Raw genomic sequence first — 72,089 nt, forward strand, 5'->3', positions numbered from 1 at the left:
TTCTGTGTAGAATTTAAAGCCAAACTCCACCAAGTCAAGTGGAAAACCTAGGTTCCCACCAGCTGCCTATTGGTCATAGAGCCAAGCAGCTGAGATAAGCACTTCTTTAAGCACTTCTGCAAGGCTTTATGAACCTTCTGTAGTGGAAATATAGTGACATAAGAGATGCAAGCAATGGCTAATTAACTTCAGCAAGTAGGCTGGATAAAGAGAAATAAGTAATGGAAAACTGAGTAAAGACAAAACACAAGCCAGTGAAAAGAAGAATTAATCAACTCTTGAAATGCATCTTTCTGAATCCAACAGAAAACTATGTGCAGTCTATAAAAATTATCTCCTATTCTAGGCAGATAATATGTGCTTACTATTTAAGTCCTGCATACACAGTAATAGTGTACAGACACTTATTTTTCTGGCTGGCCACTGAGGCAATTCACAGACTACCTTTCAGGGCAATTTAAACTGCAAAACAGCTTCTTTGTATTGGGTTTACTTCAGCTGTCAGGGACACTTCCCTGGTTTCAGTGGGATACATAGAGCGTCCCTCAAGACAGAGTCATCTTTGAAGTTTGTAGAGAATCTAAGGTAATTTTTTATGCCTTTGCCAAAGAATGGCTTCTTGTAGCTAGTGATGACCTGAGGAAGCACTGGGTGCATTTATTTGTGTACTGCAGGTGGGTTCTTGGGATAAGGAAGAGAAACAAGAGGGTGCCAGAAACAAGTTACAGCTCCCTATACAACAGTGCTGTTCCAGCTACTGTTATCAAGTGGCCTCCATCACTGCCACAGAATGGCATTCTGTAGGCATCCCAGAAGACATTTCTAGACTCCTGCCTAAGATCTGAGTCTTCTCAGAGAAGTCCTTATCAAGGGCCTAAATGTGACCTACTATACCTGTTCAAACCAGCTCACGTCAGTGAAGGGGGAATCAGAGGTTAGGTTGTGCTTAACTGAGAATAAGGCTGCAGTTGATTTTCTACAAGACAGAGCACAGTCTGGACACATTTTTTTGCTTGCTTCAGAACTGCTTGGGAAACATTGTAGCATTTATTTTTAAATGAAACTTTTTCAGGGAAAAAAATCCACAACCCCTCAGCATTTTTAAAGCAGCACTTGTTCAACACACTTGTGCCATTAATCTAGTGGCAGAGAGGGAGTTGGAAATGCAGCTTAGCGGGACTGGGTCACTCTTTACCTTGCCCTTTACAAACAGAGGTTACACCTCTATGCTTCAAGGGTTGTCAGAGTTGTAAATATAGGTTACAGAACTAAAGGAATCACTTCAGCCTCCAATTCAACACTCGAACTCATGGAAAGCATTAAGAAATAGTCTATGCCATAAATGCCATAATCTATCAAACTCTGCTTTCAAAGGGAAATCCTCATTGTTGTTGATGGCATTGTAAGGCTAAAACTGGAGGCGTTCTTTTAGTAATTAACTTTTTTTGCCCCCAAAGTTAAACATTTAAATTAGTATTTCTGTATTCATGGCAGTGACAGGTGCTAAGCTGGAGAACAGTGGCTACTTTTGACAGCCAGCATGGGGACACAGCCTCAGAAATCATTCAATGACTAAGCGTCCTGGCTCAGAGTGAGCTAAAGAGGGGATTTACTGTTTAAACATTAAACATGTTGCTTAGCTATTAAACAATTAGAATGTTCTAAGCCTTAAGAGAAGTAGGCCAGCCTGTCATCTTGAATCCTAGATTTTCAGCAAATGTGCCCAACAATGTAACTTTTCAGGGATATCCAGATCACCTGAAACAGAAGTAATAAAAGGAAAAAAAGTACAATCACTCTCTGGGCAACTCCTCTTGATTTTGCCTGTCTTATGAACAGAAGGGCACTTTATCTTGAAGTAATAGCAGAAATTACTTCATGGATTATTAGTCTTCCTGAGTTATATATGTCCCTCTGGAGCTAGAAACATCACTTAGCCCTCCTGCAGTAGTTTATGACAAGTCCCTTTTTTTGTTCTTTGGGATGATATTTACTTCTGATCCCCTGCAGTGCTGCTAAAACCTCTCTGTTATTTGGTGTGAGGCACAAAGTCTCTCCAGAGCTTCCTGTCTGAATCTGCTGGAGATGCTTACTCATGGTGAGCAGAGTGCTATGTACACACCTGCTGGCTGGGGAAAGCCTTAGGAAAAGTCTTTAGGACAGTGTTCACATGGGTGCAATTACTCTGATACCAGATTAGTCCTGGCTTTAGGGAGTCAGTTGCCTGTAATCCACAGAAGCAGCAACTCGTTGCTCCCTCAGGGCTTCACGCTGGAATAACTGTGACTGGTGCTGTGATTGATGCTGAGTGCAGCCTAAGGAAACCCCAGAAAAGCAGAGTTCATCACTCTGAATTCAGCACCTCATTTATGGGGCTGCTATTGAAGATTTAAAAAAACCAATTATGCTCCTTCCCTCATGTTCTGCATCTATAGCCAGGCAACCTGCTGCTTCTAGCATTCCTGGAGTCCTGGAATATTCGGTGGCTGTCCCCTTTCTCAACTCTTTCTAATTAAGTAAAACAAGTTGTGCAGACACAACAACAGAGCAAGGGCCTTAAAATGGCTAACCAAAGTTCAGACCTGCAGAGCTAAATTGCTGCCATTAAAGGGCCCACACGAGCAAGGTATAATGCCTCTGGTGGACCTGGTTTATGGGGACAGTTGCCAAGCAGTACTGGAAAGGTCTATGGAAAAACACATCCTCAATGGACTGTTGATTTTTTACTGATCATAAATCATTTGATAGTTGAGATATTCATTCACTAATTAATGGATTTAGAGACAGAGTTATTCAGCCAAGGCCCTGATGACACAGCCCTTATAAAAAGAGTCTAACCTCTAATGGAATAGGTTTTGAGAAATGATTGTTAACATAATGCATGTAGGTGAGTGACTAGCCCCAGCTTCCAGAGAAAACCACTCTCAGTCAAGTATGTTTGTATTTTATAATCCTTAAATCTTCAATAAGGCTACTTCTAAGCAAGTAAAAAAAAAAAAATCTATGTCTCCTCTTTGGTGTATGTTTTCACTTAACTCCTGGAACATCATGATTGCATGTACAATAGGCACAGGCTTTCCTTATGTAGTTGTAATTCCCATACAGCTGCAGGTGTCAAGACGAACCATCTCTTTGCCTGATATAGGCCGGGAACGTCTTTCCTTTTTCTGATGGGAACAGCAGATTTTTAAACAAATTTATTTTAGTAACACACTAATGTCTTCCATAAAGGTGGTCTCCTGTGCGTTAGGGGAAAATACTTTAGGGGAAAACTGGAAAAAAAAAATTTTGGCTGTTTTGGAGAACTTAATAGGAATAGTGAAATTTATACTTCTGAACAAGGAGCGCAGATTTTACAATACTGCTATAGGGACTATGTCAGGAGAAATTTAAGAAGTGTACAAGAGTAAGCTTCTCTGCACAGGGCTAATTTTCATCAAAACAAAACATCAGCAATAGTTGTTGTTTTTTTTTTTTAAATCTGCTGAAATTGTCTGTCAGACTATAACAACAATTTATTAATATATTTATGATTTTCCCTCCAGCCATTCTGATTTTTGATCATGTTTGCAAGAAAAGACCTATAACATTTTTTTGTAGGGGATCCAGTTACCGAAATAGTTACATTAACATTCCAGAATGTACTCTGATGACCAAGACAGGTCAGAACATCAAGTATGAAAATACAACTTCATGATTTTTATGGAATCCCTAAAATATGGAGCTAAATTTAAGATACAGTGAAAATTCTCATTTTTTTTTCAAATTACTTATTTTGCTTTTCATTGTGAAAGCAAAGTTTTTATAATAGCAATAGGCTGATCTTTCCTACTAAAAAGATAAAGCCGATTGAATAAACAGGCAGCATACAACCCCGTAACTCAAAATCATGTTGCAATAAGGAAATCCCAGTGCCTACTCCAATGATAAACTGCCTGAACACCTGTATGAACCACTCAAGCTACTGTAAACTTGTGAGGTACATCTGCCAATGTCTCCCTTTCCCAAACAGCACTCTGTGGGTACCCTGGGCCATCCCCTGCTCTGGTAGCAATTTCCAGTAATAATCAATAAATGGATTAAAAGGTAAACAAGCTGCATCATGTGAGTTAGCATCTTGATGTATGAAATAACATGCACTTTGTCACGTGAAAAGCTGTTAGCACTGTATCTGGCAAACCAGACAATGCCTGCGAGCAGAATTAGAGAGATGAAAGTACACGGGGCGCAGCTGGCACAGGGCGGGCAGTGAGGCAGCAGTGGGGGCACTGCGGGAAGGTCCTCTATGGATCAGCTGGAATCAGGCAAGTGCGGCGTACGTGCTTTCTGTTTGTGCTGTCCCTGAAGTGGTGCGGAGCGACCTGACAGAAAATTGTTCTGAAGTGGAAGCAGATGCATTGAGCTGTCAGGGGCAGAGCCATGACGAGACACTGCGGCGCCAGGAGCACACCTTCACGTCTCCTCTGTGGCTCTCCCTGAGCCCCCTCCCTTCCCTTCTTGGGCACCATTGAACATCAGGCATATTTTTCTCTGTATGGTGAGGTCCCCAGTCATGGCTTCTTGCACAGATACCTGCAGGGCTGGGCACAGTGCAAGGGCACTGAGGCTGTTGCTGCTACCTCATACAGCCTGCCTGGGAGAGGCACAGGTAATAGGAATATCATACCCCATTTGTTGTTTTAGGCAAAGCTCTGTCTAGATTCAAGTGGTGAAACCCTCAGCATCTGTGCAACCAGGACTGGCGGCAATCAAAAGCAGCATGTGTCAAAATATTGACAGAATCTTCACAAGCACTTCAGTACCTGGTACCATGCTGAGCTTCACTGCAACCGTTTCAGCTAGGTCCAAAGTCAAATAGGGTCCAATCCCCTGCTGCATCATTCTATTCTGTAAAGGCAATTCCTATTCAAATGGTGGGTATTCTCATCTATACAATCCATCCATAAAATATATTACTTTGGTGCAATAATAGACTATAATCTCTAACAATTAATTTCAATTCCCATTTTCTTTATTCTCTCAGTGTTTTAGGGTCTCTGTAAATGCATTATTCCCCTTTTTATTACTGGCATGTAAGTAAGTCTCCAGCCTCAAGATTAATGACATCTTTCCCTCATCTTTTTTATTCCCATTTACCAACTTCTCATTTTCTTAATATAAAAAGGAAGCTAGCCTATTAACCAGACCCACAGCAGTGTCAAAGCTAGAAGGATTTCTGGTGTCTGTGCCCTTTTATTTTTGGAGTTGAGGATAGTAAAAAGACACAATGGCAAATAATGGCAAATATCTGGATGGTGCCCCAAGGAAGGGTCCGTTTTCCGTGTGTGGGTGAAACTTTGTGATTAAAAGCACATGACCTGGGTGCTGAAGCATCTCTGTCTCTGCCAGCATGCAGCAGCTGTGTTCTGTCATCCCTCACTGCCTGTAAAGAACAGGGCAGCAATGAGGAACATTTTCCATAAGGGACCTTCCTCCACTTTTGTATGACTCAGTCTTTTCCCACTCAAAAATCTTCTTTCCCCTCTTATGGCAAAGTGAAAATCTTCAGGTAGTTCACAAATTTCCAAAAGCTGGTCTGGTGGCTGTTGGACCTGCAGGGCTGCTGAGCAATAGCTCAGTTTACTACTGTATAGTGTATTTTGTCTGTGTTATTGGATGGGGGTATGAATTCCAGCATAGATCAGAATTATGAGGTGATATTAGAGAAAAGGGTCAATGGGACAGCCTTGCTCCTGCCAGTACTTGACATTACTGAAGGTAAGTCTCAGCTCAGTGCAGAGTCCTGCAGGTAGATAACTAGAAGGGATCCTAGGAGAGCAGGTATTGACACCTTTGCAACTATATTTTTCAGAAAGGTTTTCTTCATCTGCATGAAAGGTCATAAAATGTGACATGCAAGTACCATCTTGTAATTTCAGACTGAATTAAATTTATTATTTATACTAAATAGTGCTATCATCTTCACCTGAGGGTTAGATTTTTCTTATGGATGGTCTGACTGGAACAAGGATATTTAAAAATAAAAGACCATCTTCTTTTTGTATTCCTTTTCTGTATAAAAAAAAATGTCTTCAGAATTGGCAATATTTGTGTGTTTCTCTTATATCAAAGAATCTAATAAAACAAATAAAAGAAGATATGAAGATATTGCATCAAACTAGAGCGTTAGATGGTGTATATAGTGGTTTGATATTAAAACATGTTTTCCTGACCGAATTGTAGATAAACAAAGAACAATTTTTTATTAATATCATGTGTTAAAATTTGTTATTAAAACCAGAGGCTCAGTGCCCTTTTGCAGGTTCTGAAAGTAAATGACAACTACAGATACTCAGCTAATTGACTCTGAACTTTAACACCTTACAGAAACAATAGTCACTGATAAATTTGTGAAAAAAATAACTCCTACTTCCTGCTTTAGTTTTACTGGAAAGTAAGAAAGATATGCTTTGCTATAGAGGCACGCAGAATGGCGTGCTCTAAAGATTTTATGAGTTTGAGCTTTGGAATACTGTCTTAGTCATAGGTGGTGAAGTCATGAATAAATTACGGGTGAGATTCCATTCTTTCGGGAAATACAGAAACTTGGTGCTCAGCAGTATCTGATGGAATCAAATCCCTGTGCCTTTAGAAATGGGATTTTGCCAATCACGTGCTCAATATTTGCAACACACACCAACACACACATAAATATGTTATCAGTTGTATATTTATATACACATATATAAGAATATATGTACGAACAATTATATATGCTTATACAATGTGCATTTTTTACTGCCTCAATTAATAGAATGTATATCTCTTAATTAACAGAAATGAGATTGTGCCTATCACATGTCTGAGATGGGGAAACATATAGACAAAATACTATATAATATTTTCTATACTAAATATATAATATATAATTATATATCATAACATATAAAATATCGATATTGTATATTAGGCATACACATATATACGAACCTACATACATATATGTATACAGTGAGTATTTGCTGCAGTTTTGGTTCAACCGAAACACCAGTTTGTGGCAGAAACACCAATTCCATGTACTGGTTTTGATTCTTTTAACTTTCCAAATTAAGAGTTTTATTTAGTGTGAGCAGAATGCTGGTTTTCATATATGTGATAGAAGCAACTTTCTGCGGTTGGTAATGGTGAAATACATATTTTCATACAGACATACATATGTTAAATTACTTTAATAGTATATATACATATATAAAACTGTATATATATATGTGTATATGTATTTATATATATTTAGATGTACTTTCATAGATGTACACGCATCCGTATAAAGTCCCTAAATTGCTTTTAGATACATGCATTTAGAGACTATATATGTATCCACAGGCGTGTCCGTACAGAGTGTGCTAACACTTTAGCTAAGTTTGTATAAACACATATGTATGCATTTATATGACTGCACACATATCTCTCCGAGCAACCTGCAGTTAAAGGAAGACCCCCCGGCTCTGCCTACACCTGCGCAGCCCCGTCCATCCCCGCAGGTGCTGGGGCAGGAGCTGGTGTCGGGGTGCGGGAGCCGCAGCTCCAGGCGGTGCTGGGTCCCGGAGCGCAGGGGCAGGGTCCCTCCCTCCCGGGCGCTGCCCGGCCGGACCCGGGGGCGGCGGGGGCGGCTGCGGCTGGGCCAGCCCGCGGCTTGGCCCCGCGGGGGCGGCCCCGGGGGCGGCCCGGGGGGAGCGCAGCGCCGCGGGCGGGCGGGCAGGCGGCGCCGGCCGGGACTCGCCCAGCCGGTCACCGGGAGGAGGCGGGGCGGCGGCAGGTGCCCGCGGCGCGGGGATGGTGGCGGCGGCCGGCGCGGGGCTGTAGGGCAGCGCAGCGGGTTGGCCATGGGCAGCCGCGGCCGCCCCCCGCGCCCCGCCGCGCCGCTGCCGCCCGCGCTGCCCGCGCTGCTGCCCGTGCTGGCGGCGCTGGCGGCCGGCGCGGCGGAGGCGCGGGCCACCTCGGAAGGGCAGCTGCCCGGCGCCGCGGCGATGGGCACCGGCACCCCTCCGAGCCCCAGCGGCACCGCTTTCGAGGAGACGCGGCTGCACGTCTTCACCCTGGACTACCCCCACGTGCAAATCCCCTTCGAGATCACCCTCTGGATCCTGCTGGCCTCCCTGGCCAAGATCGGTGAGCGGGGCCGTGGGTGACCCTCCCTCCCTGCCGGTACCTGGCCGGGCCGTGGCTGACCCTCGGTCCCCGGCGCTCCCGCTGGCCGGGCGGTCCATGCCCGGTGCGGGGCGGACGGAGGGGCTGATGCTCCAGCGCGGAGCGGGATGCCCGGGCGGGATTTGGCTGGAAGAAGTCGGGATCCCCTCAGTTAGGAAAGGTGCGGAGGAGAAAAGAGATCGGTGAAGCCCGGACTAGGAGGACCGTGAAACACGGAGTTCACCCGGAGCATGACTGACTTTTTCTTGATCGCTCTGCTGTCATTTGAGCACGGTCTTCTTTTTTCTTAAAATAACGCCGGGTATAATGACAGTCTCTAAGCAGAACAGCGGATCGATGAAAAGTAAATATTTATGAGGGTAGAGTATGCCTCTTTACTCTGCTTTTCCACCATTCATTTACGTCCCGAGAAAAATATAAAGGACGGCACTCTAAGAGTAAGGAAGGCCACCTCTTCCCTCATGTGGAAAACATTTGCATTGCATAGTTTCACTGAGTTTTGTGCAGGTTATGTGACATGTTTTCAGTTAGTTTCTATGTCCCAGAGAAATGAGTACAGCATAATCATCTAAAGAATGTCAGGTAGTGATGTGCTGGATAGCTACTTAAAATCCGGTAAATCTCTATGAATTACGAACTTTGTATCTTTTTACCTAGAAGATAAAGTAAGGAATAAAGCTCTGAGAACAAAGTAAGTAATTTTACCCACATTACAGTTGTTTCCTTCAGAACTCTGACTTTGCAGCACAGATTATCATAAAAATATCATCATGCTCATTCTGATAAAGTGTTTTTACCAAAATTAAAACTTTAAACTACTGCTTGTGACATTTAAATAGACAGTGTCACAATTTGGCTAGTGATCAGGTAATTAGGGTTCCTGAAAAACAAAACATTGTACTCACCTCCTGCCATGTCTAACATTGTAGTTGGAGGCCTGATCCTTGACCAAAGTAACTTGGGTCTGCTATCATTATTTCCTGCAGAAATACTGTGTTGCAGCCATTAAGCAGGCATGCATCCTGAAGCATGGGTCTTAATGCATGAAAGGTGCATACTTAGTCTTCAGCATGCATTTAGGTGTTGCAGAATCAGGACTGAGTTATATGATACCCTCAAATATATTGTGAACTACAATAACCAGAAAATAGGGAGTTTGGTAGGGAATTTAGCCTACTGAGTACTGAAAATTGCTCTTGCTTCTGAGTTTAGATAAAGCAAAAACTCTTGAATAAGATAAAACTATTGAAAGAGTTTCTGTTTTATTAAAGGTTTTTATTAAAAGGGAAGCCATATGAAGCATGTAAGTACACATACAGACACAATAATATATAATTCCTACAAAACTATACATTCTGACTATCATGGTATTTCGCTAGTGCATAGGCATCTAGAAAGTTAAAAAAAAATGAGTTGCCTGACTGCTTTAATTTTCCAGTATTCTACTAAGTAAGCAAGCAAACAGCATAGGTGAAGAAAAACACACATAATTATAAAATCCTTTCAGTTACCCCAGATGAAAGCAAGTGTGTCTAATCTAGGGCATGCTGTTGTCAGTGTGTGCACAGAGCAATGAGGGCCAGATCCAGGAGTGGCCCTAGGTGTGGCAGTGCTCAGCTTCACCACACCTATCTGCAGGCGCCCTGACTCCAGGACTGGAATTAGGAACATCCAGTTCTTGCTCCTGGAGCTCTGTCTGTGTTTCCTTATCCAGTGAGTGCATCAGGTAAACCTTCCCAGGTCAGGCTCCCATCGCTCCTAAGTCACATTCCACATCAGATCTTCACTGGTTTATGCCTTCTTTTCGATTGAAGGTAGCCCAGATAGGCAGTTTTGAACCACCAAGGTACCTAAATGATGCTCTGCCATGTCCTACTGGTTACCAGGAGTGAGCCACATGTCTCAATTCAAAAGGATGGAGATGGGTTTCCCAGCCCATCTCAGTGCCCTAAGAGGGGCCCTCTGAGAGAGGAGGCTCTCTGATGCATTCCTGTCCTCATCGTTTCCTGCTGGACAGCGCAGGCATCTTGCCCCTGACATGCCAGGCAGTGTGAAATCCACCTGGAGACTCCCGCACTGCCCAGGAAACTTCAGTGCTTAATCTGGCATCACAAATTCCTTTCTGGGGCTAGGCACTGAATGCTTACACTTGGCACTGCTGAGTATCAAAACTTTATGAACAGATCCCTAAGGTCTTCTCAGCTGTGAGGAGCTCAGAAGATTGAGTCTTGTGCAATAACAGCTCTCTCAGTGTGTGAAAGATCCCAAAGAATACTCAACTGCAGCACCTAATTATGAATCTTTTAACAAATACGTTTTCACAGAAGTGCAGTGTCACCAGAGCTGAAATGTTCCAGCATTTGCTATTTTTTGTAGGGAATTCACCTGAAAAGTTTGTCTGATCCTGCCTGTGATCATGTAAGCTCGGTTTAGAGGGAGCAAGAAAGGCAGCATAAGAAAGGAAAACCTAAGGCTGTCAAGCAGAATTTGAATATTTTGACAAGATGCATTTTCACAAGGACATTAGGAACATGGTGCTTTTTATTCCAGTTTAGCACATGAGCACAATTTCAAATCTGATAAATTGCCTTGAATGGAATTATTTTATGACTACCTCTACTTATTTCTTATTTTGTGTGTTGATACCAGAGGTATGTTGCTCACATGCTGATGAACTCCAAACGAATATGCTGGAGTCTCTAAGCAGTGAGACTAGTCTACATAATCCCCAGTTTTGCTTAAATTTTATGCTACTAAACCTACAAAATACTGTGTAACTGATCCAGACACCCATCATTTCTGTGTTCAATCACAAATGCACAGTGAGAAGTGTTTCTTCTGGCAATTGTGCTGATATCCTTCCAACCCTGCTCTTCTGAAAGAAGGTTTAAGCTGTTCAGAAGTACTCATCTCAGTGGCATTTCCAGCATCAGAAAGCACTGGAATTCATCCTCCCCCCAAAAAAAAGAAGGAAACTGGGATTCTAAGGACTTTTATCTTGAAACATACTCGACTTTAGATAAGTGTCCTGCTGCTGTTCTTGCCATGATATATGGAGGAGGCTTACTCAATAAACATCTTCCATGCTGTTGAAGCTGAGTCACTGCATAACCCGAAGCCCAAGGACAGGGTCAGAGAATAAAGTAGCTGTAGTCTTGCATTCAGCATGAAAGTCTGAGTATTCCTGTACTGCAGAGGGTCTGCTCCCAGGTGATCCTGACCCTGTGGCTGTGAATCCATCAGAGCAGGGACTGGATTCCAAATCCCAGCCCTCCGCCCTCAAATGAGGAGCCATAGCCTGTCCTTAATCACCCTTGAATACTTTTCATGTAGGCAGGAAGTCTTCCAGGAGTTTTGATGCTGTTTACATGAATAAAAAACATATTTAACTTAGTGGGAGTCTTTCCATTACCTTTCAGAATGAGGTAGCATCCCAAATCTTTGAGAGGCTATGAACTTTCCAGAGTGATTTGTAAAAAGAAAGTAAAAGATCTTAATTTTTAAATTCACAGTAAACACTTCAAAACTGGTGGGAATTTTTTTTTTGTTTTTGTCAAAAGCTGCATTTACAAAATTTCCCTTCTCTTGAATTTTCATTGCGGAAATTGTTTAAAATGTACTTTTGAAGGGTTTAAAAACTATTGGTAAAACCTACTCACTCAGGGGAAACTTCCTGACCATTGTATTGGAATTGTATTTCTGCCACTGCAGAAACGAAGATAAATCATAAAATGTTTATATGGAAGCAGCTGAAGGGTGAAGAGGCAAGTCTCCAACTGCAAATTCTTGATTTTCGCAGGATCATTACCTTCTTCTGCCAATATAGGACATTGGTGATTCTGGTTTTGAAGAATGGCAATGAATTTGGCAGTCCTTTTAAAGTCTGTAGATTAAAACAATTTTCTTCTTTCTCCTTCTTAACAATTTGTTTTTCCTAGTTACAAGTTCATCCTTTCTTTTAACTGGAAAAAAATCCATGGTGAAAGGAGAATTAACAAAATAGGTGTTACAAGATACATAACCCTGAAACTGGGAAACTGAGTGCAAACTGTACCAAGATTGCAGTAATTTAACTGTTTCGACTACAGGTGTGATTTTTACTGAAATAGTTTTACTGAAATAGACGCCCGTTATTACCACACCCAGTGTTTCCGTGCAGCTCTCATTTAAAATAATTTAAATGCTTTTTAGTTAGGCAGGGATTGTGGGATCTTGTGGGTGTGGATCAATTTCTATATAATTATGTGGGCCAAATATAGATAAGGAGGAGTCTGGAAAAGATTGGCATGGCTGGGACCTGGAATGTGACCTTGGTGCATAAGGTTGATCATTCCATTAGATTGGCCAGAGTGAGTTCCTTCAAAACTTTTCTCATTCATTACCAGAATTATCCTTACAACAGCCAACTTCTATAACTAATTGGAATCTTTAAATCAAAACTGCATGGCTTTGAGAATTTTGGAAGGCTAAGTAGCATTCAACCACTAAGTCCTCATTCAGAACCTTTTAAATTAATTTCTTCAGTACTTTGCACAGATTACTACAATTCATATGATACAGAAGAATGAACATAATAATACAGGCTACAACTTATTGTCACTTTATGGAAAACATGTTGATTCTTAAGAAATTATTTTGGAAGCTCCACTAAAAATAATAATTGTATTTGTAAATGCTTCCTCCTGGTGGTAGGTGAAGTGATCATGGGTGACTGGGTGGAGGTCACATGTGCTAGTTCCCCTCTCTAGCTCTGAGACTCTAAAAGTAAAAATGAAATTAAAGCACTCTTTAAACTCCTTTGTGAAGCTGTCCAGAGAGGAAGCAGTGGTTAGTATGATGGGTTTTTTTTTTTTATCTAGATGTAATTTACTCTAGAGAAGTGTTTGGATTGTGTTTCTGGAGGATTCCACATTTAAAAAAACCCCCACAGTTTCCCAGAGAAAACCTTTGCACACAGCTGCTCCATCCAGCCTAGCTGTTAAGTGGAATGTCTAGCTCTTAATTTGTCTTTCCACCAATTCAATCGAATCAACTGTGCTAGCCAACGTATTTGCTTTGACCATTCAGACTTTGCAATGAAAATGAAATTGCCCTGCACTCGCCATTTGTTTAGTATAGAAATGACAATAACAGAATCCAGAATAATCTCATGGATTCTGTACAAGTAACTGTTTCCCTTTCTTGTGTTTGAATTTCCTTTGAAGGCTTTCATCTCTATCACAAGTTGCCCTCAATAGTGCCTGAAAGCTGTCTCCTTATTCTGGTTGGATTGCTTCTTGGTGGGATTATTTTTGGAGCAGAGGAGAAGTCCCCACCTGTAATGAACAGTGATGTATTTTTCTTGTATCTGTTACCACCTATTGTACTCGACGCTGGATATTTTATGCCAACTCGTCTGTTCTTTGAGAACTTTGGTACCATATTCTGGTATGCTGTGGTGGGCACACTCTGGAATGCCATCGGCATTGGAATTTCCCTGTATGGAATTTGCCAGATCAGTGCATTTGGTTTGACTGATATCACTTTGCTGCAGAATTTGCTCTTTGGCAGCCTCATTTCAGCTGTGGATCCTGTGGCAGTGCTAGCCGTCTTTGAAAATATCCATGTCAATGAGCAGCTTTATATCCTGGTGTTTGGAGAGTCTTTGCTGAATGATGCTATAACTGTGGTAAGTTACTTGATAAATGATTAAATGATAAAACTGATCTATGATTGTTTACATGCCACTCCATTGTATCTCTTTGTATCTGGTTATTACAGTTTGCTACAAGATGGAAGTCAAGGAATGCCAGTTTGTCTATCTAATTCTTTAAACTTAAGATTTTGAAACCACAGCAGTCATACTACATGAGAGTAATGGTAGCATATTTACTGTAAGGATTTTACTACTGACCACTCTAGCTTCTGTATCTTTGTAATTCTATTACTTCTGTAATCTGAAACTGTAGGTTTTCCTCACCTGCAGAAATGTTGTTGGACAGGAAAGGGAAAAGGCCAGTGTGGGGTGTTGCAGTGTGTTAATGGGGAGAATGACAAATCATGGAGATGGCACAGGACCTTGCTGAGATTAACTTTTTGCATATCCCCATCCACTTGGAACTGCCCTGAATCCACCAATACATGTATCCCAGGCTACAGGTGAGATAAGAAAGCCACCTGGAGGCAGTAATTTCTAATCATTAACTAGCTGAACTGGGGTTGTGGTGCTGACCTGAGGACAGCAATCTGCAAATTCCAGTGTCCCTCATTTGTACCTGATGACACTGTCTGGAGCATTACTCCCATTTATCCATGCCTTGAAGTCCTGCCCATGCCAACCATGTCCTAGCATGCTTTCTATTTTGTGAGACACAGAAGTATAGTTTTACATACACTGGAAGGATCAGAAAGATTCATGAATTGGGTCTGCACTTTCCTGTCTCTGTCCCTGGCTTCTTATTTCAATCCCATTCTATGCAAAATTGTCCTGTTTTCACCTTTTCATGGACTTTGCCTTACCTGTTTTTTCCTTTTCATGGACTTTCCATCACCTGCTTAACACATGAATATATAATAATTTACTCTGAGCCTTGGTATTGATAAATTCTTGTGTGTCTGTGGGAGTATTATATTATTTTTTCATTTACTCTGCATGCTTTACCTGAATCTGTTGCTATCCAGTCAGCTGAATCACATCTCCCTTTAAAGGCTTGCCTTAAAGCCTAGATTTCCTTATTAGCTTACAGTTGGCTACCAATGCTAAACTGGTACTTTAAGCCAGTCCTGTAAATAAATAGGTGTACATACTGAGTTTCAAAAGGCTTAGCAGTTCAGCCATGGCTGGGTCTGTCTCCGGTCACTCTAATGTCCACTCATGTCTATTCATACTTTTTTTTTTTTTTCTCGGGGAAAAGGATCTGGTTATTTAAAACTTGTTTTTCAGCAGATTTTTCCAACCAGAATCACTTTTTTCAATTATGAAGTCAGCCACTGGGGCAGCAGTTAATACATCATGATTTGCTAGGAAAACTCTGCATCCTGATTGCTGGCATATTCATATGTGCTATTTCCCAAAGGCAAATTTCTCTAAACCACCATTTTTTATAGGAGCTGGCATGACAATTTAATGTGTAGCTTTCCTGTAGGCATTATTATTGCCTTCTCTGGAGGTTTGCTTATGGCCTGCCCCCCTGATGCCCTAAGAGAGGGAAGATAATCTGAGGAGTCTGTAGGGACAGTCCAGTAATGTGCTGGCCTTACATATATTTATGAAGGAGTGAAAGGAATGTACGGTACCTTTGGACTTACTTCCTATCGCTTAAAGGTAGCACTTGGACAGAGACCAAGTTGTTTCCATGTACACAGAATTGGTCTGCTAATGGTTCCTTGTTATGTTTTTGCACACCTGCAATCATGTGATTACACCTAAAACGTGACCCAGGCTGTCACACAGATTCCTGGGGCTGCCCTTAGAGGACCTTGCCCTCCCTGCCCATAGCAGATGCTGCTGGAGCAACCCTTGGCAGGCCACTCAGCCCTGTGCTTGGAGGAGGTGATGTTTTGTACTCTCCCTTCCTCTGCCCCTGTTTTACAGGGAGCTGACAAGACCAGAAACCAGCAGAGCTCAGAACTTTCAGCTTTCATCTTCTGGATCCCTGGAGTGCCACCTGCCCTGGGATGTGGGGATGAAGTAGGAAGGGAGTTGCATGCATGTTGGCCATCCATGGAAGCTGCCTGATTCCTATGGCCACTGCAATATCAAATAACCAGGGCCTATGCAGATAGGCAGTGCAAAACAGGCTTTATTAAATGTGCTTTTATTAGAATAGCAGTGTCATCTGTGCTTTCCTTTCCAGAGAACGTGCTCCCACACCTTCATTTTGTATACAAAGAGAGGTGTGTTTCCTTAGGAGTATCAGTTCTGATGCATTTTTCAAGTGGTCTTCCATGCCTAATGCTTTTTGCAATATGTCTGTGCATTTGAATGTTCTTTTTCCCCCACTGGTGGAATTCTGGAACTTAAGTTTGGCAGAGGACAATGTTTGACAGTTGGATTCTTGGCTAGAATTGGTGCTTTACCAAAAAACTGAGTCTGTAATGAGCAAGGTGATAATAAACGATAAGATCATAGCTGAATGTTAGCAGTTCAAACTCCAGTTCTGGGCTTAAAGTCAGAAAGAAGGAGCTAGTGTCATAATAATATTATTCTCGTGTTAGAAAACATTACAGCAGTACTTTGTACTCTGCATCTGCTGACAACATTATTTTAGAGTGCTTTAAAGTAATTTTAGAATTACTAACTGCAAACTGATGAAAATAAGCAATTAGTGTTTCAGAGATACTCTGAGACAAGATTAAAAAGTCATCAGTGACTAATATTGCTTTGTGTGACCTTCAGTGAGTTCAACTGAAGGCTACCGACTAAATGAAAATCTTGAACTTCTAAAAATCCATCTGTTCTCACACCAAAGGCATTAAAAATGCGACTGCAGTTGATGTTTGATTCACTTGGAAGTTTAGAGAAAGCTCAGTAAAACTGAACTACTGTAGAGTAAAAGGGAAGCAAAACTGATTTTGATCTCATTTGCTACAGTGCAAATAAAAAACAATAGGAATGAGGTTAAAATCCACATTCCATAGTTGTAGCAGCTGCTTTAACCATGGCTGAGGTACAAAGGAGAAAATTGGTTTTCTTCTTTCAAATAATTTATGGCATTAGACTTGAGATTTATGAGGATGTCTCCATGTGGAGCAGCAGGCTCCATTCTATTTGCAGGGTGAATACTTTGCTGTGAAGATGAAGTGACATTATGGAAAGGCTTGGAAAGATCAAAATTCTCTGCTTCTTTACAAGAACCTTCCAGTTCTCTTACTTTAGAGACTAGCCTTGTATATATCTATATAGTTACTTTTTAAAATATAAGAAAAACTATTTAAAACTCCAATTAAGTAAACTAATCAGTTTCCCTAATATGTACCAAGAGATTGTTCTGCCAGATCAAATTCTGTAGGTGTCTTAGAGAAAAACACAACTCTGGGATTGTCCCAAGTTTCAATAAGTGACTCAGGAAAACTCTTTGCACACAGCACAAGTCAACAGTATTTTTCAGTCTGTGATTAGTGGAGTCCTGGGAGTCTGTGGAATAAGAGGTCCTTGTAAAGTGACCAGTAAAGGCACTCCTACTGTCAGTAGGTTTAATTCTGGTGTACTTCTCTCCATGCAAATCCATAAGGTCTGCAAATCAAAACAGGTGGAAAAACTGTGGAGCCTATGATATTGCTTTCCTGTCCTGCACAGTACATAGCAACAAGGAATGGGGAGAAAAGGCCAGGAGTTTGCCTCAGAGCAGCAAGGGTTTTGTCCAGATGAAAAAGGGCACTCTCCCAAGTGGACTCATCCTGAGAGCACCATTGTTATCAAAAAAGGAGTTCATGATCCTGCTCTTACTGTATTTGCTGCTTTGTAATGACCATTGTAGGTTTGATTTAACCTTCTATTTTCATGCTTGCTCTGCAATATATTTTCTCTTTTCTGTTTCAGTTTTTTCCTTTCACTTAGCCCAAAGGACCCACAAATAAGCTATGTCTTTGCATTAAACTTTTAGTTCTGTAAGACTTACCCAGTTTTGACTAAGAAGGGCTGAACAGCTTATGTCCTGTCCTGTGAGAGAGAACAAGACTGCAAACATGAGAAATCCTTCCACAGCCACCACTCAAACACCTACTTTGTTGGCACAGTGCAAGTACTGATAAAACATTGCTCTCTCAAATAGCATTCCTGATAGAGAAACCTGTTTTTGTACTAAGAAGTCCAGAGAGAAAGCAGGGATTTAACTCCTGAAAGCTGTCCAAGATGACTGGTCTTCATTGGCTTAGTCTGTGACCCCACTGTCATAGCATTAGGTGCCTGTGACCAAAATTAGCTCTGTACAAGGGGACAGTATGGCCATGCTGGTACTGCAGGGCTGGCAGCATACATGCAACACCAGGGAATGGTTAAATCTCCCAAGTGGATCTGCAGATGGGGAAACCCCTTAAAGTTTCTTTCAGCATAACTGATTCCATTGGTTTCTGTTTTGAAGAAACTAAAATACTGGCTATTAGAGAAATGTGGACTTTAGATTGTTCTGTTTCCTGCATAAAACAAAACAGGTCTCTGGCTAAGAAAATGCAATAATCCCATTGACCTAGTTTGTTTTGGAGTATGGTTATAAATGCTTTGAAAATTAAATGGGGCAAAAATATGGCAACAGGTTTTTTAATGGCAATGAAATCCAAATCTCTAGAAATATTCAATGTTTTGAACAGTCTTCAAACCATTGGATTCCTAATGGTTAGTAATTTTGAGAAAGAGCACTGGCTTAATGAATACCATGTTTCTTTTACTCCTTAAGGAGGTCACTGCCCATCACTGTCCATCCCCAGCTGTCACTACATCCCCTCCTACCCCAGCAGTTTAGATGAATCTGTGGTCTAGTTCAGTACTCTAGCTCTCAGTGTCATGTAGATCAAACAGATCTGAAAAAAACTGATTTTTCACTGGTTATGAAACTGTTTTTTTGGTTTTTTTTTTCTCCTTCTGTTTTATTTCTTTTAGTCTGGGGGAAATCTAAAACGGACATTCATGGAAAAATTAGGAGCTATCTAAATAAATAACTTAAAAGAAGAATTATGCTCCTGGCCAACAGAGCAGCACGGGTTAAGAAATATGTCCCATTTGCAAAATGGGAGTAATTATATTTATCTGTCTTTGTGTATCTCCCTGGTATATATGGATGACAAATAATATACCACACATGAGTAACAGCATATCTAAAAAGCAAATTCAAGGTAGATAGAGAAATTCAAAGTTCAATATTTAAGCTGAGGAACATAATGACATGAAGGGAAATTAAGAATAGCTCAAAAAGATAATGTGCTTTCTTTTTCCTCATAGGTCCTGTACAATTTGTTCAAGTCTTTCTGCCAGATGCGCACAATTAAGGTTATTGACATATTCGCTGGGATTGCTAACTTCTTTATAGTGGGGATCGGTGGAGTATTGATTGGAATCCTTTTGGGATTTGTAGCAGCCTTTACCACCCGTTTCACCCATAAAATCCGAGTGATTGAGCCACTCTTTGTCTTCCTGTACAGTTACTTGTCATACATAACAGCTGAAATGTTTCATCTCTCAGGCATCATGGCGTAAGTACCCCAAACTTCAGTAATCATAACCTCCAAGTAAGAATGCCAGAGGAAATTGGAGAGAGGATCAGATTTTGCAAACCTTGCCCATGTGGCATGGTTCCACAGTGCATGGTAGAGTTGCTGGCTTGAGGATTTCCGGCCTCTTCCCTCCTGCTTCCACCCCATTCTCTCAGCTTGCCACCACACCAGCTGTGTCACTAAAACTGCTCATGGCATCACATCATAAGCCATATCTTTGAAATGTTCCAAGTTAAAAATATTCACTTGCATTTTCAGTGGCTTATTTTTAACCTAGGTCACTTTGGTGACCTGTGTCCTAACGTGACCCTTCAACTGGTCTTAAGGACATGGGTAAGGAGTGGTCCACAGGGAAGTAGGGGCAGTGGAGGCAGGGAGGGAGTGGCAGTGGCAGCAGGGAACTTCATCAGCTGCCTTCACTTTCCATGCCAATATATTGTGAAACTGTGTTTAACAATTAGTCATGTGAGCAGCCAGTAAGTACCATTCAATGAAGGCAATGTGTACATCATTTATGCAAACTCCTGCTAGATTACAGGCACAATAAGGATTGGGTGAATGTAAAATTTGCACTCCAATGGTAATATAATCTTACAGTTTAGTATCTTGGTACGTGTGCCTGTGTGTTACAATGTTCTCTGTATACATCGTTATGTATAAAATAATATTTTTCTTCCCACTTCCAACAGATAGAAATATTTTTATTTCTGGTTTTCCACTCCTTGTCTTCAGTAAAAAAAGAGCACAGCCTCTCTCTTCACTCTGTTTATACTGCAACAACTTCAACATTAAAAAGAGCCTTTATGACATTTGATATAATTAAATGTTTTGCTCTGGTTCCAAGTAATATTTTTAAAGTCAACTTTCTTTAGTGACTTTTTATTGTTCTAGTGGCAAATATGAGTCATTCAGGCATGAGGAGCAGAGCTTTTTGTGTAAGCTCAGATGTTACTGCTGAGTGTCACTAATACTCGATAATACCTGACCTGATTATTATCTTTTAGGCAAGTGAAGATAGGTTTAATATCATAGTCATGCCAGTATAAGGTTTTCTAGGGCTGGGAGGCAATTTACAAGAAAACTTATGGGTGATGATTTCAGTAGTATAAAAATAGGAATATGCCATGAAACAGCAGGGGTTGGAACTTTAATGTAAGTAAAGAGCTAAAGATTACATGGGTTTCTTTCTCTGATATGAACCTAAATAAAGCAGCATATGCATCCACTTTGACCGAGTTCATAAATGTGCCATCTCTTTTCATAGCTTCTATTCATAGCATTTGTGTGGTTTCTAGTTTCCTCCACCTCTTAAGCCAAACGTCCTTGACATCCTATGATCAAATACTTAAAGGGTTTCTAAACCAAAAACGTGTGGCTAAACTGTACATGGCAAAAATCATGGCAGTGTTTATGAAAATACTGATTTGGACCTGCTGCATGCAGGACACAATGGAAAGGGCATGGTGGATCTGCTGGTGGGCCAGTGGACCCACCACATGCCAGTGCCTGCCACCAGCACACCAGGGCTTCCCACAGCACTAACAACCTACTCATTTTCCTTTGTGCACTGGCCCCTGAATGGGCGCAGAACAGAAGAGAAAACTTAAAGTATTTTAGCCCTCAAACAGCATGATAGCAAATGAGTTATCTTAAAAAAGTTCTGTCTGTTTTTATCTCTAAGCATACTTTATAATAGCTGACAGAACTGTGTACAGCAGTAACATCTTAGCTGAGATGGAAGGGCTCTCTGCTGCTGTGTAGGGTCTCAGCTGCTATGAGCCATAAACCTTGTACCCTCAGCAGTGCTGCTGATAGCCTTGGAGCTCCTGCAAACTCTGCGTCCCCTAGGAGTAAATCTACCCTGTTCTTGTCACATTTCTTTGGCCTTTGAACTACAGAAAGTAATTTGCTCTGCGTCACAGTGCAAAAACACACACCAGTGTTGAGTTCCCTGTTGTTTTCTGCAGCAACTCACTCGTGTAAGGATTGCTTGGGTCTGATTTAAAAGTCAGCTCTCCTTTGAGCAGGCAGCTGGGAGCAAATGACCTTGGAATGTCCCGTACAACTGAGATTGTTTATTTATTATTTGCTTCTGTGGCCTTTTACAGTTCAACCTATGAGGAATTATTGCCTGGTCTCCCCATTTTAACCTGTATCCACATAAGTCTGTTAAACTGCTGATTCCCACTTTCATAACCAGGTTTATAGAGATATTCAGTGAGACCTTGTGGTTACATGCTGTACCATACTTCAGGGGAAAGATGTGAGCAGCAATGTACAGTGTTACCAAATAAATAAAATACTTACACAGATTGCCTCATTCCTGGGCAAGTAAGAATGCACTGGTGGAGGAATAGAAGGGAATGAAAGACACTTGTCCCTCTTCTGATAAGCTTGTGTACTCATTCTAAGGACAAGGGATTCTTGAAATGTCCATATATAACCCCTGCACCATGTTACTTGGCTGAAATAGTGAAGGGACTGAACCATGTCCCTGGGAGCTGCAGAGAGAAAACCCTCTTCAGAAGGAGAGGAAAGAGTTCCTACAGTAAATAGAGCTGGGCATGAGTGAGGAGCACGGATTTAAAACATGCAGCTGTGACTCTGAACTTTATTTGCTTGCTTCCATTTCTAATTACAATGCTGCATTTTCTGCTTACTAATATCTCATAAAGGCTGAGAAGCAGAACTTCTTCTAATATAGGTTTCTTACTTTTTTTTTTTTTTTAAACAATGAATTAGCAGGCTGAAAGGAGCAAACATTGAAGCTACTGTAAATTTAGTAGGTCAAGGAAACTTGAGGATTGAGCCAGTGGCCTAGTTTATTGCAGTCCTGACAGAAATGTACTGTTTATACAGTGAGACTTTTATTCTTCAGAAGTACAGAATGTTGCAGGTTAATTGCAATGAAGTGCTTTTCCCTTCCCCTTCTTGACCAAGACATCTACTCAGGTCACAGAATTGGAAGCCAGAATTAATGTATGTGGATAAGAAATGTAAAATAAAACACATCTGAGCTTTGGCTTTGATTATTGTGACAGTAAAAACTTAAGTTTTTTAAGAACTTATTATAATAATGTACATAAAATCTTACATAAAGACATTGATTTTATATTAAATTCTAACACTATATCCCCACACAATTTTTAAATGAAGGAGACTTCAACATTTTATTCTAAAGAGATACCTGATTCAAAGTTAGCAGTGATTAGCTGTGGAATATTACTTACCTGAAGGGTAACAACTCCTCAGTTGCTTGACACTAATTGAATGAATGCAAAATGTGACTGAAAATAAGAGTGTTGTCCCTTTAAATTCTACTGGTTGAGCATGGTAGGTGTTTTAAGTTACAGCTTGCAAGGATTCTGATTAATCTGGTGGCAGATTCTTATCAGACATCTATTTACAGTGTCTCCATTACCTCAGGTTCCAAAAACAAACCATGTCCAGAGCACGATTCCCTGCTCCCCATGCTGCAGGGCTTTCCTAAATTACTGTAATCATGAAAACTATTTATTTTAAGAAGGTAATAAATAGTACTGTGTGTTTCATTGTGTCTTTGATGCAGAGCTGACAGTCCTAATGCTTCAGGGTACTAAGCTGCTGCTTTGGGACTCTAAATGACTGTGAGCCTAGAAATGGCTTTTTTCCAGCCCACCTAAAAGAGCCTTCTTGCTCTTTTGCATTTGCTGCCCCTGCCCTTGCCAGCTCCACTGAGTGTGCCATCGGAGTAGCCAGGCTGCATCAGACTTGTTACTCTTGTGCAGATAAGCTGTGTACACACAGCAGAGCTGTCACAACCCATAGTCTGAGATCTCTGTAGCTGTGTCAGTGCAGTGAAGAGCTGGTTTGCCACTGAGTGTGAGATTTTTGGAAGGTCAAAGTGTTAAGTAGGTTTGAGAAGGTTTGTGCGTGTTGTTTTGTGGTTGATCACCAAAACTGTGCCAGCTGAGGAACCTGGGAGTGTTTGACAGCTCCTGACCAAGTTACTGCTTCTTGTCAGGACAAAATCCACGTATGTGCCAGGTCCAATACCAGTTTCTTGCTCAGGCACATTATGTGGGATGTGTTGTAAGTCCCCAGTCTGGGCAACTGAAAGATCAGAACAGGGAGGAAAGCGGTGAAAAAGCATCATCAGTTTGTCAGCATAGGCAAAATATTCAGAACCTCTGTTATCCTAACCACATGCTTAAACTAGAAATGTTACCTTAACTACTGAGTGTTTCAGGGAGAAAGCCTGCATGCTTGTGAAATCAACATTATATCTTCCACAGTGTAACCAGGATGAGCTCTGGTCCCAGGCAGCACCTGAGGACCATACAGGACCTTTCTGTTGAGGACCGAGGTGAAATCAGCTGGCCATAAGGAGAGGGCTGACAATTATATCAGTACTAAATATAGATGGGTGTCTGGGATAGTCTTAGTCCTGCTTAGACTTGGAGTTTGCTTAGGGTTGGAGCTAGTCTTTGCATGTCAATGGGCATTTTATTTTGTGCTGACTATATCCTTTTCCATCACCAAGTATAAGTGGACAAAAATGCAGGGTGAAGGCCAGGTTAGGTGCACTATTCTGCCTATATTTGTAAGCCAGAATCTGTCCCATCAGACTGCATCTGTCCCCATATCACATCCTCTTCCTTGGGTTTTATTCACTCTGATGTACATTCAGGGCCTCTGCTGCTTGGGAAAGGTCAGCAGAGTACACTGTGTCCTCTCCCAGTGTCCACATGTCCTCCCAGATTTGTCCCTCACAAGTATTGTTGCCCAGCCACTTTGGGGATGTAGATGTAGCTCCATGTAAGAAAACAAAACTTCTGGACAAAACCAACTTTAGTTAATCAAGAGAGATGTGTTCAGAGTCTGCCAGTGACTACAACCTGAGCTGCTGCTATGGACTTCCTCTTGCAAAATGCAAAGTTTATTGTATGAAGGTCCTCTTGAAGTTACTGCTGCTTCTGTGATTCTTCCTGCTTTGCAAAATTTTTAAAAAATCCCTTATTTAGAGGAAAGATTGCAGGCCTGTGTGTTCATAATGTCAGTGAGGTTTTCCTGAGCTCTGCCCTAGCCTGCCTTTCCATTTACATTCATGTTCAGGGATGTTTGGTTCAGAGTGGTTCAGAGGTGGGGCTCTTGTCTTAGAGGCAGGACATGCTTAGCAGAAGAGTTTCTGCAGTGAAATCTCCACAAAACTTGGGAGATTTCGAGAGAAATGTTCAGAGATGCTACCAAACCTGCCCTCTATCCCAGTGTGGGAGAGAAGTGTAGAGATTTCAGCATGAAGAAATATCCCCTATGTTAGCAAATAATTATATCTGAAAACCTGGTGTGACTGGAATAAATAACCATAGACAAGTTCGCTGTATTCAGAAAGACAATGTAAATACATCTTTCTTTGTTTAGATTTAGTGTGCATGGTTTGACTGAGAACCCATACATGGATGTGTAGAATGTTTTTAACTGGGAAATCAGAGCAGATGTTGTTGCCCTAGACAGTAGAACCAGGAACATCTGTTTCACAATATTCTTGCCTTAGTTGTCCTCCCTGATAATTATTAGTCAGCTCAGACTGTCCTTCCCTACACTGAGACACCACCTTGAAGTTATCCTCCAGTCAGCTCTGTTAACTACCCTTAAATTGTAAATGTGTAAAAGTGGTCCTCAGCTATGCCTGTACTGTGGGCAGCCATACAGAGCAAGTGATGTACAACCAGCAATGTCATTCTTTGCTTTTCCTGAGGAGTAACAAACTCTGTTTGGTAACACAGAAAATGGACTTGTAGATGCATTTACAGAAACCCTTTTTCTCTCATGTATTAGCTGAGATGCCCATTCCTTGCATTTGTGGATGTTTTGAATGTAAAGCAGAACCAGTGTGATTTCTGGTGGTGTTTTTCTCCTATTCAGCCCTATGTGCAGGCAGAGCAGGCCTAAACTGGTGAAGGATGACAAATTGTCTGTAGCCTTGCTGCTTACTTAGCTTGGAAAGAGGAGCTGGCTACTGTCACTGCCATTGAGGTGGGATAGCTGCTGGTAGGGAAGGAGGGAAGTCCTGCCCTGCCCCAGGACATGCAGTTTCCACCCTGTCTGATATCCCTCAGTAACTCCTGTTTTCCAAGGCTGTCCCTATCCTCATCTCTGCCTCTTTCAAAACAGGGTTGGAGTGACCCCTGCACAGATCATGTGCATTTAGTATGTGAAAAAACTCTATATACACTGATATCTTCTCAGAAAATGTTCCATTTCAGAAAAAAAAAAACCATGCCCAAAATTGTAGGTTCACCAATACTTTAAATTTGAGATTGGTTACTGAATAAGTTATGCTTTGCATTTTAAAGAGAACTATGGAAAATGAATAATATTATGTAGATATAAGAGAGTCTAAAAAAATAAAATAAAGCCAATGAAATAGGGGATAATGTTTGCCTTTCAGGATTACAGCTTGTGCCATGACCATGAATAAATACGTGGAGGAAAATGTTTCTCAGAAATCCTACACAACGATAAAATACTTCATGAAGATGCTGAGCAGTGTCAGTGAGACTTTAATCTTCATCTTCATGGGTGTGTCTACAGTTGGGAAGAACCATGAGTGGAACTGGGCCTTTGTTAGCTTCACCCTCCTCTTCTGTTTAATCTGGAGGGCACTGGGTAAGCAAGCCTCAGACTATGGGTCACTATTCTTTGCAAGTGAAATGTTTTATCTCTTGTCAAGTAGAAAATGCCAAAACTTACACAGAGAACCATCAGTTTGTAGACTGGTTTTTGTATTAGTAACATGCCCTATGTTGCAGGGTCAGCTTCCACCTTTCCCTAAAATGGAACCTAAAAATCAACCTAATCAAATAAAGTTTTGCCCTGATCCTGCTCACCTAAAGTGAGAGGCAGTCTGCTTCTTAATCGCAATACATGTATTTAAGTAAGCATTTATTTACAAATAAGCAAATTTTGGTAAAAAAATTAGCAGTCATACAGCAATTAAAAAGGTGGTGGTGGAGTTTCTTGTTTGTTTGCGTGGTTTTTTGTGTTTTTTACCTTTTTGTTTTGTTTTTGTCGTTTTTTTCCCTTTGTTTCTGATTTTGTTTTTAATTTATGTTTACTAGCTTTGGGTTTTTCATATTCATTAACATAAATAGTATCAAACTAGGGAATGCTGTAATTGAAGTGTAAAGAAAAACTCCTGCAAGAAACTGATCCCTCCTGAATTTACAGTACTAGCTCTTTCAGCTAGAGAGCTAAGTGCAGGGCAGGCTGGTAGGTCGTAAATCTGCTCCTCTCCCCAGCTTAATCTCTAATGATTTAGTCCCTGCATGTGTAAAGGTGGGTCATGCTCTAATTTGCAACCCTATGTCCAGCTCCCAAGTCTCCTTCCAGAGCAGAAACCTGGACTATTTTCCTTCTGCACCTGCAATGCCACAATCAATACTTTATGCTGAAAAGCATCCGAACATCCTGATTGCCACCCAGCCCTTGCCCCACTGCTTGCTCCCTTCTCTTGCCTTTATGCCTTTACTCCAATCTGCCACATCCCTGAAACCTTTTCCCAAGGTACACCAGCATGCACTGGTGTCTTCTCCCTGCATCCCCAGTCCTGCATCCTTCCTGTCTGAGTAAAATTAAATGAAATGGAGTTTGCAGGGTTCAAGGTGCAGATTGGTGGACGGGACAAACCAGTTTTCAAAATCACCTCAGAATCTGTTAAAAAGCAATTAGAAGTTTTGGTCTATACTGACACAGAGAATTATTGCTGTTCTAGAGGTGCAGTCTAGCAGACAGCTGTCTTGGGGAGATCTATTAGCTGCTTCAGGTCCTAAGTCCAGCTGACCTGAGGTTTTTAGCTCACTAAATTTGTTCAAAATGATGTTCCTAAGGCTTTTGAATTTAAGATTATGGTATTTCAAGCTGCTGAGAAATGTTTCATTTCTTCAATAATATATATTGAAGAAGCAAATAAAAGGTAAGAAGTAAATATAAATATTTTTAAACAAATAGTAAGTAACATCATGGGCTAGTTCTGTGTAATTTAAGTTCCCTTCCCCCACCCCCCTCCTCTGTATTTCTGTTTTTTCCCCTCAGGTGTTTTTGTTCTGACTCAGATCATTAATGTATTCCGGACAATACCTCTCACTTTTAAGGACCAATTTATTATTGCCTATGGAGGTCTCCGAGGAGCAATTTGTTTTTCACTTGTATTTCTGCTTCCTCCTGCTGTGTTTCCCAGGAAGAAATTGTTCATCACTGCTGTTATCGTGGTGATATTCTTTACAGTTTTCATTCAGGTAGTACCTTTCTTTTCCTGGACTTCTTCTGTCTCAGACAGATTGTAAATAATACTTAGAAAAACAAATGTTCTAACTTACTGTAAGGAACATACTTGAAGGTACTTCCCATAGTCATAGTATAAAAAAATGCTCTGCATACCACAGGCAGGTAGGAAAAGTATGCCAGATATTAAGTACTTATGCTTACATATAAGTAGTATTAAGTATTTAAGACTAGTGAGGTTGGAGTAGAGACAAAAGATAATCTGGGTACAGCTTCAGCGCTAATTCCTTTTTTTGGAATGTTTAAATTTGTGTGTTTACTCAGGAGTTCAGTGCTGGATATAGTGCACAGTGAGCTAAAGCCACTGAGGGCAGACAGGTGAATTCTAGTCTGGGTGTTAGGAAGTGATGCTGCAAACCAGATGGACATCCCTAAAAAAGCGTCAGGTGTGTGGAAGGACACAAAGAACTTGTCTCCAGGGACCACCTGGCCATGGAGACTGAGACCTGCAAAATGTAGAGGAGGCCAAGCCCATCAAAAAAACATATCAGACTATTCATTATCCAGAGCAGTGAGAGAGATGTGAGTGGCTAATAATGAAATTTCAGAACTGTGGAAAAAAAATACTTAATTTGGTTACTCTGCCTTTTACATGGAAAAAGGTGCTTTGGGAAGCAAGTACCTGTGCTTATGCTTGGGAAGATGGGCAAGGTGGAAGTCAGTTGATTTTAGCTGTGAAAACTAATTTAATTATTTAAAATATGGAGATAAATGGAATTTGCTATGAGATGCAACTTGATTTATCAAAGAAAAACCTGGCATCATTCTTTCATAAGGCAATTTATTTTTTAGAGTAGCCTTATTAAACTGGAATATTGTAAAGCCTTTGGGGAGGGGATGACAGAGGAGATTGTTAGTGTTACTGCTGATTAAACTGAGGTTTAGGTTGACATTAGGATGACTGTAAAATGAATGAGGAAGGAGCTGATAGTTTCTCCTTTAAATGGAAATAGAAGCAAATTGTCCTTTGGGTCAGAAAGGGTCTCTGGGGGTCTCTAGTCCAACCCTGTGCTTAAGGAAAGGCCTCCTTAGATCGTGGTACTCAGGGCCATATTGAGCTGAGTTTTGAATGTATTGATGGATGGAGATACCCCAGCCTCTCTGGGCACTTGCTCAAGTGTCCAACCACCCTGGCCAGACAGTAGGCTGATGAGATATTACTAAAGGAATTCCTCAAGGATAAGTTCATACTTTTGTTAATTGACCATGGCACATAAGCGTAGAAGTTTTTGTTGCTGATGTTTCTTGATGAGAGATTTTGAAAAGAGTACTCAGGGTGACAGTGAGATAGAGTATCCTGTAGAAAGAACTGAGGGCCAATATGAAAGGAACAGAATGAAATTGCATAGTAATGTGTGCAAATACGTTCTTGCAAGGTTTTTTGTACTAGGAATTTCTCTTGTGAAATGGGAATCTTTTATTTGGAAAAAATAGGTAAAAAAGATGCAGGGGGAATAGTTGGTAAGGGGTAGATTTTAAGTCAACAATGCAGTGCAGCGAGGACAGAAGAAAGGCAAATCTGATCTCAGGAGAAACTGAGACAGGTATTTCCATTAGAGCATAGTGGCACATTCTGGGGTGATTGGGGACTGCTAAGCCTGTCATGTGAAAGGAGACCAGGATGCCTTGGCCTTAGCAAGATGAAGGAGAAGAGGAGAAGAGATAATTATTGTTTATATGAGGGAGTAAGCACTGTTTAAACCAAAAAGACAAATGTTGGCACAAGAACAAAGTGGTACACAGTGACCATGATGCAATTAAGAAGCAGCTTTCTAATTATCAGAACAATAAGGTTCAAGATGAGTGTTCCATTATGAGCAATGGGGCAAAGAAACCTAACTACTTTTAAGATAAAGCTTGATTCATTTATGAAAATAAATGTGACCTGGGTGTCTGGGATAGTGGGGACTGATCTCAACACCACAGGAGATTCATTCTTCTTCCCTGTGCCAACGTACAAGTAAACAAATTATCTTAATTCTTCCACAAATAGTTGTTGAAAACCATTATATCATTCAGGGATAGCCAAAACCTTTTGTTCTTTTTCTGAGAATGGTCAGACAAGGATACATATTTACAAAAATCCTTAGTTTCATGATCATAGATGTCAATAATAGTACTGTTTATGTGTCTTTGAATACCTATTTTGGAAGCAATTATTAAAAAGAGGACTTTGCATATTTATTTTGAAATTAAAGGTAATCAGTTTAATAATTCATGTTTTTCTAACACATAACAAAACTGAAAAAAGTTGAAAATTACTATGGATGGGATAGGTGATGTGTTCATAGGTTCTGTTAAGTTGACCCTCTTGGACCTCTCAGTTCTAGGGTGCCCCTTTCCTCCTCTTGTTGCATTAATGGAGTCTGAGCTGACAAGGATTTCATAGCTAAGTGCAAAATCTGCCAATCAGAAGAGTGAACTCACTTTTATAATTGTTATGTTCTTTTTTCCTTCACAGGGAATTACAATTCGCCCACTAGTGGAGTTTCTTGATGTCAAAAGGTCAAATAAAAAGCAGCCTGCTGTCAGTGAAGAGATTTATAACAGGGTATGTTGCAGCCTCAGTATCATAGGTGAAACCCTTGTATAAAAGAAATTCCTGGACACGTTCAGACAGAAGCATTCAGCATCAGTATTATGGAGAGGTTGTACTAGATTTCTTTTTGATAGCTGTAATAAGCACAATAATTGTAAAGCTTATATTTAACTTCTGGCAATTACCAAAATTATTGTTACGTATCATTATTTTGGAATCTCTCGCTTTCTTAATTGTTCAGATCTAGAAGTAAATTAACTTTCTGTAGTTTATTTCACACATGAGATCCATGTTATTTTTAAATTCAGCTACATCAGGAAACCTTTGGCCTTATTTAATTACATTGCACTGCATTTGGTTTAATCTAATTAAACAAACGCAAACTTCTCTTAAATACACTCTTAAACTTACTTAACTCTTACATCATCAGCCTTTTTATGGATATATGGTTGGTACAAGTGTGTCTCCAATTGTTGCAGATTATTAGCCATGCATCATCTTGAACACATTTCTCCTTGCAGCATACCTGAGGTGGTATGGTTTGAGATTTCAAAAGTGAGGAATAGTAAGGGCCACATTTGGGAAAGAAGCCAATCTAGGCATCTGCAAGTCTGTCCTTTTAGAGCTTATCCTTTGGACATGTCTACCAGGGTTTTTCCCTGTAACTGAGAGACCCCTACAGTGGTTCCTGAATTTAAAGCAAACATGCTGCCTCTGGGATCAAGCGAGACCTTAGCTGAACCAATTCAGTTTTTCATAATTGATGACAGACTCAGGAAGAGTGTGTTTCTAATATTAGGTGGACAGGATGCTTTAGGATGATACAAATTCCTAAAATAGCAGCTCAGGACCTAGTGCTGGCTCTCAGTTGTGTCTGTGCATCCTGTGGGGATGGTGCTGATGTAGGAAGCTTCTGTCCACTGAAATTCTCTTCCCCACAAAGTCACACTTGCTTCACTGTCAGGCCTGGGAAAGTTCCAGGCATAGCAGCAAGTGGTTAGGGAATTTCAAATAAATGAAAATATGGGAAAAACCTTTAGTTCCAGGCAGGAGCTAAGCAAGATTGACATTAAAGAAATTAGCAACTAACTTCTGTCCTTTTGTGGCTGTGAGCTAAAGAAGATTCAGGGTGAAAGAAACACATTCTGGTTTTGAGCTTGGTTTGGACTGCTTTTGGTAAAACTGAAGCATTGTCCTGAGCTGTGACTAGATGTTTCTGTTTTAAAGTAAGTTGGAAACTAAAAAGAGCTAAGGACAAGCCGAGTGATGTCTGTAAATTTATATAATGAACCAATGTTTTCCTTTAGTTCTTTGACCACGTGAAGACTGGAATTGAAGATGTGTGTGGACACTGGGGTCACAACTTTTGGAGAGATAAGTAAGAGTTGCATTTGAAAGTCTTTGTTATGCAGGAGAGGCTGAAATGGCTCTGCAGCAACAAACAAAGGCTGTTGGGCATCATATTTCATTTTCAGCATTCATTCTTGAAAGCGTATGGTTGTTTTTAGAACATGTGGGTTTCAAAGGAAAAGTTGAAAACAATGTTTTTTACTAAACCACAAGCAAGTAGAACAGAATCTCCAGCTGGGAAGAAAGGCAGCCCTCTGATCCCAGGGTGAAGGATGGTACCTTCTGTGGGTGCATGCTTCTGACTGTTGAAGAGCATTTCCTGTATGTCTGCTGAGCCTTTCATCCCACCCAGCTGTCTTCCTGCAAACTGTATTTCTTAGGGCAGTTAAGTGATGGGTTAGTTTCCTATTTGATGGTAAACATACAATAGCTATTTGATTTTCTCTAGAAAGATCAAGGCAGCAGCTGGCATGAGACACATGAGAGATCCAAAGCTCTAGATGGCATTACTTAAGACTTAGTATCAGTTAGGAAGATTACCCCTGGCAATACCTGAATAATTCATATTTTTACTTTATCTTCTGAATCATCATCATCATCATCATCATCATCATCATCATCATTAGGTTGGATATAATTCCTTTTACACCCAAATTCTTTAGAGCCAAAGCATGGGCACTGCTCACTACCCTCTAGTCTCTGCTCCAAGAAGAATTGAAGTGTTTTATATAAGGAGAGAATAGCACCAGCAGGAATGGCTGAGGAGAGCCCTCTCCAAATAACTTGGGGACAACACAGTGAGGGCACTTTCCTGACAGATGTGTGATATGGCTACAACTTTTCTTTACTCAGCCTGGTTCTCTAGTCTACATGAGCTCTTTAATGAAAATATTGCAGAGCAAAGGAGAATTCCTCCTCTTCCTGACCTTCACACCCAATTCAAGAATAACTTTAGAATGTCTGGAGGGCAAAATATTTTCTGACAAGCAAAATCAATACCAGCTGCAATCAATATTTTTTCACTAAGCATCCAAGAGGGTGCAGTTGCTTTAGAGAAAGGAAGAACTTCTAAAGTTTTACAAAAGCAGGCTAAAATTTCAAAGAAAAAGCAGTTGATGCAAATTTTGGCCTTTTATTTGTTATTACAGTAAATATTTAATGTTCTCTTTGTCTTGATGAAAACAGAGAATTAAAAATAATATTTTCTAATAACATAGAATACCTAAAAGTTTAAAGTTGCTTCTAGGGAGACTGCCTGTTAACATATTAACCAAAACACAGGTTAAGACTATCTATCTGAAGTAAAGTTGAAACTGACCCTTTCTTAGGTTACTCAGCATTAGGTTATTAGCATGAACAGAGACATTCCCAGACAATAAAGTCCTTTAAAATTTCATTAACTGCAATATATTGGCTTTCCTTAACTCTGCACAGTAAAAATTAACTGGTTGGGCTGGTTTGCCTCATGTACAGGTTTAAAAAGTTCGACAATAAATACCTGCGAAGACTTCTAATCCGTGAGAACCAGCCCAAATCCAGCATTGTTTCTTTATACAAGAAGCTAGAAATCAAGCATGCCATTGAGATGGCAGAGAGTGGAATGATAAGCAAGGTCCCATCATCAGTATCTCTCAGGTAAGGAAGTGATGCCAGCATGGCCAAGCATCTCTGCTGGGTCACGTAATTTATTTCACAGCCTGGGCTGCAGGCAGAGTAATCACTTTGGCTTAGGATACTTTGGGTCCTAATGTCACCAGAGCAGTGAGAGGATGTGAAACAAGAGCCTTTTGCCTGTAGCTTCACGTGAAGTGCTGTGCTCTTCCGGGGTGTGTAGTTTTACTGGGGCAGCTGCTCACTGGGACACTGATCTGCCATGCAGAGCACAGGTGGACTTGAGCATGTGCCTGCCTCCCTGCTGAGAATAGCTACAAGGAAGACTGAGGGGCGTTATGAATAGTACCTAAATACAATGGGCAAATAATTGTAATTTTTATCACATTTTGTTTCTTACCACAGATTCAAATGAAATCAAGATTTCATTTCTACATGTTACATTTTCATCTGTTGCTTGGTTATTTTGAAATGTTGTTTCCACCTCTAACGAAGGAAGTAATTCAAATATCATTCCTGTCCATAAAAATATTCTCTCTGTCTCTCTCCCTCTCCCTTATATTTTCCTTTTTTTTCATTCTGTCACAGTGACTATCATGAAGGAAAGATAAAGCCCCTTTCTCCCACTGAAATGGAAAACATGCGAGAAATATTAACAAAGAATCTCTACCAAATACGACATCGGGTAAGGATGAACTTTTGCCTACATAAATATCCCACTGCTCTTGTAATGCACTGATTATCTTCCTTACACATCTTTGAGCTAGTACATCTGCTCTATCATTTAATAACAAGTAATGCTCTTATTTACATCTGTTGCCTTGAATCCATATCCTGTCATACGTACAGTAGCATATTCACATTCCTTTGTGTAAATACTTACTTGATCTTATGCTATGGATAGGGCTTAATGTTTTTGTCTTACAACCTCTGATGTACCTACAGTAGTAAAGTAGAATCATAGGTGCCAGTTCAACCCAATGTTGTCTCCTTGAATCAGTATATTGGTCACTTCATGATATGGGATTAGATTTCCTATTTGCCTCCAGTTGTAAAGTTGCTTGTATTAAGAGCAGAGATGATGAACTGCAAAAAACAGTGAAATAAAAGCAAAAGGACATTTCACATTTATCCTCCTGTGGCTAAGTAGTCTGAATGCCTGAGTCCTTGGAAAACATTCAAAAAAAAACTGAGCAAGCTTCAGCTTGCTGGAGGTAAAAATGACTTCCCTGTAGGGGACTCATCACTTTCAAGTATGTGTCCTTTACTGACAAACTGACCAAGCTACTACAGTGTGGGGGTAAACATGGTTTTAAGCCAGCTTTTTCCATTTTTTTCTTTCATTATAGATATCAGCAGGTTAAAAAAAAAATAAACCAAAATCAAAAGAACCCACAGGTGGTTGTGAAGCAAATGAATGAAAACATTCTCGGCATAATTATTGTTCTTATTCTTAATCATCTGCAATATGATCTCGTTCACAAGGTTTTATGATGCTTATTAAAGCAAAAAGCCTGTTTTCCCTGTTCATATAGTCCAACACATTTGACATCATGCTTTCCAGGCTGTGATCACTGCTTTTCTATTTCAGACAATGTCCTACAACCGACACAGCCTGGCTGCAGATGCAGGTGAAAAGCAGGCCAAAGAAATTCTGATCCGTCGCCGGCACAGCCTTAGAGAGAGCCTGAGGAAAACAAACAGCCTGTCAAGGGAAAGACCGGTACTTGCATTTTCTGGCGTTTTTTGTTTGGTTTTTTTTGGTCTGCTTGCTTGTTTTTTTAATTTTAGTTTTTATTGAAAGCTAATTGTCATACAGAAAAAACCATCTTCTGACATGCAGGAAAAAATCCTGAATTTGGGAGACAACTGCACAGGTAGTATCACACTTACACCTTGAATTGCACACATGAGCCCCTTAATTTGTGTTGACAGCTTCAGCAAAGCTTCAGTCTTGCAGCATATGATAGGAGTGTGATCTATGCCATAAATTTACCTCATGTGATAGGAGTGGGATATGCTGCCATAATTTTACCTCAGAGAAGCTGGACAGGTTTTGTACACAATGTAGGTATGATCAGTATTCTCCATCAGTATTTTGATGAAGTGTGGATTATTAAAGGTTAAAAATGACTTGAGATAGAAAAGCTACTTTACAATAAGCTCTGAAATATAGGAGAGGACTTTTGACCACATCAGTCAGAGCAAGCTCTTCCCTTGAAAAATATTGTATGCTCTTTGGTGTTCATAAAATGTAGATTTCAGATTTTGACACTGGTTAGGAAAACTCCTTCCACTTACAAGGATTGCTGTGGCATGATAATATGTGGCTCTCTGAGGCAATCCTGCAATTTTAACCTTCCAACCATATTGGAATGGAGCACACTAATTAGGCAGGGAAACATCCTTTGGGTCATACCAGGTATCAAGGAAATTAGCCATCCTGTGAGTACAGTAATTTCACGATTACAAGATGTACTGATTATAAGCTGCATGTCCAGGTGTCGGCAACATTTCGTTTTTTTCCATAAATAAGTCGCACCGGATTATTAGCCGCACTTTCGTTTGCGACAAGGATCCCTGTGCAACTTTCACAAAGTTGCCAATTTGTAGCAGAATCACGAGATCACAGGGTTTACTGGTTCGGCTCGGGGCCATGCGGACCCGGCCCGCTTGGGGCTGCTGACGGGGTCGAGTGAGCCAGCTTGGCGCTGCACTGCCGGCGTCGGGTAGGCTGGCCCTGGCCCGGCGCTGCCAGACCCGCTGCTGCTCTGTGTTCGCTCCCCCCAACCCAGGGCCCGGCGCTGCTGGTCCCATCCCCACTGGGCAGGCTGGCCCTAGCCCAGCACCGGTCCCACCACCGCCGCGTTCGCTCCGCCCGGCCCCCGCCGCGTCTGCTCCCCCAGCCCGGGGCTGCCCGCCCAGCCTCCACTGCGTTCGCTTCCCCTGGCCCGGGGCCTGGTGCTGCCGGCCCCGGCCCCGCTGGGTGGGCTGACCCTGGCCCGGCACTGCTGGTCCCGCCACCACTGCGTTCGCTTCCCCCAGCCCGGGGCTGCCACCCAGCCCCTGCCATGTTTGCTCCCCCCGGCCCGGCACTGCCCTGCCGGGACTGGGTGGGCTCAGCTCGGCTCGGCTCGGGGCTGCTGCCGGCTCGCATTTCCGGTTGGCAAATTTCAGAATTTTTTATCACATATTAGCCACTCCAGATTACAAGCCACACTCCGGGTTCGGACCAAAACTTTAGTCAAAATGGTGCGGCTTATAATTGTGAAATTGCGTATATATTTTCATATTACAGAAATACTTAGTGACTGTTGTCTTCATTGATACAGTTGTCCTTCTGCAGTTGAGGCTGCAATAATGTCTCCAAAAGGGCTGTGCCTCCTTAAGAGGTCATTACCAGAACTACTGTGGTGTTAATTATGACAATAAGACTGTTCCTGAATGATTTTTTCTCTCTCAGCCACAGTTACATATGTTATTTTTTTCATACAATAGAATTATTTAGTGTTTGGAATAGTGAGGAGACTCAGTGGGACTTTTGGGGCAGGGAGAGAAAAAGCATATTTGATAACTTTTTAAAACACACTGGCTATAATTTTAAGAATAATTATCCTTGGATAAATCCTCCACAGAAGGAAGAGGAGAAAGAGGAAAATAATAAAAATCCAAAGAGGAAAAATCTCTAAGGGAAAATAAATTTCCTTTCAGGCTCCCTTTGGGTCTGCCACAAGTAATGATATGAACAGAGGAGAGCTGGTAGACTTTAAAGATTTTAAATTTTTTTTGTAGCAGATGTAAGAAAGGATGTCCTTGAGTAACTTCTGAATTAAAAAAAAAAAAAAAAGCAACTTATCCTGGAAAGTACCTCTCATGTTCCAGGAAGTATAAAGGGTGGTCTGTTCCCAGAGCCTTTAAATGTTAGTCTGGGGAAAACAAGGATTTTATGCCCTGAACTGGTAAATGATCATGCTGGTGCCTAACTTCCTCATCAACTTCAGTGTGACTAGTCAACTGTATAAAGTCATTTATATGTATAAAGCGCTTGCAGGATCAGAATACAGATTAGTTCTTGAGCCCAAGTTTCAGTCTCACACAGATTTTTGCAGCTGACTAATAAAAAGTTTTAAACAAGTTTTAAACATGGAGCTGCATGAAGCGCCATGCTTGCAGCATTTGCCTTCCTTAGAAAAACCTGTGCAGGCAAGGTTGAGGTTAGAGACCATACATTTATTAACTCTTATCTTTGAGGACATATCACTAGGCTTTCATTTGATTAAACTGCTTGAGATTATTCAGTCTTTACCTTAGTTAGCACAGACTTCAGCCAGGAATCAGCACTGAGTGTGTAGTAAAAGATCACATATTAGTTAATCTGAAACTACTCTCCAGCCCTTTAGCTACATGAACCTGTTCAAGCCTCACTTGTGTATCTTAACATGCATTATGCAGGTGCACTAGGCTGCAGTGACTTAAAATGTTTTGCTTTTCTTTGCGTGCAGGCTGCAGCAAATACAAAAAGATTTCTTTCACTTCCTAAAAACACTAAACTCCCAGAGAAACTACGAGTGAGAAATAAAACATCTTCCCGAGGTAATGAAATTTTTCTGCTTTTGTCCTACTGTGCTGCAGTCATTTTGCTTACATAGCAGGAAGGTTTTTCCAAGGATGATGCAGAGAAATCAGCAAATTAGAGCATTTAAAGCAGCGTGTCCTAAAGCAGAAATGTGAGAGTAGAGAAATGCCCTGGACAGCAGGGTTTTGTGGCGCTTTCTCACTTCCTATTCTATGCTGGCATAGTCCTCCCAGCACATCTCCTCATGTCAGCAAGCAGCAGCCTGCTGCACTTTTGCACCAGGAACACTGCTATGGCTAATTCTCCTTGTCTTTATTCCATAATCCAGATATCCCTTCTGGATTATGAGCCTATTTGGTTCTTTTCTCTCTGGGGTCAGGGTAGAGGACACTGCTCTGAGAACCAGATCAGAGAGGGTAATGAGATCTAGTAGTTCATTGTTCTCATGAAGAACTCAAAATGCTGTGGTGTACAACCAAATTGTTAATTAAACTCACAAATGTTTTATATTGTAGTTCTTGAGTTCTAACAAAAAAAAAAAAATCTGTCGGAGCACAAATATTTGATGTGAAAATTTTGACCAATTCTATATATTACTTTTGACTGTTAATGGTTTAATTACCATGCTTATAGCATACTTGGAAGCATTTTCTTTCATGACAAGCTGTCATCAAGGTATCTGGCTGGGAAGACAAAATCTCTGCAGAGTTGCAAAAATTTCCTGATGTCCACCCCAATTAGTTTCCCCGCTATTCCCAATTAATTTAACAATAGACTGTTTTTGTGTGTTAATAATATCTTTGCTTTCCTGAGTGTAGGATGCCTTTTATTCTGTAGTTAGTCAGCAGAGGTCACCTACTGTCACCTAGAATTAAAGAGAAAATACGCCTCCAGATTATTCAATTGTCAAGAAATATATTATTTGACACATTTAGAAGGGAAAAAGCCTGAAAACACAGTCTGATGAAGACCTTCCTTGATATATAATTATCTGGGTGAACGGACAATTACATGGTGATATATTTTGTTGACCCCTTCCTCACCTTTTTAAAAGAAATAACATGAAGGCTACTAATCTAAGTTGTTCTTATGACAGTTGCACTATACACAGTTGTTTACTTTGATATATTTAAATCATCATATGTGATTTAAGTCTAAGAACAAATCTGAGGCATTCATAAACTATTGTTAAAATTATTATCAAATGACTCAAGTGTGCAAGTTTTGATGATTATGTTAATTCTTTTTAAAGAAGTCTGCTGGGGAAAAATATATGCACATGTGCATATCCAGACAATTTTCAGCTTGGTTTACCTGGCAATGATCATTTAAGGGCATTCTCTAAACAATGATGCCAGCTTTCCATAGAGCATGTTCTACACTACTGTGAGTGGGAGGAAGAGTCTGTAGCACTTGCAACCTATAAGATTTGCCCTGTTGATTCTGTTTCATGTCTTACATTCAGCTTTATTAAGGATGGGGTATTTCTACCCATCTGTACAATGACCTTGACAGATCCTTTGCCTGGTAGAGTATTGATGCTCCTTTTCCAAAGTCAACTTTATAGACCCTCTGTACATGTTGTGCTCTGGAAATGCCTCTTGGTTTAGATTTCATGAGATGTGAGGGTGAGAAATCTAATTTTGGTATACTGCTTGGATATAGCAGGAACTAGACCCTAAGCTCAGAGAGAAGCAGGTTTTTTTCTGTACAGAGAACAGGAAATTTCCCAGAACTGGGGAAATGTCACTTCAATCAAGGGAGCACTTAGCAATCAAGGAGCAGCTGAGTGAGGCCTTTCTAAAAATCCAACTTTTGAGGGTGGGATGTTTTAAAGGCAAATCTATCCCTTATTTTGACACAGTTAAGAGGCTATTACTATGTCTAATCAGAAAGCACTGAATATAGAAACAAATGGGGAAACTTTATATTCTATGGCTGCAAGGGCTCAGTGTGCTGTTACTCAAATATTCATGAAACAGTTATATTCTACACCTAAAACTATACTTTTGTTTTCAATTAACAGTGGGTGACAGCAGTGACTCTGAGTTGGATGCTGCTACCACAGTGCTCAATCTAAGGCCGAGAGCAGGGAAAATCTTGAGAGACCAGAGACTGAGACAACAGAGGCCACTACCTGAGTTTAGGGTGGAGTGGAAGAACGAAGTTGACGGGAGCCAGGATGGACGAGGAGAGCAGCAGGACCCAAGCACCGTGCCTCAGCCATCCATTGGGTTCAGGCAGCCACTGCTGACGAGACCAAGATTTGGCACTTTGAGCAGGGAAGATTTGACTGCAGACCATGGGTCAGCAAGACCTGTGCCACCACCACGGTTAGTTAGGCAGGCGTCGCAAGGGGACAGGCAGAGAAACAAGCCTGAGAACCTGCCATACTAAACACAGCCAAAGGAGAACTACTGGTAACAAACCATGGACATATTGAATTAGGATTCTAAACTATCTGATCAGACTATGGGATCCATTGATATAACAAAACAAGCCTCAATCTGGGTCTAACCACTTCCATTTGAGTTAAGTCAACTCCATTAACTAAGTGAAAGGAATACTGGAGGAATTGCAAAGACATAAAAAAAATGTATCTCTTTTATAAAAAAATTATGGCAATGCTTTAATTTAATTTCATTATTTTCACTGTTAAAATGGTATGGAAATGTGCCTTATCACATCATCTCTCAAGGAACCAAGTCACAAAGGTTCAATATCCAGTTTTCCATTTAAATCCTTGCTGAAAGTCCAGTGATGAATGGATTCTTAAAAAAATACCCCCAAAATTGTGTATAGTTTCAGATTTTATTTATAATCAATAATAGTTTTAACCAGAGCTTCAACATGAATAACACTGAAAATTGCACAATGCACCTATCATATAGACTTCTAAAAAAGAGTAAATATATTCCTGAAGCCTAGTTTGTTTGAAGACCTCTGATGCAGAAAAAGAGGAAGAAGAAACAAGCTGTAGGGGCAGAATTGCAAATACGGCTTATAAAAAGGACTTGCAACAAAGACCTGAATAGCTTGAATTTTTACTTTCTGAATTTTTGGCAATATGTTACCTTGGAAAGGTACTAAGGATCACCAAAGAAAAACTGAATTACCTTGGCTTTCACTTATGTCAGCAAGAACTGAGAGCACTTAGCAGGACACCAGAAGGCCTAAAACCAGAAAACTTCAAGTGGATAAATGATGTTGTGAATCAAAATTGCTTTTTTGCACCTTAGGTACTTGGTTGCAATGTAATGCAAACACAGCAGTAGCATAGTTGCAGAGTACTGCACATAGACAAAGTGAGCAGTCTCCTGTTTGAGTCAGGGACCACTGAGACTCAAGAAAGCTCATTCAACTCATGCTTGTGACCCTGGTTAATTTGTTTTACTTTTTGTTTCCTCATCTGTAAAAGGTGAAAGATAATCTTTCCTTTGTCTGAGCTATGCACTCCAAGGAACAAAAATGTTCCATCTAATTTGTTTTTATGGAAAAATAGCACAGTGGGGCCCTGGAATCAGCTGAAGTCACTGTGCACCTTAATAACATGGACTTCTTGATCCTAGCATCAATGGCTGCCATTTGAGAGCATATGGGAAGGGAGGGTGTATTAAAATAAATTATACTTAACTGTAGCTCTCAGGAATTTGCACTTTCTGTCCCACTTAATCTAAGTACTGAGCTTGCTTTAACACAGATACACATTTCAGTATACAATGCAGAAATAATTTTCTTTCTACTTGTTACAAAATTGATAACTTTAATTGAAGAATGTACACTGTGAAATCATAACTTTTCTCTTTCATTAGCACATTTCTAAATCTGTGGGCAATAAGATTAATTTTTTTTAAATTTAAGTTTGTTTTGAAAGAACTATTAAAAATCAGAATTTCCTTTTAAAACCACAAAGTAGATTTCTTTCAAGTGTTCATGGGTGGGGGTTGATAAATGGGGCTCTAAGACTTTCCCTCTTCTAAAACCATTTACTAAATATTTATTTCATGTATGAATTTGAAATATCAAACCTTCCTAAACTCTTTCCTTAGCACAGGTCCTTTAGTCTTTTTCCTCTGTTTCAGCTATGGAAAATCCTGCTGTGTGGCAATTTCAAAGTCTAAGCTGCAGAGGAATGGCTTTGTGAACCCTGTAAACCTCAGTCAAATGTTCATGGCTAGTCTCAACAAATGATTATTGTGAAAATCAATACTTAGCTGTCCTCTAATGATCATCTCCTGTTTGGAAATACAATTGGGTTCAAACAAAGCCAGCAAGTTTTAAAAAGAAATTTAAAGTTGTCTTTCTTCAACAGGAAAGCACTTTCATCTGTAAAATCATCAGGGAATGCTATGTCACTGCACTATGTGGATCATGTTTGAATAAGAAAAAAGCCTCGAGTTTTGATTTCAGTTTTGAGACAACATCCTCCTTACAGATCAGACTGCTTAGATTAGCTGTTTTATATTAGGTCAATCTGAAATCTGACCAAATAAATAAATGTGAAATGTTGCACATCAACATTTACTTTACTCTCTGTGGAGTTTTATTCTTCGTGTGCTGGTAATGACCAAGCACTTGGCTTCTATCTGGGGAGAGCTGTTATTTTTTATGGCACAATTTTAAATAATGAATGCAGGTTTCAGGAAGTTTACTGCTGTGCTGGTTGCCCATTAATGCAGGGCATGCTTACATTATTTGTGCTTAAAGTGGTGCCCCATAGTACAAGCACATCAAATTGAAGGTCATTTTTATAAATATGCTCTTAAGATTTTGGTGCTCCAAAACGTGATAGCATGTTTTTACCTTTCCAAAGCACTCAGAAATCCACAGAATACAAGCATCAAGGCACATCTCCAGCATGGTCACACTGTGAAGCAGAACTGCAAATCTCCTGGGATTCTGTGTCCTTGTGAGTACCCTCTACCTTCCTCACTTCTGCTCTTCCCACCCTTTTCAGGCTCTTTTCCACTACTGCTGAATCAGACCCTCACCATGTCTGGGAACTGATTCTAGGGTACTCTCCTTTTCAGTAGCAATGACAGCAGCAGGTGACACAGGCATTGTTCCAGTTAACCCTTATCATTCAGCTCTTGCTGTGGTTTGTGTCAGAGGTTTATCTTTATCTTGGTGTTTTTTTGTTTTTTTGTTTTTTTTTTTTTCCCTTTCCTGCAAAGGAGAAACACATGAGCATTTTTTTAAGCCTGCAGCTGAGACACATCCATGTCATATCAGAGTTTGTCTGCTGGAGAATGAAATGCCCAATAAATCTGTCCTCGAGCACCATCTGATGGGGAAAGTCATGTATTGACTGAGGACAATGTTCCTTGCTTTTTCAAGGAAACCAGATCGTCAACAGTGACTGGGAAACTTGCCAAAGCCACATACAAATATTTTGTTTCCAGATGGACTCCCCAGTACTCTCTGTAGTATAGGTATTTTAATGTATTTTTTATAAAGAAAGTCCAGTTTTAGGGACAGTGGGAAAATATAGTTCCACTCTGAGTTAGAATTTTCAGGATTTTTCCTTCAGCTCCTGAGAGGCCTATCAATTGAAATAGGATAAGAAAGAAGGTATAACAAGGCCTAGAGGAGATATGCACCCAGTTACCTTTTTTAGGGAGATACTTGAAAAAAAACCTCAAGAAAAATCCGCTCAAAGAGCTAAAATTTAAGGGCTGTCCTACTTTGTACTAAAGTATAATGCAAATTCCACTGAAACCAGTTAAACAAAAGAAAACCTTGCTGCATAACAATTTAAAAATTTGAGAATATCCTTCTGTACTAAAGCCACATAGAAATCACATGGAAAAACAAAGTTAAAATTTTTGCCAAAATAACATGCCTGCTGTTACGAAGGGTATCTTGGGCTCCCTGGAAACAAAAACACTGCACCCTGCACCAACTTTTCAAGAGCTGCCAAGTCCACCAATTCCAAACACCAGCTGACACTACAAGAAATGCTTTAGCTGGTCACCATTTCCAAAATTGGCCAAGTTCTGTCAACGTCCCCAAACCCCTGAAGGAAAGATGAAAGAATTTGAAATTAGATGTTGGAATGCCTTCTGCACCACAAGAGCTCTGATCCAATAAAAACATCCTTGTTAATGTGCATAAATATGGCACCCTAATTGCCACAGGTTTTGTTTCAAAAATTAATTTTTTGCCACAAAAAGGAAAAAAACTTAAATAATTCCGCTTACTTATTTTTTCCTCTCGGAGACCTCCTATTTATTAGATATTTGACAGAATGGAAGACTGGTTCTTACTGGTTCTTAAATCTCAAAAAATAATTCTTTGGTGCTGAGATTTAAAATAAAAATTTCAATTAATTTCTCTTTGTAAATTAAAAGAGAATTTTTTCAAGACTTCCCTTTAATATAAGCTGTATACTCTTTCATTTCTAAAAGCAGTCTGACCTCCATTTACAATCATTTGATTCTCAAATTTCAGGCTCTAGTAAACTCTTACAAGATTCATGATCAGCTCTTTGTGAATTAGTCTTCAATATTATAGCAGTAACAGCACAGGCAAGTCTTAGGTTTTCAAAGTAGCAGGCTATAAAGGATCATTTACCCAACGGTATCCCACGACACCCATAACCAGATTGGCACTGGCAGCACTCAGAGAGGTTCCCAGCAGCAGGAATGCAATGGCACTAAAGAAAACCTGGAGTAATGAGCAAGCCAGATCATAACCAATGCATGTTCTATTTTGTTGCTGCATTATCTGCTCAGTAATCAACTTGTTCTCAGAAGATGAGAATGGTACTGACCTCTGTGATGGTGGTGCAGTGAGTAAATTCAGAAGAAAGAAAACTGAACAAGAAATGGAAGTGCAGAACTGAGGTATTGGGTTTGCATGGCAAGGTTTTGGTAGCAAAGGGGATATGGTGGTGGCTTCTCTGAGAAACTCCCAGAAGCTTTTCCTTTGTCTGACCGAGTCAATGCCAGCTGGCTCCAAGGTGGACCCACTACTGGCCAAGGACAAGACAATCAGTGTCTAGTAACATACTAAAAAAGGAAAAAAGATTTTTCGTAGAAGCAGTTGTGGCTAGAGAAGTGAGGAATGAGAGAAACAACCCTGCAGACACAGGAGGGGGGGAAGTGCTCCAGGCTCTGGAGCAGAGATGCTCCTGCAGGTTGTGCTGAAGACCATGGTAAGGCAGCTGTGCCCCTTGGAGGTCCACAGGGAGCAGAGATCCACCTGCAGCCTGTGAAGGACCCATGTCACAGCAGGTGGATGTCAAAAGAGGCTGTGACCCCATGGGAAGCCCACACAGGAGCAGGGTCCTGGCAGGTCCTTGGAGAGAGGAGCCCACGGTAGAGCAGGTTTGCTGGCAGGAGTTGTGGGTCTGTGGGGAACTCACACTGGGTGAGCCTGTTCCTGAAGGACTGCACCCTGTGGAAAAGGGACCCATGTTGGAGTGGTTGCTGAAGAACTGTAGCCCATGGGAAGGACTCACATGGTAGAAGTCTGTGGAGGACTCTCTCCTGTGGGAGGGATGCCACTCTGGAGCAGGGGAAGGATCTTCTCTCCGAGCAGTATCAGAAACAAAGTGTGACAAACCAAACATCTCACTGCTCATCTCCCTGTGCTGCAGCAGGGGAGAAAGTAGCACCCAGGAAGGAGGGAGGGGTGGCAGGAAGGTGTTTTTAAGATTTATTTTACTTTTCATTATCCTGCTCTAATTTTGACTGGTAATAAATTCAATTATCTCCCAAAGGTGAGTCTATCTTTCTTATGACAATAATCAGTGAGTGATCGCTCCCTGTCCTTAACTCACGAGTCTTTTGTCTTTTCTCTCTCCTCTCCCCTGTCCAGTTCCAGAGGGAAGTGGCTTTAGTGGGTACCTAAAGTCCAGCCATGGTCAACCCCCCACAACTGGTATGTTTATAAAGGATTTCTTCAAAAGTATACAGCCTACCATCAGGAAAAAAAAAATCATACCTTTTCTTCATTTAAAAGCAGCAAAATCAGTATGTATACATAGCCTCTTCAACATGAACTGATCAAAATTTTCAGAAACATCACTTACAAAAGGGAAAATTTTGAAGGGCAAAGACCAAAAAAAACCCCACCAAACCAAACCAAAACTCAACCCCTCCTACAGGCCCAGGAAAACCAACCCAAAATAAAGTAACAGCAAGCAAGAGAAAAATCTTAATTTGCAGTGGTTTGCTGGCAGAAATTGTTTTCCTTTAGTCCATATTCAGATCTGGTTTGTTACAGTCTTCTACAGAAGTTGCTACAACTGGATTCAAGAAACAGCTGAGTAATTCAGTAGTTTGCCCACTAGACTGTAGCCAACTCCTCCTCCCTCAACTTAAAAGAGGGAATCACATCTCTGTATCTGCAGGAATGTCATTGAATTTTCACTCTCTGAACTTGCATGGTTATAGCAACTATGAGGCAACATAAGGGCTGCAAACGTGGTCTACAGGCACAAGGAACAGTAGCTTTAAGGACTTCATCTCAAATTTGCAGAGTTCTCTATTTTATTTTATTTCTTCTTTTTCAGTCACTGCCAAGCCACTTCTTGGTTGAATCCTTGCTTCCTGTGCCCTTCATGAAAAATGTAGAGGGGTTCAAATGATTTTAACCACAGTTGGAGGAAAAAAATAAAGCATCCACACTTCATATTGACTTTAACACTTCCATTTTGTGCTGCAGCTTCAACAGAGGAAGATGGAAAAAAAACCCACAGTGACATAATGACACATGTGGAATTTCACTTCATTTTATTTCTAATCCTTAAAGAAAAAAAAATATAGTGCAATTTCTCTGTACCTGTACAGAAAAGAAATACTTCTGTGGCACTTCAAGAATCATTATGGCCTACAAGTAAAAAACTTCTGTAAAATGTGTTGCAATGTGTCCCCAAGACCACAGGCTTCCACAGATTTCTCAACTGTGAGGTTTGTATTACCTGTAGGACATGTATTAGGACAGATGTTCACAGAAGTCAGATTAAATCAATGCAGCAATTTAGAAGGGTAAATGTTATGTTTTATCATATAATCAACAAGTATTGGAAAAATTATAAAATCATTAAAATATATTATTTTTTGAAGCTTTTTTCCAACCCTTTTCCTTCACCCCTTCCTAGAGATGTGTAAGAGAATTCCCCTAGTTGCAGAAGGGTGGCTTTAGGTAAAGAAAAAAAAAAAAAAACTTAAAAGATGGAAGGAAAAAAAATAGGAAATTTAGTAATGATTTGGGCATCTACCAAGAAAGGCAAGAGAAGACAAGAGACTTCAAAATGCCTCAAGTTCCTGAGGAGAAACAAACCACATATTACTGCAATAAAGAACTCTGAGGATATGTACTGAAATCACAGTAGGAATAAGACACTGATTTATGTCAAATAAAATTAAAACAATTCAGAGTTCCATATATGAATTCCTATGGTGCTGCCACTGGAATCAGTGAGGTTTCAAAAATATTTGAATGCTAGTAGGCCATGGAAAAGGTAAAGAAGAAGATGAAAATAAAAAATGCAAGCACCATCCATTACTCACCTGAAGTAGGAAGTTTGCCCTGATGTGTTCAAGGAGATGACTAAACTGCATAAAAATCCCCCAACCAAACACTTACATAATTGACTTTGTACTTTCATCAAGTAATATAACAAAGATCATAGAGAATATTATCACAGCAAAATACATTTTTCCATGTTTCATATGAAATACAAATAATGGTGACAGGCATGTAATGAGCTTGAACAGTAAATAGCACAGCAGTGCTCCATCCAGCTCTGTACAGCTCCAAGAGTAACCTCTCTTCAATTAAGCCATGCACACAAATGAGGACTAAAATGCCAACAAAACTGTATTTCTCTTGTCACTGAAATGTCACACCTGAGATGAGACAGAATGCATTATTCCCGATCCATGAACTACTGCTAGATACTCACACCTTTGCAGTAGTTTGAGAGAATTAAGAAGGAAATTTATTTTTAAAATGAAGGTAGAAAAATTGCACAGGAAATATAAATAAAGAAATTATGACGAAGTTCCTCAGTAGAAGTTATTACTAAACAGAAGCCACCAGTTCAAATTTCAATGACACTTAAATCCAGCCTCAGTTTCAGTCTGAAGGACCTTGTATTATTCTAACATTAGGTGTTCTAGTACATAAAGTCAGCATATACCCAATTCTGTTACTTAGGAAAGACCAGGAATCAGCAGGGGTTGCATGATTACCCCAAAGTGCCTAACCATGGTCTGCAAAAAGTTTTGAGGACAAAATATGCTACACAAAAATCACATAAGCAAACATCCTGTTATAAGCTGCCGTCACAAAGACAAAAGGAAACAGACCACAGCATAAGAAATCAAGGCCAAACATATTGCAAATTCTCCTTCTGATTAAATAACAAAAATTCACCTTTGATTCATCCTTTCTTAACAATCTTTCAGTCTAAATACTGTTTCAAAAAGGAGCTACAAGCAGGATTTGTGCGTTTCCTGACATTCTTTCTTTCCCTTCCAAAAAGGTTAAAATTCATTTAAGAAATCTCAGCCAGTGCAATATAGGAACATCTGCTGCTCTTAGACATGTCCTAGTAGTACCTGTTGGAATAACATCTGTCTAGACTTAACATCTGCAGCAGAAATACGTATATTTATTTGCTTCCATGGGAACATAATGTGCTCTCTTTAAAAATCATATAATTACTGTACAAGCCTGGCAGGTGAAGATACATCTGCAATCCAAAATTGTGACTACTGATTTTTTAACTTCACACTTCCATGACTATGGTATTTTTGTTTGTTTGCATTCATTATCACAACAGCAAGCAATGCTAGTCCCACAGCTAGACTTGGAGGGCCGCAAGGACTGAACTCCTGAGCAATTCCAGAAAGGAGAGGGGCAATAATGCGTCCCACTGATGTCACCGACTGTCCAACTCCTAGGAGAGTACCACTGGCCTCGTTCCCACCAACAGTCAGCTCCAGATCAGTGGTACAAGTACGGCCTATGGTAGTGGAGAAGGCCAAGAATGTGGAGGACAAAATGACCATCCATATGCTCGGTGCTGAGGCGTACAGGAGAATCAGTGTGCAGGTAAAAGTGCTGGAGTGCATCAGAAGTCTGTAAGTGTTGTGCCCATAGAGTTTTGTTATTGGTCCGAGCAGACAACCAGCCAGGACTCCAAGTGCACTGCTATAGCTCATCAGGTATCCAGCAAACAAGGGTTTCACCTCAAATCTCTCCTCCAAGGCCAGAGTAAAATTACTGTAGTACAGCAGTATAGCAATAGACATCAGGAACCGCACTAACAATACATCCCACAAATTAGAGCACGCAATTCCTTTAATCTTCTTCAGCATTGTTGCAACTTGGACCCATGGAGACTGAAAAAAATTACTGTTTGTCGCAGCTCTACTACTTGCTGATTTCAAGTGAAGGTCATGATGTGATTTTCCTGAGCAATTGTTTGTTCCTTTGTCTTGGTAATGGTCCCTACCGCTAGTGTTTTCTTCACTCCAGGGTAACATCCAGACAAGACCTATACAGATAAGAAATCAGTTGATTTCATTCAATTGCATCAACTTTACATGGAAGACATTAATCTGATTGTGACAATTTAAGAAATACTTCAACAATACTTGTCCTTTAAAAATTTGCAAATATTAAGTCTACCGTTATTCTTACTATTAGTTCAACTTTAAATGCAGTGAAAGCAAGAAAGGAAAGCACTGAAACGCCACACTCACACCATATAAACAAATCCAATGGCTAAAGCAAAAATTCTGATTTCTAGTCTTCATCTTTGGGTACATTAAAAACTCCCATTTGTGTCTGAATGTAAGAGATACAGGCAAAACAAAGGCAAAGCACCTGGAGGATAACAGTTGCAATATTTCCACCCTTCCACACATAGTTCAAATTCAAACAGTAATACTGGCATACAAAATGTTTATGCCACAGATGATAAACACACTATGAATTTAAGTTATTACAGATGGCTTAAAAGGATGAAATGAGGAATGAAGGGACCCAAGATTCAAGATGTGACATACAACTTACCACCATTCAGGAGGAAGATAGAGGCACAGATGAAGGATGTTTGGTAAAAGCCACCTTCAAACTCTGCAAGGTAGCCACCAACAACAGGTCCCAGAATGAAGCCCACACCAGAGGCTGCATTGAAGCGCCCCATTACTAAAGGGCGTTCCCTCTCCGAAACCAGGTCAGACAGCAGGGCTTTAGAGATGGACAGTGTGTGTTTGAAAATACCTGCAACAAAATATAAACTAATTTAAAAACATGCATTTCTCCGTCAAAAAAAAAAAAAAAAAGACAGAAGCTATCTCAAGTAACAATGGTCCAAATTTGTATGATTTGTATTTTTAATATTCCATTAATCACAAATTCTTCAGTGTAAGAGTAAGCAGCTTTGCGGGGTTTAGATGTCTGGTGGGTTAAGCCTCAGTATTTCAGATTATTTTCAGGAAAAAGATAATGAGAATTCTTGATTTGTAAAGGCTTTTCCAGTACTAAGGTTCAGTTGGTGCTACTGGGCAATGATACTGTGCAGCCATCCATATACCATGATTTCTGCCAAAGTAATTCTCAAGCTGAGACTACACAGAATTTAAACTGCAAAATGCCAAGTGTTTACTCACCTACAGGGACTCTAGAAAGAGCAAACAGGAACACTGTGGTGGAATTTCCAAGAAGGAAGTAACCCAGTGTACTGAGAAGAATACAAGCAAGCAGGGAATACCGTCTTCCTACTATGTCACTCCAGCAGCCCTTTCACAGAGCAGGAAAGAAAGATTAGCTTTTTATAACACTAAGCTGTGTGCAGTGATCAATCAGTACTTCTAAATTAAACTGAGAAAAGAGATCAAAGGACTGTCAATGAAAACCTAATAAGCTTATTACACAGCATTCCTAAGTGCTCAAAATCTGGAAGTCACAAACAGAGTTCTGCCCTGCTGGCAGGCTACCTGCCAAAACTATGATTCCATTTAATGTTGTGTATAGACCAGAAAAAATCTCCCCTTTAAAAAGACAGTCCTGCAACAAATACCACAAAATATTACCAGTAAAAGCCTTCTTAAAATCTTACCATAACCAATCACAAATATTTGCTTGCATCACTCAGCTGCTATGTATTAGCACTTGTTCAACATCCTAAAAGCAATGATCTTGGCTATGAAGAGTTAGTCATCTGAGAGCAGAAAGGTAAGAAGTAGTTTGCAGAGGGCAAACAGAGAACTTGCATTTATCATGCTTACAAATCAGTTTGATTCCCACGAGATATAGTTTTAAGGAAGTAGACAATGGTCTTGCACTTCCAAGAAAATGCCACAAAATTATAGCAGGAAATTACCCCAGGTATCCTGCATAACAAACCCTGAAACAGTTATTTTGTGAGACATTCCCTTGGAAACTAGAAAACTAGTACCAGGGTAATACTAGCACATAAAAAATCAATAGGTAATGGAAAACAAAACCAGACTAACAGCAAAGATGCAATGATTAATTTATACCATACAGTGAATTACAAGGCACTGCTCATAAAGCAGGGAAAGCAAACTAGATCACAGGCTATGACAAGCTGACTCAGGAGACTGCTTTTTGGACAGGGTACTGCACTGAAGGAAACTGCTCTACTAGCCTCAACACTAGAAGGGACAACCCTGAGTAACTGTGACCTGCTCAGTAATGTATCTGAGCCCAAATCTGTATTCCAGTTTTTGTTTATAAACTGTATTCTGTTTGGGTCTGAAAAACCTGCCAATTCCCCATAAACAAAACTGCCATTTCTCTTGCAAACTGAAAATTGGTTCCTCCAACCAAAAGGCTTATATGAACACTTTATGCATTTTCAAAATGCCAAGACATGCTATTATTAACCCCACCCTTTCCCCCCCTACAATCCATAGAAATACCTATATGCTCTGGAACATAGTGTTAGAACTCACCACAAATGTGCTGGAAAATAGCTGCATTACACCATAGAGAGATCCTAAAACAAACAAAAAAACCAATGTTAAAAATTAAGCTTTTTTAAATGAAAACTGCACAAATTTTAAATTATGAAAAATGGGAAATCACGGGAATAGTTTACTAGAAAAATGGGAAGAAGGAGAAGCTCAGCATTTAATAAAGGAAATAATTTCAGGGAATGACAAAATAAAAAGAAAAAAGTAAAAGTTGAAAAGTTGTAAAACTATGTAAGGTAAAATGATCTTGCTTTGTATGGTATATTCAACAAAACAGATCTTGGCTTTTGTAACTGCTTGCTCAGAATCAGGAGAGAATTTCTCTACTGGAAAGAACTTTCCACTTGGTGCTTCAGTCTTCAGTTCAGGCACCACAGAAACCCTGAAGAAAACACGGACCCTATTTTCTTGTTTTGGAGGCTGGGAGTTTAGCAGCATTTAGTAGCAGAAGAGAAGTAACAAAGAGAAGCAGAGAGAAACATCTGCCAGTCTCTTTCATTCAAAAGAATACACCTCAAACCTAATATTTTTCTAACGCTAAGAATCAAAGCAGACTGTTGAAATGAAAACATATTTCTGACTAGTTGCTGCTTAAAATAATACTGTCAACTCAGTGTAGAAGCAGTTTTATTTCATACAAAGTGTTAAATAAAAAAGCAAAACAATAAAACTGAGTAAGAGCTCCCATGTCTGGGAATAAAGAATATACTGTATCACTCCAAACCATAAACAATACCATAAAAGATACTTTAAAGCCACAGAACTTATCCTAGCACTAAATACTTAAAGATAAAATTCCAGATCTTCAGAATTTATTTGTAAACACTCCTAAAAGTGAATAAATATTTTGCCAAGACAGCTGTATGGATTTTAATCAAACTGGGAGCAATCATGGACATTGGAAAGCTTTGGAGAACCAGCTGCAGAAGTACTGTTTGCAAAGTGTAAATAACAATAAAACTACAAGCAACACCTCTGGCTCCCTAAACTGCTAAGCTGTGAATTCTTGGATGCTGGAAAAGTAGCTGTACAAATGCAACTGCAAGAATTCCTTTTTCTTTCCAACTGTGCTCTTTCCCAAGCACATGCTTTTGGCCACTGTCAGTGCATGAGTTTGGACAGGTCTCTGGGTCTAACGCAATATGGCTGTCCTTACAGTTTTACTTGGAAATTGTCTTTACTTTTTATTATGCTATTAGCAAGGAAGAATTATGTTACAATGGCAAATTTGCAGTAAGGCAAAAGCCATGCTTTATCTTACTCTTTCATAAATCAAGTACTGCAACTCACCTATGATTCCAGCAACTGTATGACTTGCTCCTAGAGATTTGATATGATGATTCATTAAAGGAACAACCATGCTCACCCCAAATAAATCCTGGAAAGAAGGCAGGAAAAGTTTTAGTAACTTTCACAAAGACAATAGCAAAGTGGCTTAATAACAGTCAACATTAGGCAAATAAATTGAAAAAAAGTAAATTATCACCTTATCAACACAAGGTTAAAAGACAATTTTTCATATTACAAAACACATAAATTGAAAGATAAGGATTGCCTCACAGAGAAGTTAAACTGATGAAAACATTGATTCTCTCCCCCCACTCTACATACAATCCTTCTGAAGATATATATTTAAATATCATTTTAATAGATATTAAACTTTATCTGTTTAACAATAAAAGTACTTCATACCAGTGCTTTAAATTCAAAATGGTCTAATTTCAACCACCTAAAAATACTTTTTATTTGCACAAAGAACATGTATTTTAAAAAATGGTATTTTAACCCAACCACAATGGGGAAGAAGCTACAGTAGATCTAAACATACTTACAGACTGTCTTTGTGTATAGCTTAAGAAATGTGACAAGATGGAAACTTGAAAAAGAAAAAAGGATAAAGGCAAAGCCTAATAGAAAAACATTTTGTAAGAGGAGGGTAAAGGACACTGCCCATCCTGTGAAGTACAAGGATCTCCTACTCATTCCTTTTGCTTTATTACTTTTTGTTAAGCTCACCACATTGACCCAGTAGCTCTTTCAGTACTACTACAGTCAGGCACAGCATCCAGTGCCCCTTGGAGATCTATTGGAGCAAGATCGCCTTTCATCACGGACTGCTTGAACTGGACTACCTCAAATAGTAATTAACTGTAACAATGTGTGTCACTATGTGAATTCTCACAGTCTGTCATTAATTATTTTTTGATGGTTGAAATTGAGGCTTACAAGGTTAGAATTATTAAATACATTAGCGTGAATAAACAGAGCACAGCAATTACAAACATCTTCATCAGTACAATCTTAGGTGTCATCTGTGAACCTGAACAGAGGTTCAGTTACCTCAATGGAGACATTAAAAAGTTCAAGTCTCAGACCATACCCTGGCAGTACTGGACTGTCACAGGCATGCAGGTAGAGTAAGACCCATTAACCACTATCTTTGATGGGTAGTTGGGTTTCATTCCTCGTTTAATTCCTTTCCTTTTGTGGAGTGAGAGATACGCTGTATTTATTTGTCGCACTACAAGAAGTTTGCATCACCACATGCTCTTAAAAGGACACTCACTTGGTTGATTTTCCTGTGTGCTCCAGCTCAGTGCCAACAAGCTATTTCAGGGCTGGAGAACCATAGTATTTAAAAATCAGTTAAAAGGAGCAAAGTTCTAATACACGTTTCCCTGGGATGTTTGCTCCAGGACACAAACCAACTTGGTTGTTTCTATTGCCCAACCTAAAAGTAGGCAAGGCAGTATCTTGACATTTCACAGGGCAAACTCGTGCTCATTTTGCATTCATTTAACAAATCATCGCTTTTAATTTCAAATTAATTAAACGGCACTTTCCTGAGGCTCAGGAATGAACCTTTATGAACAGAACATGAACTTCCTTTTTTATTTTGTTTTAATTTTTTTTAAAATCAAAATATATTTTTAGGGTTTCTTGGGGTTTTTTTGGTTTTTTTTTGGGGGGGGGGCGTTAAATTTAAAGGAACCAGGAGTATTTCAAGGAAACAGGGAGCAGCTCTCCTGTAAGCACCAAGGCAAGACTCAGCTTTTCGGGTGCTGCGCTACTCCATGGCATTCACAGGATAAAAATCCGACCTATGTACCGAAGTGCGTGGCTGTGTGCACGGCACAGGAGCACAGCCGCCACGCCAAGAGCGGTGCCAGCACTGGCGCTGCCAAGGAGCAGCCGCAGCCATGCAGCCCGGAACGCAGCAGCCTGGAAAGGAGCGATTCCCGTTCCCGGGCAGGCCGCTTACCAGGAATCCCACCGCGTAGAGGCAGCGCACGAAGCGGGCGGGCGCGGCCCTGCGGCCTGAGCCGCCTTCCTCCTCCTCGTCCTCGTCCATGGCGGGCCTGCGCAGTGCCCGCGGCGCGGCGGAAGCGGGGCTCGGCGCGGCGGGGAGAGCCCGCACTGCTGTTCCCTGTGGTATCCTCCGTCTGCCCTCCTTTTCGGGCCAAGATGAGCAACAGTAAAGCTCCCGGCCGGCCTCGGGAGCGCCGGGATTCCTGCTTCCACCCTCCCACACGCACCTCTGTAGGACTTTGCCCTTCCTGCCTCTTCCGTGTTTGTACGCAAGACAAATTTTGCAATCCGTCCCGTCGGGGCCGGAGGCTCTGGGGAAGGCAGGGAGAGCCGGGTGGAGCCGAGGGGCTTTGGAAACAAATATGCCGTAGGAGCATGGTGATGGGTCTCCTGCACAGTTCTCATGGTTGCTGTAGAAAGGTGGCTTTTTGGCCCTAGCACCTCCCATCCTGCCTTCCATATGGAAGGCGGCCGTGTCCCAGCGCTGCTGCTGTTCTCGGCCTTTTCTCTCGGGCTCAGCCCGGTGCCTGCATCGAGTGTTTCTGGCCGCACAGTTTTCCTGCCTTCCTACGTGGCTTATGGTGGTACTGAGCCAAAGAAGAAGGGCATCCCTCCTTCTGCTTAGGACGTTCACCGCTGTCCTGTGTTTTTTGTTAAAAGTCAGGGATTGCTGGAATTGTTGACGGCTAGCATGTTAAAATGCATTTGTATCCAAAGCAGCGAAACTTCATAAATCTCTCAGATTGCAGTGGTGGAAACGATTGTCACATGCAAAATGTGACCACCCAACTTTATGTTGGAGTCAGAGGTGCTCTTTAATATAGTTGCTTGGCCAGGGATCAGTAAAACTGCTGCAGTTTTAAATACTTTTAAAAATGCAGAAGGGGACAGGAGATGCTTTAACTTGTTTTTAGTTTTCAGTAAGAAGAAACTTTTGAAAAATGTTGATGACTCACATTTTAGAAGTTAGCATGAGTTGTAAAGTTTGAGAAAGATCATTCAATAGCTGACAATAGCATAACTTCTGTTCTATCTTTATATTTTCAGAAGAAATAAGTATCACAGGGTTGAGGATTTTATATATTTAGGTAACAAAAAAGAAAAGGAGAGGGGAATGTAGTTTTCCACATGATTATTACAAATTAAGCTAAAAAACGCCGAAAACACCAAAACTGTAAAGAAAGACATATATCTAGATATGCAGCTTATAAATAAGATACCAAGGCAAAACTTAGTTCAGTATCTGCATAGGGACAAAAATGTTATTGGAATTCAGACAAGAATAACTCAGTTTAATATCCCAGTGGCTGTGATGTTTTCTTGTTGGGTTAACTAATACATCCTGTTAATTTATCTTTTTGAGGCCACTTTAAATAACATATTCTCTCAGTGAGCTTTTTAAAATTCTGGATACAACACTAACAGAGATCAGTTGCACACAATTTCTCTGAAATCGACAAAATGGTGACAAGATATTGAAATATTAGAGCATCCTGGGAATTGCCGCTACATTGTCTGCTCAATATCGCGCTAATTTTATCCTTGGTCATTTTAACTGATAGAAGAAATGGAAAGTGCCTGAAAATCTATTAGAAGAAAGTATTAAAGAGGTGGATGATTAAAAGAGCTTGCAAGGGTTTAGGTACTTTTCCTGGGGTCTAAGGGACATTGACTTCTATGCAAATACTGAGCCCAGCTGAAGTTTTTAAGGTTTTATGTGTTAGTCTCTGCCATAAGTCTCTGAAACCAGTTAGCTATTTTGTGTTTTTGTCAGGTTCTAAAGATCAGAATGATTAAATATGATGGGGACAAAGTATTGCAGGCGGGAATATTGAATTCCCTGACAATGAAAACCCTCAGGTTTTGTATGTTATTTCAAGCTGACTCCATGCACCGTGACCTGTAAAGCAGAGAATAACCAGACTTTATGACATCAGTGCAAACTGTTCATGGAAAAAAATACAGGCATTTAGAGAAGACATAGGTGTCTCTTCCTTTAACAGATCTCTTACTGTTTTTTTCCTGGTGAACTTGATCATATTGTTAAATTGTGCATCTTACATGGTTACATAATTTACATAATATATAAGAAAAAGGAATTAATACATTGTAATGGACAAGTATCTGTTATTTTTGAACTGAAGCTGAAATCATCTGCCTCAAGGTTGCCACTCGTGTTCTGTAACTGCAATTACAAAATTTAAGATAAAGGCTCCCAAATAAAGAAATCTTGAGATAAATGTTCTCAAATAAAGTGGTTTTATGACTGATAAGGGAATTGACTAGCAATTAAGGGAATGAAATACAACAAAGACCATTTATCAGAGTCCTAAGGAAAATAGACCTAGTCTAATCTTTGGGAGCAGAATTGCATAGCTGGTTGATTAAAATGATATTATCAATATAATACACTTACATTACTTTAAGGTATTTGACTTGTAACTGGATGATTTTTAAAAACAGGAACACAATAGATACTCAGAAGTGGCCAGCAGCATGTGTGTTCAGAAATGCCTAGATGATCCTTATATTTCTGTATTTTTTTTCTGTGACCTGGTAGTAGCAATTGAATGAAAATTATTAGTTTTATGAATAATGCTAGAACCAGGAAGAATATGCAGACTACTGTCACTACACAGAGTACTCTGTTTCCATTATGTGTAAGTAATGTAAGTGTGAAGTGCATCATGCTAGAAACAAAGCATGAGGAGGCGCAGCTTTGTTGTGACTTTGATTATGAGGTGAACTTGGTAGTCATAGTACTCAGTCAGCCACTCTAAGTTTTTATTGCTATTTTGTGGCCCCCCAAAAAAGCACTCATCTTTTGATAAGAAATGGAGGAACCAGAAATAAAAACGCAGGAAAATTTTATTACATGTATATCAGATTTTCAGTTTGTATAGTAATGCAACATTGTGTCTAGGTCTGCTGTCCTAATGGAAGATCAATTTTGCATAAATAGAGAGGGTAGAAAAAAATAAAGAGAGAGATTTTAATGGCAGAAGGGACATTTCTTCCAGTATTGGGTTGCCAGAGATCAGATTATCCGCAGCCTTCTTGGGCTATTCTTGCCTCTAATTATGAGTGGGAGGAGAACTAGTCTGTGAGAAAATGTCTGAGATTCAGTTTGCTCATGAGGGGAAGAGGTGAGGAATCTTCAGCCTTTTAGTGAAAACTTCTGCTGTAAATATTTGGTGTCACCTGCCAAGCAAGGGTTTGAGGCAGTCTGCAGCAGCCCTTGCTCAGCCAGCTTTGTGACTGTGTGTACTCCAAGCCCTAACATAGTGAAAGTAGTGATGGAAATCATCTGAAATCTAATAAAATTCTTTTAAAAGAGATGCTCACATTACTTCAATACTGGAGAAAATTTTAACCTTATAAATTCTTATATAAAAATTGTAAAATACTTCTGTGAGACAGATCTAAGACAACTACACTGATTTATTCCAGTAAATGGAATATATTCTTAAGTTCCTACATTACAAATAGGTAAGGTCAAGACCCCCAAATGTGCAATTTGTCATCAAATTTAGTGAATCTAACAATGATTTATTTCATTCTGGTTTACTGCTTCAGATCATTAGGGTAACTTCAGTAGTCATTTCAACTTTTCATATACAAATTGAGTGAAGTAGAAAAAGTTACAATCCAGTGGTCCAGAACATTTTAAGAGGTACTTGTAAATGAACTTGAGTTTGGAATCTGCTGTTAATCTTAAAGACATTTAAAGTGTAATCTGTCTGAAAAGAGCTGCAAATTTAAGGAATGTGGAAAGAAACCTTTTAATTGATGCCACCCTCAAAGCTGTAAATGAATCAGGTTAGTATGCCAGAGAGACTTAGAAAGGATTTATAAAACAACTTGTTAAAGGAAGGAATTATTTTAGGCATTGGGTCTACTTTTTCCCTTCTGGAGTTTATCATGGCAGTATAACTAAGGCCACATGGCTTTTTGTGTTTCTTTTAATTAATGTTTAACAGATTAAAAGAAATATATCGGGAATGGTTTAGATACTATTGATCTTTCTCTGGAGCAGAAGATGGCCAGGATGACTCCTGTTGACCTCAGTCTCTTTTCTGATGTGTGAGAGTACCCTGACGTCACACACATCTGTCCCCACTCTCTGTGCTGGATCCCAACTCCCCTCAATCCCTCACCACAATCTAGGATTTTATTTAAATATTTATTTTAAGGTCAGTAGCTCTGTAGAAGCTGGAAGGGCACAGAAAGACCTAAAGGCTAGTTCCTCAGGCTTCTTCAATAAATCAAAAAAAAAAATATGTAAGAAAGTGTCTATGCAGTAAATGGAAGTTGTTACAACCTCAGAGTGAGATTCATAATAGCATCCTGCTGTGGAAGGACCCATGTAAGGTAGCAACAAGAATGGTGAAGAAGACTCCAACTTTTGATTTCTGACTATTTATGTATAACTACTTTAATAGGAAACTTCTTGGAATACCTCCTAGAATTAGGCAACTCATTCATTTATGTGAAAATTGCACGTGATGTGTCATGACTTTGAAGTATTGCAGGAAACATTAATGGTATTGGCCTGGCTTTCCTATAATTGCATGAAAAATTTGGAGCACTCACAATGGTGATGTGATAAGGGAACTCAGATGCGTGTTCTTGTACTTCTAATAATTCTGGTTATCTTGCCCAACTTGCAGGGATGTGGATTCATCACACCTTGAATCAGTGTTATGACACAATTTAAAAAGAAAATATGCTTTGCTGTCTTTTTACCTGTTTTATGTGATGCAGAATTAATGCAAGACATAATATAAAATGGGTTATATGAAACAGAATGATCCACTCAGTCTGCTGAAGTTTTGTCTTCCTTTCAGTGACTGAATAAATCTGTGGTGTTTGTAGTGTCAAAATCCTGAACGCAGAGAGGTTATAAGGCAAGGTTCAACTGGTATGTACAGCCTGTGGCTTTGTTCATCATGTTCCTGCAGGTGCCTGGCAGCGGGTCCTGGATACACAGAGATGGGTAAAAGTAATGCTCATAAATAAGATTTTTCTTGTTGGTTTATCAGAATTTCTGTTGGCACTTTTGCTAACATATGGGCTGCTTATGTCCCTTTTGTTCTTACTGTCATCTGTGACCTTATTATAGCTTATGCAGAGTGAATGACTCAGTGATACCGGTGTTCAGAATGGCTTGATTTCCTCTTGTTGTGGGGCACTTCAGCACATTTCTACAATCTCCACTCAGGTTTTACCTGACCCAACCATGTACCCTCTCTGCAAAGGTAGATGATGTCCTGGTCCATATTAGCAAAGCACTGCCAGCAAGTTGAGGGATGTGTTCCTTCCTTGCTGCTCAGCACTGGTAAGGCCACACTTGGAGTGCTGTGTCCAGTTCTGGTCTTCACAGTACAAGAGACACATGAACACTCTGGAGGGAGTCAAAGGATAGACAACTAAGGTGATGAAGGAACCCGAGCATCACTCCTGTGAGGAAAATCTGAGAAAACTGGGGCTATTCTGCCTGGGGAAGAGAAAGCTCGAAGAGAGTTTTATATAAATAACTGATGGAGCCAGGGTCTTTTCAGTGATGCCCATTGACAGGACCAGAGACAGTGGGGACAAGCTGAAATACAGGAGGGTCCCTTTGAACATCAGGAAACACTTTTTATTGTGAAGGTGACCAAACACTGGTAGATGTTGCACAAGGAGGTTCTGGAGTATCCAGCCTCAGATATTCAAAAGCCACCTGGACACGGTCCTGGGCAATCAGTTCCAGGTGGTCCTGTTTGAGCAGGGAGGTTAGACAAGATGACCTCTAGAGATCACTTCCAACCTCAGTTGCTCTGTGATTGTGTGATTTGTGATCTGATTTACTGTAGTATAAAGAATTAAGTATTAAGTGATCATACCTCAAAGTAATTATTCCAGACCCTCTCTTTGTCAGTGAACAAACCAAACCAACAAACAACCAACCAAAGTACAATTGTACTTTTAGGGCACAGTTGCTTGCACATTGAGCTGGTCATCCAAAAAAAAGGCCAGATGGACTGTGCCATAGAAGTGACATATGACGGTAGAGGAAAGCTGAAGTGACCAGCCTAAAGATGAACTCCAGGCACACATTTAATGACAAGGTGTGTGCAGGTATGCTGTGTAAGTAAGGTGTCTGGCTGTTTGTCTGCCTAGTACTCTGCTGACAAGTGATTGTGTTGGTGCAATACGTAACATCTGCCCAGCTGGAGAGGATGGATGGGATGAGGATCAGAATCAGTGGGTGAATTACTCCCATTACTGTTCAGAACAGTAAATGAGCATTGAGGTCTCAGAAGGACTCAACTCTGAGGCATTTGCTGAAATTGTTTCTTAGTATATAGTGAGACATGCAGCCAATTCTAAAAGGCTGTTTTTAGATCATGGACATATCTGCCAGCATAGATAAGGAGCTGCCTGCCAATTCCAAACATACGCACCCAACACTTACTCAATCACACACAAACATAAACTAGCAAATAAAACACATCCCCTTCCCATAAATATATTTTTTCCCCTTCAGATGGAAAAGGAAAAAAACCGAAAAGCCTGCTATTGTTTTTGAATTTTTTTTTTCTTTTCTATTTTTAAGTACAAGGAGGGGCTCAGATACTGTGTTGAAGCTGGAGCTATTATATACATAAATAAAATATGTAGATTCGGGACTTAGTTTAGCCCTATCTATCTGGTGAATAAACAGAAATAAAATCAAAAAAACTTTTCCAGCTTTGTTAAATGTGACTGGAATCCATCCATTATGTGGGTCCTTCAATCTTCACACGATGAGTCAACAAAATCAATGAATGTTGAGCTTAATTAGCCAAACTGATTGAATATTAAAGCTGATTTATTTACTTCACTGTCATTATAGTAGGGATAAATTTGGCTAAGTCATTTTGGTTTAAAATAACAGTATTTCTCCAGAAATTCAGGAATTTTGCAAAGAGTTGGGGATTGACTTTGTTTAAGATTTAGAATAATGATTGTTTTGCCTTGAAAAGCTTGGCCCTGTTTGCTCAGCCTTGAAACTTTCTCTCTTCTATTGAGGAACCTTCAGACTTTAATTTAATTAAAGAAAAAGTGCCCTGAGACTTTCTTTGAGTATTCAAGTGGTGGATAACATGAATTTTTAAGCTGACATAACAAGTCTTAACATGACTTCTGATTCATTCTTGACATAGACGGGCATAATGCTGGCAATGTTAGAGTATTTGGAAGATAACACTGCCAGAGAATGTGCCATAAATATAAAAGAGAATAATTAAATTAGATCCTCTCAGGATGAACATTCTAAACTGAGACCAGAGTGCATGTACAATATATTAAAAATAAATACTTGCACTGCACAGGCAGTAATTCAGCTGTCAATTGAATTCAGTGAAACTTTCCATGCAAACTGATTTTAGTGAAGCTACTCACAAGAGTAAGTTGTTCTCATGCAGAAACAGGCTCACATAGTCACTGACATATTTCTGTCCTGAAGCCAGGTAGGTGCAACATGACTGGAACTGACCATTTGATATTTTTTTGGTTGTTTGTTTTATTAATTATGGTTCAGTGAATAATACAGGGGTCTGGAGTCCTCTTTTTCTTCTGATTTAATGTTGGAAAAGTTCACTGTTTTGCCATTATAAGACCTTCCATTACATGAGATGAACTAAGTGGCATAATGTTAGCACATCAGAAGTAATTCTCAATAGATATAATGAAGAACATCATATAATGGATTTTGTTTATGTTGCGACTATATCTTTGAATTTTACTGTATGAAATTCTTGAACTTTGGGCCAATGCTTTCTAAGGCCACCCATACACCAGCAAGACGGTTGGGAACTCCAGTTCACCGAGTAGGATTCAGTTGCAGATTAAGACCTTTGAATTGAGACATCTCCATGTGAAATTCAGCTCTTTGCTGCAGTTAGAGTTGATCAAAATCTGGCTGAAACACTCAGCAGTGCCTCCAGGATGGCCTGGCAAGCTAATGGAGCCTGGCTTCAGAAGTAGCCTGGATCACACAGCTGCTGTGAACCTGCCTGGAGCCGTCACTCAAGAAAGGTGTCAGCCTCCTCTAAGTCTCTTGTCGTACGTGCCTGCCAGTGTAGATGCCTTAGGCATCCTGGAGCAGAAGGTGACAGTAAGGCCACCTTAACCCACTTTCCAGACATGATTCAGTCACCATCATGTGGGATCCTAGTGCCATCCAAGGGGAGAGGGGATATGTAAGATTCCTTGTGGATCCTGCCTTTTTTTTTTTTTTTTTTTTTTTTTGGCACATTAGAATAGAATTGAAGAGAACAGAACAGAATAGAGTATTTGCTGGAGGGGACCTATGACAATTATCTAATACACCTGCCTGACAATTTTTTGGCTGACCAAAAATTGAAATAATATTCCAAATTGCAAGTAATAATTTTCATTTGATTTTATAGCACATTCTGTATGTTCTTCTTTTTCCTGATTTTTTTTCTTTAATAATGAATAATAAAACACCACATTCCAAAATTAGGTTTCCAAACACCTCTCTTCTGCTGTATCAAAATGAACTGCATCAGTGGCTGTCAGGAAAAGCAAATATGACAAAAAGAGTCTGTTTGAATATTCATTTGCTGCTCTGCATACACTGAAACTCTGAAGTGCAAAAAGGCCACAAAATACTAGATGTGCTTGTGTATGAAATTAGTATAGTATCAGGTTTGAATAAAATATGATTCATAACAAATGTGAATATGATGTTGAGCAGATTGTGTAGTGGTATAAAACCAGTGAGGACACAACACAAGTTCAACTGTGTAGAAATGAAGGGAGGTGGTAGAAGCAGTTTTTCCCTTGCTGTCCTCAAGCATGCTGATGCACTGTCCAAACCAGTACTGGCATATTGAAAGTAGGAGTTCCTCTGGACTCCTAAGTCTACTGCTATAGAATGTTGTGACAAGTGTTTTCTGGAGTACACTGGCTTAATTCTTCTCTTGAGCTCAGTACTTGTCAGTACACAGTATCAATGGAAATTTTCTACTCTGATGATAAATAATTCCAGTGAAATTTTATTTGGAAAGAACTGTAGGATCTGGTGCATTTTATAAATTCTAGGAGCATGTCCTGTAAGCCATGAGACATGACTGGGAAGGCCTGTTTGGCATGAAATGAAGTTGTTGAAAAAGCCTTTTTCTTGTACAGTGTAATTTAAATGTTTTACCTCATCACTTTCGAAAATGGCCAAAGCATGTGTTTGGGAAAGTGTCTTCTTGTTTTAAAAAGATCAGAGTTTTTAATCAGATGCTTGAAGGAGTTTTTAACTACATAAGTTTTTGATATATGCAAAAAAGATGAATCTGAATAAATAAAGCATTCAAGTGTTTTTGTGTTTAGTGTTGCTAAAGTTATTATTTTAAAGGTCAGATGTAAATTTTAAAAGAGAATTGTATTTTTATTATATAGGATTTTTCAGAGACATCTCTTCATTTTGGTTACCATATTTTAAAATTCTATAGAAAAATCCTCAACCTTCTTTTTATAACATGATTTACAGTAACTTCCAAAGTGTTGCAGGATTCCTTTCCTGTTAGCAGCTAAGGGAATGTTCACCACCAGGCCTGAACTTTGGAAGTGCTTGCTAGTACTGCGTGCTCTGCTCACGTAGATGGACAGAGCCATTGCAACTCCATCTCCATCTCCACTGATGTTGATGCACCAGCTGCAATAATATTTCAAGTCAATCCCTGATTAGTTAGGGGAAGGTCAGCTATTTCTGACTGGCCTCGCCCAGACAGCGAAACAGAGCAAAGCTCTGCCATCAGTGTCCTAAAATAGAAGGCCCTTTTCATCTGTCAGACTTGAGTCAGCCACATGGAACACAAATTTGGAGACACAAATTGACTCACAGGGCACTGGGAAGAAGGGCACAGGCAGAAAGTCGAGTGAAGAGAAACTTCTTCAGATATGAGCTGTATTCTTCAAACAGTTTTTTTGTTACTTTCACAATAATTTTTTTTTTAAAAAACTTACTTCTAATATTTTAAATAATTAAGGGTTTTTCTTGGTTTTTTTTGTTGTTTTTCTTTTTTTTTAAACTTCAATAATGAAACTGAGTGTGGGGATATTTTTTGGAGGCTTCTTTGCAGCTCTGGGGGTTTTGTTTTTTTTGGTGGCATTTGGGACTGATTATTGGCTTCTTGCTACAGAAATAGGAACTTGTTCAGAAGCACCTGAAAGTGCTGGGGTTAGTATGAACTTTTTATTTATAATGAGAATTATATATGTAGAATTCTTGGATGTGTTTATTTTCTAAGAGATTCTTCTGTATAAACTTTTGAATCTACAAGTTGTGTTCATTTTCTAAGAATTTACTTCTGTATATACTTTTGAATATACTCATTTTGACCTGCTGGAGGCTTACAAGCCTGCCTCAAAACCTCTTATAATCATTTGTAATCAGCTCTAAAATGAATTTTTATTTTGTGATACTGCTTTTACAATGTGATATTCTTTCAAAAGAAGAATGACTGTTTATAAATGCTATAGGTGACCTAAATTCAGACAGGATGTGTGTCATTATGATGGTGGTGTTTTTTACTTCAACACATAATTGAGCTTATTTCTTTCAGCCATTCAAAAATTGTATGATAAAGGCTTTCTTTTCATTTTTTTCCCCCTGCTTCTCTAGGGAGAGAAGGCCACTTTCCATCATGAAGGTTTCTTCTGGAGGTGCTGGTTTAGTGGAAATGTAGGAGATAATAATGCCAGCATGTGGAAATTTTGGTACAGTAAGTAATTTTTTTTTCTTTTTACATTATCTACAGTGTTTTGTTCTCAAAATTGTTGGGGCTTGGTGTGTTTTTTGTTTTTACTTTGGTCTTATGAATCATTAGATTTCCTGTGCCTTCTTTGGAGATCAGGTTCTTCAGCTACCCTAAAATAAATTCTTGACACACACTTTTGTAATCTCTACTATAGGAAACCCCAGGACAAAATGATACAAGTTTAGCTATCAGGTTACACTGTGGTTGTTATGGATGCCCTGTTAACCTGAGTCCATTCTTAGCTACACAGTCTTTTACCACTTGCTGTTAAACAGTTGGTTTATTTCTGTTAAGTAGGAAAACCAGAGCTTAGTTGTTAGCCTGGTCCATGAATTTTTGCTTGCAGAGTTTCTCCATCTGTTCTTAACCAACTACAAGTGGGTTAAGAAGGGAATGGGCAACTCCACAGCGAAAATGGTGTAGGAAGAGTTCCTTCATTACATTCACAGATGACCCATTGCTTTCTTTCACGGCATGCAGGATTCTAAGATAGATAGAATTCCAAGATCAGATAGTGTTTTCAACCAAAATCTTCCATTAAGAAGTCAAGCAAAACTTCTCCAGTCTTTGACGCTCCCTCTGAAGTAGGGAGCTCCTTCACCTTATTGAAGGATTTCCATAATCCTTGTGAAAAGGTGCCGTCAATCAAGGTTGACTTCCATAGCCCATATTTTGCTAAATACATTGCTTTGTTTTGGGTGGAAAATGTAATATTCACAGTAGTTAATTTCCCCTTGTTATTTATCTAGAAAATTATGTGGTCAGGAATATGAAATTTAGATGGGATTTAAATTATAGTCAGCTTTTGTCTTTTACCAGAAAGAAGTTGATATTTTTAGAGGAATTTAATATAGAGGGTAAAATTACCCTTTTCTGGAGGATATTCATTCCATAGACTAGACAAACAGAGATGTTTGATATTTTCGTTGTTCTTTTACAGAAGAAAAAGTAATTGCCTTGATTTTGTTTGTTTGTTTGCTTTTTTCCTGCACATGTAATAATGAGAAGAACATAATTAACCCTCAAATGAGAAAGGTACATATGCACACAAAGGCATATATATGCATCACATATAAATTGCAGTGTGCTTTCAGCAGGGCTCATTTACTGTCCCAGAGTACAAATTTGTGTTGCTCTTTAAGGATTATTCTTGTTTGGATAACAAGGCTTGTATCTCTTACCAAACCAAATTCACTGCAAGCTGTTGCCTAGGAAAGGACCTGAAATCTTGACCTATGAAGCTCAGTTTGCCCATTTAAAGAACAGACACACCATATTGTTAAGGCAGTAAAATATTAATCTTCAGCTGTCTTTCATTTTTAGCCAATCAGTCACCTTCTAAGAATTGTACACATGCTTACCTGTCACCATTTCCTCTTCTCCGAGATGAGCACAACTCAACCTCCTATGACTCTGCAATCAGTAAGTATTGTTTGGTGCAAATGAATACAATGCCTATAGTTTCAAGAAAACAATTTGGATGCTTCAGAATAAAACAGCCTTATCGCTCTAAGCAGTTTAATTAATGGAATGTTGCTATTTCATACTTCTCATAAATCTACAGCATGCTTTTTTAAGCCATTGTTTAACAAAGCACATAAATAAATACTTAGCTTTAAGCATGATGGCAGAAGGGAGGTAATTTCTGGAAAAAAAAAATAGACATTTCCTTTTTAGTGCTTTTTTTTCTCCAACATAGTAAGTATCTTCCTGGGACTGAATGCATTAATCAAGTACTTCTTGTCATGTGTTTCAATAAAATTGTTTTTTGTTTTGGTTGGATTTTTAGTTTTGTTTTTTTTGTGTTAAATAAATAACCACATATGGAAATGTATTGCATTTTTACTTTATGAAGATTGAGGAGCAGAGCCCTGATGCTGTCTAACTTTATTTAATTAAGTATAATTCACTGAGGAGCTCTTGTACTGTAACAGAGATGCATGTAAGTATTTATATACATGTGAAAGATAAAAATGAATAGAAAACTTTGTCTTTGAATAGTGCCTAGAAAACTCTGTCTTTACAACACCTAGAAACTACTTAAAAATATCAGGTACATTTAATCAGATTAAGAGCTTTACACAAACATATTTGAAGTAAATAACATCTGATATCTATTTCATATGACTTTTTAAACAACCTGTGATGTGTGCATGGGACGTGTCTCTGAGCTTGCTGACTAAGGGACTTAAGTGATCCCTTCCTGTCCTGAAGCTGTAATTATGCTTTTGCTAACCTTGAAGCGTCTTTAGAATCCAATTTTTATGCTGCAGGCATGAAAAAGAAAATAAACTAGAGTTATAATGGTTCTGCTAATCTTTAGAAATTACGAACTGTTTGTCCAGGAAGAATTCAGAGCTCACCATTCAGAGATCTAATCTGTAACTTCATAGCACATCTAGAACAGTTTATCTTTCCATTTGAAAGTGACAGAGCTATCAGCTCCTAATAGCCTAGACAGAGTTTGTATTCCACCATTCACTCATACATTCACAAAGGTTCCTCAAATTATATTGTATGATTACACAGAAGTGGACAAACAAAAGAAAAAGGAAAGGAGAAGGAATATCATCAAAAGTTTAATTAATTTTAGTTAATGTTTGCCAAAAGAACCACTGCTCAAATATAATTTTCCTATCTATATTTCATATTAGGAGATTAAAAGTAGGCAGAACTGTACTGTAGATGCTGGCCCAGGTAGAGCATATTCAGAGCCATTCCTGCTATATAAATAGATACAGTTGGATTGCTTTAGAGCTCATTAAAACTGAAGAGGGTTTGGGGTTTTTTATGCCTACATTTCATTTTCAGCATCCAAGCTGAGTTATTTACTAGAACAGATATGATTGTTTAAGTCTTTCACAACTTTTTGTGAGGAAGGTTATGTCATCATCTCTTCTATTAGTTCAAAACTTGTTTCTCCTTTAGTCTAGTTTGACAATCCTGCCCATGGTATTTGGCAAACAAGTTTTAAAAACCTTGCTTCAACTGCAGTTGCTAAATTAAGAAATGCCAGAAGGCTATCCTCTTCTTCTTGGCTCCCAGTGCAGGAAGTGGTTCTCTATAAAGCCAGTGGCAAAAGGCAAGGGGACTGCCAAAAAACCTGAGGTTATTGTCCCCTTTTTTTGGTTCTGCTACTGTTTCTTGATAAAATATTACCATTTTCATGACTCATAGCTTTCTTGACATATTCTGTTTTGGGCATGATAAAAAGCCCAAATCTCTTCCCCAGGTTTATCATTCAATGTTTAGTGAGTCAATTAAGTTCTATTTTAACAAGATATAACAAGATAACAAGAATTTTTCTGTCTTCTTCATTTGTGATTTCATAGAAAAATAAACAGCTGAATAAAGAGCTTTAAACTGAATTGGAAAAATCAAACATGTATACAACACATTTTCTAAAAACCTCTAACTTTCTGTTCAGAGCACTACTAGTTTCTGAATGAGTAAAGGCATGTGACTTTTTACAGACTGTTGGCTTAAGAGACTTTTGGATCTTATCAGAGGAATTTGAATTTAACTTTAGCGCCTTGTGCTGTCCCTTATGTGCAGACAAGAGTGTAGCTTGTTTTTGCAGTGCCGTGTCACTGTCCAGCTAGAAGAGCTCAGACAAAGATAAGTTGCTTGAGGAACATGAAATCTCTGATGCTTTTTGAGTGCAGTGTCTGGACCAAGTTCTCTGTTGACATAACTCCTTTGGCTTTGGTAGGAATTTGGCTCAGAGCTTTTCTGGGCCAGAATTCAAAACAGGCTCACCAATCCTCCCTTAGTTTGTTTACATCTTTTTGTATGTTGGATTTGCGTTTGTGTCATAGTTCCCCTGAGGACGGGGAACTCTAGTGTTTCAGTATGCCTTAAAAGCTTTGGACCAAAGGCTGGGTTCATTCTGATGTACAAACCTTGACTATGAGCTCTTGGTATCAAGGACTAAAGTCTTAGATGGAAATGTAGACAGAAAAGCCTACAGGGCTGCTTATATTGGAGTTTTGAATGCATGCTTTAGTGGATCAGTTCTCTTTTGATCATTACTCTTAGATGCATGATCAGCTGCAAAGGGTTAGACAGCACTGCTTTGAAATTGCAGTTCGCTATATGTTTTAATCATGGTTATAATGTTTCTTTGCATCCATTGGTTTTGTTAAATGCCTTGACAGAGTGGGGAGGACTTCCCCTAGCTGTAGTGTAAGGTATTGTCAAAAGCTGTGTGGTCCATGGTTTATGGTTAGTGTGCTTTAAGAAATTCATAGGCCATGTAATTTATCTTAACCTGACACAAGTTCTAAATGAACTCAGGGAAAGCCTGACTCTAGTGACTTTCTGATGGTACAGAGGTTTAGAATGACAACTTTTATAGTGTGCAGCTCTTAAGTAGACTTAGCACCTCACGGTGTTGCTAGCAGATTCATTTTTATGATGATTATATATATAAGTGCAATAAACTACAACCAAAGAATAAAAATAAAAAAAATGTAGACCATACAGTAGAAATACCACAGCAGCAACCTGTATATTTTAAAATAAACATGTATTTGCATAACCATAAGCAGATTAGTTGCCCCATCAGGCTATTCTGAAAACATAATAGTATAGTACTTTAATATGAATTAATTGCTAGCTAGATTAATGCATAATATAATGTCATTAAATTACTTAACACTGATGTTCAAGGGCTATCACACTTTCTTAAAGTTCTTTTACTATAGGACAATACTAGGCCTGTTTTTGAAAAATGTGCCAAGTTCTTACTCATGGAAATAGTCCCACTGGCCATAGTGAGACTATTCCAATGAAAAAGAAGTGAAAAATCTAACACTTACTCACTAATTCATTATTTTATTTTTGAAGGGATTTTTTCAACTTAATTTGGAAATAAACAATAGTTTCCTAACTGTTGTAAATCACCCCAACACCTTTTGAAGCTGAAGTGGAAGCATTTTAATGGGGCAGTACTTGCAAATTAGTTTAATATCTGATTTTTTTCTGACTATTAGTATCCTATTTTGCTCAGTACTGGGCACATTGCCAGCATTTGAAGTAATGCCTAATGAATAATACACAATGTTTATAGGACTGAAGCAAAAATCTGATTCAGCAACTGTTAAATCTAAAATGGTGAAATCAAATTTATTGGCAGGTTTGTTAATGGGTTGAAATTTATCTAAAGTAATCTGGAAAATATCAGCAATGAAATCTGAAAATAGAAGTTGTGCAAGTGAAATGTTAGCAGAAGTCTATTTCTAGGGGTAAAAAATGCTCTTATGTAATAGTTGTATAGTTGTCCACGAGAGATTACAGTAAGTGTGATCTCTGTAGTCCCCCAAGCAGCAATAAAGTAAGAAGCATTTTAAAAAGCAGTGTAACTATCCTGTGAATATTGTAGTTGTTTTACTGTTCAAGTTATTTTTGGGGAAAAAAATTACTAAGGGATAGTAAAGGGTGCTGAATGAAGCTGAGAAAAGTCTTGCAAAGTTTACTGTGTTGCCACGTGTGTCTCCTGTGCTGCTGCTGAGATAGGTGATTTCATTTAAAGCTGTTTATCTGCAGTGAAGATACTTCTTCTGTTTGAGAGCAGCTCAGGTGCTTTGCCTTTCACTGTATTGGCACTGTAAATGGCAATACTCTTGCCAAAAGCATTTCAATATCTCTTATATTAAATACAGAGGTAAAAACCCACACATCCTAAAATACAATCCACTGTCAGATCACAGGAAATGTTCCCTTTTGGATGTGAGTTTGTCCGTGATAATTCAAGGAAACTTTTCCAAGTCATTTTGCCTACCTCTGGAAATTGTTGTGTGGCATTGTGCTAACATGTTTCAAAAGGCTTTTCATCCTTATAGGACTTAATAATTCATATTGATATTAAATTTAAGTGGCTTGTGTTTTTATGGTACACCACAGTACTTGTATGGACTGATGGCTGTGTTTTGAAAACACTTTTAAGTCAACAAGGGCAGTGAAATGCTCGGTATGCTTTCATGATGCTGATGTTAACATCTCCAATAGTAGAAAGGTGTTCTTTGTGACATTAGCTAGGCTATTCCTGACTAAGAATTATGGAGCTCCAGAGCTGTCCATGACTGCTACACAAGTGTGTGTTGTAGGTGACACAGCTCTCTAACTTTTCAAATGTATTATTGCTTCTCTTTCATATCATGTGTCAGTAACATCTTAAAATAGGAATCTGTAACTTCAGTTTGTAGTCAATTATGGGACCTACTATACTAGAAAAGAAAGCTTTT

The 72,089-nt window shown here is 39.6% G+C and overlaps 3 protein-coding genes across 4 annotated transcripts in view; 2 read left to right on the forward strand and 1 right to left on the reverse strand.

Moving 5' to 3' along the window:
• The first annotated feature begins 7,862 nt into the window (after nucleotides 1-7,862).
• On the forward strand, nucleotides 7,863-42,292 carry SLC9A2 (solute carrier family 9 member A2). The gene is made up of 12 exons (XM_033051106.1): nucleotides 7,863-8,148; nucleotides 13,392-13,855; nucleotides 19,103-19,353; nucleotides 25,805-26,022; nucleotides 27,448-27,650; nucleotides 30,158-30,247; nucleotides 31,543-31,613; nucleotides 33,059-33,220; nucleotides 33,785-33,881; nucleotides 34,788-34,919; nucleotides 37,699-37,789; nucleotides 39,799-42,292. The coding sequence occupies exons 1-12, from the start codon at nucleotides 7,863-7,865 to the stop codon at nucleotides 40,167-40,169; spliced, it is 2,436 nt and encodes an 811-aa protein (XP_032906997.1). The 3' UTR covers nucleotides 40,170-42,292.
• Nucleotides 42,293-45,872: 3,580 nt separating this feature from the next.
• MFSD9 (major facilitator superfamily domain containing 9) lies at nucleotides 45,873-55,912 on the reverse strand. Its single transcript, XM_033051111.2, is given in 9 exon segments — nucleotides 45,873-49,284; nucleotides 49,806-50,015; nucleotides 50,405-50,534; nucleotides 51,713-51,756; nucleotides 53,024-53,111; nucleotides 54,996-55,126; nucleotides 55,129-55,231; nucleotides 55,233-55,316; nucleotides 55,319-55,912. Coding segments are annotated over 9 exon segments (1,707 nt in total). The 5' UTR covers nucleotides 55,448-55,912; the 3' UTR covers nucleotides 45,873-48,496.
• Nucleotides 55,913-64,758: 8,846 nt separating this feature from the next.
• The window catches only part of TMEM182 (transmembrane protein 182), a 19,955-nt gene continuing 12,624 nt past the window's right edge, over nucleotides 64,759-72,089 (forward strand). The window contains exons 1-4 of one of the 2 annotated variants that reach the window (XM_033051113.1): nucleotides 64,759-64,991; nucleotides 65,227-65,264; nucleotides 65,709-65,808; nucleotides 67,168-67,266. In XM_033051113.1, the coding sequence (XP_032907004.1) occupies nucleotides 65,790-65,808; nucleotides 67,168-67,266 (118 nt within the window). In that variant the 5' untranslated portion in view covers nucleotides 64,759-64,991; nucleotides 65,227-65,264; nucleotides 65,709-65,789. Of the gene's footprint in view, nucleotides 64,992-65,123; nucleotides 65,265-65,708; nucleotides 65,809-67,167; nucleotides 67,267-72,089 lie in introns of those variants that run through there. The other variant, XM_033051112.1, reaches the window with a different exon arrangement.

This window comes from Catharus ustulatus, chromosome 2 (genome assembly GCF_009819885.2).
Source record: "Catharus ustulatus isolate bCatUst1 chromosome 2, bCatUst1.pri.v2, whole genome shotgun sequence".
Lineage (NCBI taxonomy): Eukaryota > Metazoa > Chordata > Aves > Passeriformes > Turdidae > Catharus > Catharus ustulatus.

What these genes read in the sequence shown, in the direction of transcription:
- SLC9A2 (XM_033051106.1), top strand. Translation starts at nt 7,863, where the DNA reads ATGGGCAGCCGCGGCCGCCCCCCGCGCCCCGCCGCGCCGCTGCCGCCC. An exon ending in TCTTTACAGTTTTCATTCAG is followed by an intron (nt 27,651 to 30,157) that starts GTAGTACCTTTC and finishes TTTCCTTCACAG; the next exon opens with GGAATTACAATTCGCCCACT. An exon ending in TCTACCAAATACGACATCGG is followed by an intron (nt 33,882 to 34,787) that starts GTAAGGATGAAC and finishes TTTCTATTTCAG; the next exon opens with ACAATGTCCTACAACCGACA.